At 47.4% G+C, this 57,604-nt stretch overlaps 1 protein-coding gene across 1 annotated transcript; it reads right to left on the bottom strand.

Annotated features, from left to right (window-relative positions):
• Positions 1–15,065: 15,065 nt before the first annotated feature.
• On the bottom strand, positions 15,066–26,299 carry LOC119379630 (uncharacterized). The gene is made up of 3 exons (XM_037648935.1): positions 25,434–26,299; positions 15,143–15,266; positions 15,066–15,074 (listed from the first exon to the last, which is right to left on the bottom strand). The coding sequence occupies exons 1-3, from the start codon at positions 26,297–26,299 to the stop codon at positions 15,066–15,068; spliced, it is 999 nt and encodes a 332-aa protein (XP_037504863.1).
• Positions 26,300–57,604: the final 31,305 nt, after the last annotated feature.

Here is a 57,604-nt window from a genome sequence, read left to right on the forward strand (position 1 = left end):
GGCAGCCGAGACTGCCAGCTTTATAGTTATCGCAGTCGGGCACATGATACTCGGCAGCTTAGCTGGCCGCTCTTATCAACAACACGTGGCGCTATGGCACACATGACAAAGAGGGTGGGTTCAAGATGGCTGATGCTTATCTACAAGCACAGACTGCAGGCATCGGAATCCTTGTCAGGATCAGAGCAGTATCGGCAAATATTGAGAGGAGGCAACCGGAAAACTAGATGGCAAGTTGACAGCTGCAGAAACCATATTTGGTTGGGCATACAGGAAAAAGCGAAGTTTGTGCACAACAATGAGAAGGTTAACAATGCAGAAGACCAAAGCAATGTGCTTCACGTCAACGCAGAGAATTCTGACCTGAAGACAGAACAAGACACACTAGTAGAATCATACAGAACAAGACTATTTGAAGTGAAGACAACGAGGACCCTATTGCAAAAACCAGCGCCGTTCCAGACCCCGAGGGATCCAGTACGTTTCTTGGCGTTGGACCGCACTGGAACACTGGTACCAAGGCCAGCACACAAACGTCGGGCGCCGTCCGATATTGGGTTTTTCAGACGGCCGGGGATATTGTGCGGGGCCCCACCTCGGGCCAGCATTGCCAGCCTGACGCCGATATCGGCGGAGCCGATGACTTTTGCCGGCAAAACTGGGCCGATTTGCCGCCTTTCAGCCGATGTGGTCTTTCACCGGCAACATTGGGCCGATTATCCGGCCTTCTGCCGTCTTCCCGCCGATATCGGCTTAGCCGTTTCTTTCACCGGCAACATTGGGCCGAGTTTGCCGGCGTTTTGCTGCTTCCCACCGATATCGGCTTAGCCGATGGCTTTCACCGGCAACATTGGGCCGAGTTAGCCGCCGTTTTGCCGTACTTTCGCCGACATCGGCCGAGCCGATGGTTTTCACCGGCAACATTGGGCCGAGCATGCCGTCATTCTGCCGTGCTTCAGCTGACATCGGCGGAGCCGAGGTTTATCTACGATGTTGGAACTTCTTGTCTCCCTTCAGACAGTTATACATGCCTGTTGAGAACGTCCTCCTGCGTCGCTCCAAAAGTCCTCGTCACCGACAGAGGTACGGCTTTTACGGCAGAGCTAACGCAAACCATCTTGAAATAGAGCACACAAGTCACACGGACAACATCACCGGACATCCGCAGGCGAATGGCCTCACCGAGCGGGTAAATGAAACCTCGCCGACATGCTGGCAATGTACTGTACGTCGAACACATGGACATGGGACGCCATAATATCTTCCGCACATAACCTGAAGTTAACACGGCAGTGCAAGAAACGGCGCACATATGACGCCGTTCAAACTAGTTCACGGAAGCCCCTCAACGACGCTGGACGCCGTGTTGCCGGCCGTCAGTGACGAGAATAACCTCGACGTTGCGCTCTACCTTTAGCCCGCCGAAGAAGCCGGCAGCTCGCCCGCCTAGGATACAACGTCGTAATGCAATAGAGCATTAGGCGCTTGAATATTTGTAGCTTAAGCTGTAGAATACCGCTACATGGATTGCTGTACTAGCACAAATAACAAAGTTCAAATATGTACCGTGCTAATGCCGCACGTACGACTCGGGCGCGAAGTATCGCCGACTGAATAGCTTGCATTCTCTTATTAGTTTCTGCTATGACAATGACTAACAACTATCACTAGCACAGTCACTTTTCTACCAAAAAAGGTGGTCTTTAGAAGAATACTGACTGAAATTAGATGGCCACTTCGTTGACCAGTGTTCAACGCTATCAAAAATGTTAAACGTTATAACACATACCATTAACTTCATGGGCCAAATTCGAAGTACTTCTGTTTCGTAAATGTTTTTGCCACTGGTCGGCCGACTTCACTAATGTATCCAGCATCAAAATTCACCCAAACATTCCCGCACGAATGCTTTTAGCGGAAGAAGTTTATGTGAATACTAATTCTGTGCATAAATCGAGCCTGTCATCATATTTATAGCGCTATATCCTTTCAGCCGCTGAATGTGTGGCGCCAGCGCTCATATACTACACGGACAGTTTCCGATCTCTGTGTTTACACATATTTACTCACGCGCGTGTTTGGGTGAAGCGTAACAAGCGCATTTGCTTCAGTGATGTCACATAATTTTACTTTATGAAAACAGCAAAAGCTCAGCAAGGCGTGTTGCTGAGCTAGTTGGTTCATTACTTGAGAAAAATAGGTATGGTGCAAAAAAGACCGGGCGAAGTGAAGACACGTTTTGTCGTTTGAATGTTTACAAATCAACTAGCCCGCTGACCATCTTTAACGAACTGACAAACACGTGTTTGCCACGTTGTTTCAGTTCGCATTTGCACTTCGTTGCCGTCCATTTGCGTGTATACATATCTTTTTCAAGTAAAAATCTCGCTCAACGATTGCTTCCCACGTGCTTTCAGAAACAGTCGCATAAAATTATTATTATGGCACGTGAAAATACGATGAAAAATGCGGCTCCAACGTGGTGTACGCAAAGTTTTCATGTAGCGACATGTGGCAACAAGTGATGCATTGAAAATTCGACGAACGCCTTTCTCAAACGGCATGCCCATAAGACATGCTGGGGGGATCGCACACCATTGTGGTAGGCTGAGCCGTGCTTCAAGAAGGGAGAATTCGCATTTTTTTTCGTCTTCTTCGACCTCTAGCCCCCCCCCCCCCCTCCTCCCTTCCCCTCGTTCAGCGTCATTGTCACGAAACTCGCTTGACCAGGCAGGGTAGGGTGCCGTCCAGACGAGGGACAATCGCAGCTGCGGGAGCAGGTTTTTTCACTCCGACCAGCAGAATTCTTCCAGAAGTGCGGTGGTGTGGACATGTATGGTGGAAAGTCAAAATCGTGCACGAGACGGATACCGCGGCAGGATTCCGGCATTGTTTTTCGGCAGACGATCACCGCAGCGAGAAACCAGTGGCCCCTGCTTCCATGTTGAATTCGCTCACCTCTAAGGCGGAGCCTAGTGACGTCAGCTCGCGAGGAGAAGTCTCCACAAATGCCCCTACTCACACGGACAAGGCGACCGGAGGGGGAGACCAGTGTTACTAGACTACTCTGGTAGCTTGCACCACCCGTTTGACGAGCTGCTGACGACGATCTGCAGACGACCATGTAGCTGCAGGCTGTACACCCGCTGCAGCTCTTTGCAGGAGCAAGTGCAACAATGTGGCCAAAACAAGAGCCCGAAATTTCGTATATCCCACCGCCTGGGCATCGTTTGTCTTTTCGGGGAAAAGGTCCCCGTCTCCCCCGAGGAGGCACGGGGGGGGTCACGCCCACTCGCTAATCCGTGACGTCGCGGTCACGTGATCCGCAATCCCCTCGTATCCCCCGAGCATTTCTCCCCCGTCTGAATATCCCTATAAGGCCGCGTCTTCACTGCTGTTACGTGTCATCAGATTTTGGTTTCTCTCTATCGCGTATTCTCTATGACATCGTGTTTGTGTATTCTGATATGGTGCGCTTGCATTTTTTATTCGCTCGTGTTTTTAGCGATCCAACGGGCACACGTGAGCGGTTTTTATGCACGATTCCTTTCTGTTACAATTTTATCTTTAGATTAGGAATGCGTGCGTGTCTATCTTGTTTAGATGTAGAGTTCAAGGGATCTTGTGGTACCGCTCGCAATGTTTCTCGAGTCGCGTGCAGCAGTTTATCCATCTTTTTGGCCCTTAAGGATATCACTGAAAAATTGCAATTCCCGCTTAAAGGATAACGCTAATTTATTTGCCAGTCATGTGTTGCGAATGCCTACCGTTCCTTGGTGAACTTAATAAACGTGGGGGGGGGGGGTGCTCCTCTGCTCGTAATTAGCTCACGCGTATACACAATCTTCTAGCCTAGTTGCCACTCTTAATATCGCTTTTTCGGCAAGCCGCCTAACATTATCTTTCTTTTCTTCGGGTCCGTCTTTAATCCTACTTTAATGCTGCCTTCGTTTACATCTCCAGAATTTTTTTCGTGATTCGGCATCGTCGTTACTGAAAAACGCGATATCGTCCACAAAACGCAAGTAGCTCCTCATTCCTATTTTTGCCCGTTCTAGTTCTTTCAATATTTATGGTGAATGTGCCGCGCATAACGTTGAAGAGATTGTAACTCTTCGCCTAGGCGTGCGCACAGTGGGGCAGGGGGCGGGCCGGCCCCCGTAGTCACTTAGGAAGAGGTGGGCGCAAGGTCTGCCAAACACATTGACTTAATAGGGAGGGGGGGGCGCCGCGATGAACCTTCGCCCCCCCAACCCCTCTGAAGGGGAACCCTGCTCACGCCTATGATTTTGCGCTTGATCCCATTCTCGATTAGGATTGTCCTGCTTTTTTCTTTAGGATACGGTGGCTGTGGGGTTGTTTTAGGTGTTGGCTACGGTATCTATCGAGGTTTAGATATTCCTTTATGGCATAATTATTCCCGAACTGCTGGCGTGTGTTCATATCTGTGAATAAATTTGTGTTTATCACCTTGCAAATGTGTTGCTCCTTAATTTCTCAGACGCATGCGTAGTTGTTGCAGCAGGCCTTTCATCAATTTAGTTGTGTTAGAGACAATATTGACTTTCGTTCTCGGCCTTGCACGGTTCGACAGAATTGTGGGTCTTAATCGCACACTAAGACATCAGTGGAGCAGTCGTTCTAATTAAGCAGCATTTTTCGAATATGGCACCAATGGCAGTCGATGAATGTCGTTGGGCCGCGAATAGTCTATTTTAGCGCTGCTGACTTACAGTACAGTAACCACAGTAATACCGAACTGCCGTGGTCGGCACGCAGCCATTTTACTTTATAACACATGTATCAGCCTGCCTGATCAGGTTAGTTTACGCATCGAGCAACTACCGCCGGTGTCTCCATATAAACTAGCTACGTGCCGACCACGACGGTACAGTACTACCGTACTTAACGCACTGTAAGCCACCACTGCTAAAACATAATAACGGGTGTAAACGGTCACGCCGGCGGCTACCCGACGTCGGCGGGGCCGACACCGCGCCAGCATCGGCTAGCATACATAGGCCCAATGACGGCTTGCCATCATCGACTGAATAACGGCAGGCCTGTCTCGGACCGACGCTGGCTAGCCCACGTCGGCCCGAAGCCGGCAAGCCCGCATCGGCCCAAAGGCGGCTAGCCGACGTCGGGCCGATGCGGGTGAAAGTAGCGCGAGCGTTATTTGCCGACATGGGGCCAATATTGCTGCCGTCATTTGCCGACGTTGGGCCGAGATCGGTCCAATGGCGGCGTGCTGCCTAGGACACGCTCGAATTCACTGGGACTCCGGTGAAAGCACTGTGAAAGCGCTGGGTCGCACTGGTAGAGCCACTGGCTTTGCCGCTGTGACGCTGGCGCTCACTGGGAAGCGCTGGAGACGCTGGAATTATCACTGGCGTGCGCTGGCACATACTGGAGCCTGCACTGTTCTGCCAGTGCCGCGCGCTGCTTTCAGTATCGTGCACGGCTTTGGTATCGTTGAATATCGAATGTCTGATTCGATGGTACCGATAGATGCGATCCTAACGGGTCCCAAACACGTGTCACAAATTCTAGCTTGGCAAAAAAAGACCAGGAGATGCGCACTATTTTCATGGCATACGTGATATGATATATATGTGAAAACGCGGTCACTTTTAATGTTTCCCTGACGAATGGGTAGAAAAATATGTCAAAAACCCAAAGCAGCCAACACTGATCATTTTGCTTTCTGCCACGCTTTTTTTATTCATGCAGTGCCAATAACGTCGTTAATTTTTGCGGAACACGTACGTAGCAGCAATGAATACAAATTTTGTGCATGCCGTTCATATATATATATATCAGTTTTGCATCCGTGATGTGTGGCGGTAATGACTTCATATTGTAATGTTTATAAGTCTGGAGGCGTTGGTCTGAATATACAGAGCAAATCGTTACATCGCCGTGCAGTTGGCAAGAAGTAAATGAGCGCTGGCTTCGCGACCTCTCCCAACGGAGGCCAAAAAAACAACCTTCGTTCGATATCGCCACACCGGAAACGATATCCGTCGTTCGATATCGCCACACCGGAAACGCATCTCGGGCAATTCTTGCAGTTCCACTTACTTCAGCTATACGTTAGGTAGCAGTTAAAAAGGTTTCGAGGCTAAAATGCAGAAACTTCAACCATCGCAACTCAACTGCGCCGAGATCGTTCCTACCCAGTGCGGCTCCCAGCGAGTGTTAGGCCTAGCGTACCGGCCGAGTCCGTCTACATGCCACCGGCGCTTCTTCGTTTAAGTACACGCAATTCGAACGTGTAAGATTTACTGTAAAGTATAGTCTGGACATCCGTTAACCTAAATTAACTATTTTTTCTTGTGTACGGTGTCCGCACAATGAGCGATGACCATCGGTGCGACGCGCTTTCAGCAACAAACGCAGGCTCACCGAAAGCAGCCGGCCGCACTCGGCGGTACTTCTCTGACTCATACGTCAGAACACATACCTGTCAACCAGTACGCGTTAGTGAACTAACACACCGGCATCTTTTTTCAACTAATTGTATTTGTTTTTGCGGAGCGCTTTTATAGTTGTAGGTATCGATAGAACTGCAAGTCAGAATACAGACACGCCCGCCCCGCAGTAATATTGTCGCTCGCGCGAGAGAACTACTCAGTATGAATTCATGTAGGCGCGCGTTTATCGAACGAGTCATCATAAATCTTCTGTACTTGTTCATCATTAGCGAGGGCGAGAAACGGCTTTTAAAAATCGGCAGTAACAGCCGTCAAACTGTACCCTGCTCCTCGATCCATTTGATATTTTTCGGAGTTAAAACGGGAATTCTTAAAAAAACCTAGCGCTCGTCCCATTTTGGGCATTTCATTCGTTGCCGGCCACTGTTTGTTTGTGTCTAATAAAGAAGCAAGCGTGATTTGGAAAGGAAGATTGCGTCTTCCTTGAATTGAAAAAAAATTCAGCGTGGCGCAGTGGTAGAGTACTCGCTTGGAGATTCGGAGGTGGCGAGTTCGAATCCTCGTTGTGGAGCTTTTTTTTTTCATACGGCTTTTTTTTCTTTTTTTATTGTACTGATGCGTTGTATATGATTTTCTTTACTAATATATTTATGCAGGGAACGTAGGGAACGCCGTTTTAACGCTGTAGAGCCGTTTTGCGCTTGAGTACCCAGCGCCTCCTAGTGAAACGCTGCTCCAGCGGCCCAATATCCAGCGCGACGCTGGGCCCATAATCAGGCATGGCACTGGACGCTGGTACCCAGTGGCGCTGGGTTTTGCAATAGGGGACGCTTCTTCCTGATACCAAAGTTGTTGAAGACGTATGAGCTTTCATAAGATAAAATGCAGCGTGGTCCAAAGTGAATCAACATACAGCGAAAGACAGCCTACTATGCAAAATTCGATGCAGAAGTTGCCGCAAACAAGAAATCCAAACCATCACAGCTCAAGTTGAAGCTATTAGCAGGCCGTCGATATATGCGCACTCAAACCGAATAAGCATCTGCCTATAGCGACGGCAGATATGATGGGTGAAAAACAATACCGAATGTTAACAAGAAATCAGCATGGAAAATGTGGAGAAACAAAGAAAGAAGATTGAATAATCGGTGTGGAAAGAGAAATACTGGAAAAACTGAGACAGCGACGCCGAAAAAATCACACCATCTCCCGCTAAAGGGCACCCTGAGGCGATGCGAAGCAGCGTTTCCACATGTCAGTCCGCGTTTCGTGGTTGAGTGGAGAGGGGGAGAGGGTGGAGAGGGTTTGCGCATGCGCAGCAAGGGTGGTCACGCCGCGCACCACCGGTTTGATCTCCGCATCTATTAGGCAAGATAGAACGGTGCACCGAGGATATGTCTTCGCCGGTACACGCCTTCCTGGATCCATCTGGAACCCAGCTAAGGTCATACAAGTTTCTTCTGGAGTCGAAGGCAAGCTACGCCCCAGCCTCTTAGAGACCAACGGAAAGCTGTCCCATGAGACCTCCTAGACATCTTTATGGTAAGGCGGGGCAAAATGAGACGCGGGGCAAAACGCGACATTTTGACTTTGCCGCCCTCTGTAGCACCTATCCCTGAAATAGAAAAACAAAGAAAATGCACTTTTCGTATTAACGAAAAGTGCATTTTCTTTGTTTTTCTATTTCAGGGATAGGTGCCGGCAGTTTGCGACATTTTATGTGTAAAAGTTCATGATTGCTCACAGCGTTCGCGCGGGAAAAATTGCGCTTGTGATGTCAGTGTGTTCGTGACCCGCCAAAAAGGGGCGAAATTCTGCTCGGCCAAATTTTCCGATCCGTGCATGAAGCTAATCCGGCATCAGTAAAACAATGTAATTCTTTATGTTGTTACTTTATACTACTAGCTACATGCCACCAAAAGTTTAGTTCATTTGGTGCCGTGGGAGAAAGGGGAAATTTTTCCGAATTCGGGCATGTGAGAGGGGCAAAACGCGACAAAATGCATTGAATTGCCTCAGAGAGTGTCTTATTAAGTGAACCATTTATTTACGCGCATTATATATATTTGTTTGTTAAGGATGGTGCGGACGTACAAGAGAATATTATCGAGAGTTTCCTGGGAGGAAAACGACATGAAAAAAGCACTGAATGCTTTTCAGGAGTTTCGGAGCAGCACAGCGCCGGGTTCTGTGTTGATTCAATGCGTGGAGTGCAAAGACTGGGCGCATGAAGACTGCGTGCCGGCCCAGGGAGTGAATTTCATGTGCTTCTACTGCAAGAACTGAAAGGATAGAATTTTTTTCACGTTGTCTCGTGTTGCCTCACGCAGCGTCTCGTTTTGCCCCGCAGGTTGGGCCAAAATGAGACATGTGGTGCATTTTTTGTTGCTTTTTAAAATAATATTCTGAACCATCACAGCACGGCCATATTAATGTAGCACGTACCTTGTACCCAAAAGAAAGTTCCTGTGTTGACGTTTTATGGTAAAAAGTCAAATGAAAAAAGATATTCACTATTTTCAAATTTTTGTCGCGTTTTGCCCCGCCTTACCCTACAGACTTTATAGTTGTTTACTTCGGTGAAATACCAACATGTCGCGGGCCGGAAGCTGCTGAAACTCAGTAGAGAGAAGAAGAGGAAGAAGACTGCGAGCACCGAAGGGAAGCGCAGTTATAAATAAATAATAAAAAAGAAGATCATTGCTTTCGTTCACATCGAACGCAGCAGTTTCGTCTCGTTTCTGCGACATGAGACATTTCCCGCTTCAGGTTCTCGGCCACCTTCACGAGCGTCGTCCGCAAGAGATCGCCGAGACTCTCCTCGAAACCAATGTGCAGCTGCCAAACGAGAACGTGGCACTTTTCACAAAAGAAATGACCAGACTGTTCCGCAACGCAGACCCTGCCATGTCCGAAGTGAAGAAAGTTCGATTCCTCGTGGGAGGAGTAAAGCAGGAGTTCTTTGCTGGACCTATGAGGAACCCAACCAACACTGTCCAGTCTTTTTTCTCGGAGGCAACGACAGTTGAGAAGACGATGGAAACGTGCACCCGGCAATTCCATTGCCGCTCAACGCCAGGCTACCGGGCCATTCAATCACTTTGCTCTTACGACCTGCGCGAGACCATAAAGGCCGTTGTGCACGAAGAGCTGCGTCAAATGTTCCCGTCGTAGCAGCCTCAATTGGTCTGAATAGAAAATATAATTTGAAAAGAACTTGCGCCATCGCTGGCTACCCCTGAACCACCGCAGCATCAGTCACAAGCCATGAGCTACGCTACTGCAGCCCAACGCAAAGCTAGCCCTCCGCGCCTACGCGGGATGCCACGAAGTCGCAGTACCGTGACCGGACGCCGCTGCCACCACCGACGCGATACCACCCGCCTGTCGGCCAACGCTACGCTCAGAGGGAGACAGACGTTTGGCGCGCCCCTGATCACCCACCCTCTGCTACCACTGCGGTGAAGCCGACTACACCGACCATCGCGGCCAGTACCGACAGATGATGGGGATACGCGGTTTCGCCGTTCACGCGCCGTGTCCATCACGCGGTGAGCGACCACGGGACATCGCCGGCTACCTCGCACGCGCGCAGTGGACAACCCGACGACGTTCCCAATCGCCGTCGCCCGGCCGCTACATATCACCGCAATTCGCGCAGTACAGCGGACCTACGCCCTTATCCGGAAAATCAGGGCAGCAACCAATAGAAGTACGGTTGCTGTACGACGAAATGCCGCAGAACCTCCGTCGCCGCCGACGACGCCGCGACGAAATCTGAACAACACGTCGCAAGCCGAACGGAGCCCTGACGGCGAAATTTGATGGCCGGAAGAAGACCTGACGACACCACGTAGAAGTAACGGAAGAAACCAACGTAGCCATGAACCACCGTCACGACCTAACCGGAACGCAAAATGACGAACTAGCGACCCCGATGCTCTCATCGACGGCCACAACGTCACTGCATTGGTCGACACCGGAGCCGACGACTTCGTCGTTAGTGGCCCATTCGCCGCCAAGCTGAAGAAAGTCAAGACCGCTTGGGAAGGACCCGGAATCCGGACAGCTAGAAGCCACCTAATAACGCCGACTGGAGACTGCACCACGAAAGTCACCACTGACGGCCAGACCTATACGGCGAGCACTGTTGTCCTACAGCATTGCTTTAGGGGTGTCATACTTGGCATCGACTTCTTAAACCATCACGGCGCCATCAACGACTTAAGAAACAGGTAGATAACTCTATCGTCGCACAAGGGGACACCGCGAGATACGAACCCATGTCACCGTGCCTTGAACAAGCTCAAGGATCAAGTCACCATTCCGCCTCGCTCAGGCGTCATAAATCCCCTCGGCACCGAAACATCTGAAGGCATCGAAGGTGTCATGGAGAGCGATCAGCGTTTGGTGCTAGAACTTGACATTAGTTTCGCAAGAGGAATTGCTCGGTTCCATGAAGAAAAAAGAAGCGTGATGCTAACGAACTTCAGCCAGGAATACAGACACCTGAGCAGAGGCACGACGTTTCTATATATCGAAGAAACCGTGGCCGTCAGCTGTGCGTTTGCCTTTTCAGATTCCGAGGAAGTTACAACGACGACCCCAATATGCCAACCGTCCTTCGACGTCAACCCAAATCTTGCCGCTCGCCAACAGCAATAGCTCCGATGCCTTCTCCAGGAATGCAAGAACTGTTTCTTGTCATCGTCAAGGGTTCGACAAACGCCCCTTGCATGCACCGTATCATAAAGGAAGAAAATGCTCGACGACACCGTCATAGTCCCTACCTGGTTTTGACGCGAGAATGAGAAGCTATAAAGCGACAAGTCGACGAAATGCTGCAGGATGACATGATACGGTCTTCGAAGAGTCCATCACCTGTAGTCTTAGTGAAGAAGAAGGTTGGCACTCTGCGTTTCTGTGTCGATTAGCGTCGCCTGAACATCACAAAGAAGGACGTATACCCGCTTCCGCGGATAGATGAAGCCTTGGATCTACTCCCTAAGCAAAGTACTTTCCTTTTATGGATCTCAAGACAGGCTACTGCCAAATGACGACAACGAGAAAGCACACGAGAAGACTGCGTTTTTGACACCGGACGGCCGCTTTGAATTCAAGGTCATGCCATTTGGTCTTTCCTCTGCGCCTGCGACGTTCCAGCGCGTTATCGACAGAGTGCTGGCTGGATTGCAGTGGCAGACTTGCCTTGCCAACACGGATAACGTTGTCTTCACGCCCGGCTTTGACGAACACCCCCGACGCCTTGGAACAGTACTTCAAGCAATCAGGTCATCTGGCCTATCACTTAAACCGGAGAAGCGCCGATTCGCGTACGAACTTCCTAGGACACATCATCAGCAACTTCGGAGTCCACGCCAACCCGCAGAAGACAGCCGCCATCGGTACATTCTCACCACCTGGCGACACGAAGGCCGTGCGTCAATTTTTCGGCATGTGTGTCTATTGTAGGCGGTTTGTCAAGTCAAGAAGTTTGCCCGCATTGAGCCACTAATAAACTGACCAAGACCGACACCGAATTTAAGTTGTAAACGCCGCAGGAAGAAGCATTCCGCGAACTGAAACGACAGTTGCAGTCGCCACCAATTCGTGTACACTTCGACGAAAGAGTGGATACAGAAATACACATCGATTTAAGCTGTGTAGGACTTAATAATAATAATAATATCTGGGGTTTAACCTCCCACAACCACGATATGATTATGAGAGACGCCATAGTGGAGGGCTCCGGAAATTTCGACCACATGGGGTTCTTTAACGCGCACCTAAATCTAAGTACACGGGCCTCAAACATTTTCGCCTCCATCGAAAATGCAGCCGCCACGGCCGGGATTCGATCCCGCGACCTTCGTGTTGGCAGTCGAGCGCCATAACCACTAGACCGCCGTGGCGGGGCGCTGTGTAGGACTTGAAGCCGTATTTGTACAACGGACGGAAGGTCGAGAAAGAGTAATCACTTACGCTAGCGGGTCGCAGTCAAAGGCCGCATGAAATTATCCTACGGCAGTAGAGTGCCTTGCCATGATTTGGGCTACATAAGAGTCTCGCCCCTACCTACATGTAGAAATCCATGTTTTCGAATAAATCCTAAAACATCGATAAACTCTCGGCGGTAAAATTTGTGACAAATCGGATTGGTCCGATAAGCTCTGATTTTCAAAGTGCATTTTCAAAGCGGACAATCATCAATCGAAAGGAGCGCACCTCGATCAGCGGCAGGAACCTCGTAAAGTATGCTTGCGTCTGTTACAACATGCTTTAAGGCTGTAAGGTTGTGTATATATATATATATATATATATATATATATATATATATATATATATATATATATATATATATATATATATATATAGGTATAATACAACGGAGGCGTTGTCAACAGTGATATAAATAAAATATTTAATTCCCAACAGTTTCGGGAGGGGTCCTCCCTTCTTCGGGGGATGAGTTTTAACTTTCGCTTACGACACTTACAACAGTGCAAGAAACGACGCACATCTCGCCGTTCAAGCTGGTTTACGGAAGGAGCCCGGCAACGACACTCGAAGCCATGCGGCCAACTTCCACCGATGAAGACAATCTCGACGTGGCCGCTTATTTGCAGCTCGTTCGCTTGCGTATCAAGAGCCAGAAGAGGATCGACACCCGTCGCTGCAATTTCCGACGACGCCAAATGGAATATCAACCCGGCGACCGTTTGCGGGTTTGGACGCCAATACCGGACTTAGCGACAAACTTTTTCGATGATACTTCGGACCGTACAGAGTACTTCGAGGTCTCGGCGCACTCGACTACGAAGTTGTCCCCGTAGACATGACGAACTCTCCGCGGCGCCGGGCAAGTCCCGAGGTCATGCATGTCGAGTGCCTTAAGCCGTTCTCTGTGTGTTAAGGAACTTCAGGACTCAAGTTTTTGCTTGCTTTATCATTGTTCCTTCGTATTGCATGCATTTTTTTTAACTTTCATGCTCTGTTTTCAGCATTGCGACGATGTTTTTTTCAGAGGAGGGCATTGTCACGCAGATTTATTGCTTTATTTTTATGTAATCAGATTCAGCCACAAACTCATGTTTGGGAAGCATCGCGATTGTTCGAGATCATTCTGTTAAGATTGCACGCAGGACCTGAATAGTCATGTTTATTCGCGAGCTTACGCGAGCACCTGCGATAATGTTTGAAGGTTCGATGACTTCTTTATAAAATACGACGCGTTCGGCCCATGATTAGATTACTGATGACAGTGCGTGCCATTATGAGTGTAGAGCACGTAATGCTTGTACTGTCGGCCGCAATAGTTTGTGTGATCTGCAGCGCTTCGCGGGGGACGGAAGACTGCACTACTGTTCCACCTGACGTCACACAGCATGGTGTCGAGGCTTCCGCCGTGGCCTCCGCAATAGGCGCTTTGCCGGAGCTAATTGAGCAGTCCACGCTTCCGCACCTGACGCGCTTTGCGCATGCGTGCACTGTTAAAAAATGGTCGTAATGTTACGATAAACACCAGGTTAACTCTTGATGCCAGGATGTCCCCATTACGGCACAAGACTCTACTGAAGCCGTAGTTACAAACATTACCGATGCTGTAGCTCAAGCATCTACTTTTCAAGCCGCAGTGTTTCTTAACATTACGATTACTGTACCACAAGCAAATACCCCTGAAGCCGTACTTATTCATCAACATTAGGGACGCCGTACCACAACGAACTGCTATTGAAGCCGTAGTTACGTACAAACACTACCAATGCCGTAGCTCAATGATCTACATTTGAAGCCGTAGTGTTTCTTGACACTACGATTACTTTACCAAAAGCAAGTATCTCTGAAGCCGTACGTATTCATCAAGATTCGCGACGCCGTATCACATCAAACTACTATTTAAGCCGTCACACTTCAGAACATTGCCAATACCGTATCGCAAGCAAAATCGTTCAAATCCGTTGTTATGTACTAATCTTGTCGATGTCGTACGATGGGTAAATGGTTATATAAACGCAGCGTGCAAATTCTGAGTTGGTACCGTACCTAGCACATGCAGGATCTAGCATGTGAACCATGGTGCAGTTGTATGGAAACTAATGAATTCGTTTTGTTGCTGTGTGGTAACAGCAGCTTTTAATGAGTATTCAAAGTACCATCAAGTGATGCAACCTAAATAGATGGGAGGGACGGCACCACATACACCAGTGACTGAAATGGATGCTCTTTTGTCTCATGCAGCACTCATTTATATCAGTATATAAGCCTCTGTGCCCTTGTGCGAACTAGTGTTGTATTCCTTTGTTATTTGGTTTAATTAAAGCAGAACTCATAGAGCAGAGAGCTCATACAAAGAAAATCTTAGTTATAGTATTAATTATTAAGGCATCTCATAAAATTAGCTTTCTCATGTTTCTTTCAAACACCTTCAAATGTTTAACATGTAGTAACCATTGATATTTTATTAATATTGCATGAATATTCAGGATAGTGTTCCCAAAGAAAAAAAACACAGAAAGGTCACTTGTAAGTTGAATGATATTTCAATACGAATACATTGTTCAGCCGTGGATTGCACATAGTTTGTGGAAGAACAAACAAACTCAAGTTGAACCCACTGTTCCTTGGCCATCAGAGGAGCTGAAAGTGAAAAGCAAAAAGTGTAAGTCATTACCTGAAGTCAGCCAAACAACGAAATGTAGACTCACAGAGCTCCATTTTTGCTTAAAAATGGCAATTTCGAAGCAGGCCGCCAGAACCTTCGATCGGGCTCCTCGGTGTCGCTTGGGTTCTTGTCTACTGCCATCGTCTTGGCGTATGCCACCAAGGTACCTGGAATAAACGTGAGGCAGCCATGTGACAGATGTGCTAAAAACAGCAATGTAAAAAACAATCACTGTCACACGTAACTTGAAACCCAAGGTTTATATCACATAATAGGGGTTCTCACATAGGAGTCCCGATAAAACAGTGTCAAAGCTACTGCGTATGTCCGAGACCCAAAAAGCGTGTGGGTGGTGGTTGGGCATGTTATTGGTCAAATTTAGCGGGATCCCTAATGCCTGCCTATAAAGCTTTGCATCAACCGAACATGGCGGCACCCATAGAAGCAACGGCTTTCAACCAAGAGTACTTTAACCCGAATTGCCCACAACTGATAACGCTCTCGATAAATACATGCTGGACAACTTTTGGAGCCCTTATCTGAAAACTCCCTAATGCGAGTCCCCGGCGCCACGAAACCATTCTTTGTTTTGCGAAATAAAATTTTGCCTTAGTAAAAACATTCTGAAAACAGTAAAAACCGGCTGACCTGCTTTGGCCCTGCGGGTTGCCACCGGACACGTGGCGTGCCCCTTCACCTTGCATTGTGACTGGCAATCACCTCTTCATCTGAGGCAATCAGCCCCACACCGGCGCTGCCATTGCTTACCGCTTCGACTGCTCATCGCTTCAAGCACCCTCAGTTCAGCCCCGCCGTAAAAAGGATTGCTCACGCCGACCGAGTGGGGATTTGCAGCCAAAGCCTCAAGCTAATAACGTGCTGTTTTCTAGCAACTTGCTTGCCCTTGCTGGGCTTCTAACTGGCTGCATATCCCCCAATTCACACTGTCTATGTATGACTAAGCATAGGTATTGATTTGTGCACTTACCGCGCCCGCATCGGCTGTTTCACTCAGCCGAGAAAAAATACGGAATCATGTAATCTTTTGTGGCTCCGTTCGTGTTCATTAAGTCGCCGTCCCTTGCTGGGTGGACGCCTAGTGCTTGTGTTTTTTTCGCTTGCTCATTTGCTCATTTGTGCTGGTGACGTTGAGCTAAATCCAGGTCCTGACAAGGTTGACCAAGTGGTGGCACTGGTAAAGGAATTCACTGCTTCAAATGAGCGTTTCCAAAAGGAAGTGACGAACAAGCTAAAAGACATTCACACTACTGTAACAGACCTCAAAAGGCGGCTCTCCAAAATCGAGGAGCGTCTTGAGAGCGTTGACACTTAAGCGAAAGCGTCAAGACTGTCGGCTCTGTTGTGCAAGAGTCTCAGGAGCAGTTGAAAACCATTGAGCAAAAACCGACCCATCAGGCCAACCTTGTTGTAGATGACCTGAACAATCGAATGAGGCGCAATAATCTCGTGTTAAAGGGTGTTCTTGAGCAAGCTGCTGAAAAATGGAGCGATACGGAAAAACTCATTATGAATTTGTCACGGAAAACTTGGGAATTCAACCAGGTGAAATTGAGCGAGCCCATCGGGTCGGGCAACGCAAACCCGATCGCACTCGACCTGTTGTTGTCAAATTCCTAAACTTCAAGGACAAAAGTAATATTCTGAAAAATGCGTTCAAGCTGAAAGACCTGGCAACCCCGCGATTGTGGATTGAGGAGGATTTTTCACCTCGTGTGCAACTAATTAGAAAAACGCTTCGTGATTTCGCGCGTGCGAAACGACAGAAAAATGAGAAGTATAAGTTGCAGTTTGACAAGCTTATAATGGGCAACGAAATTTTCACCGTCGATTCCTCGAGCAATAAAGTGGTCCCCATCCCGAGACAAGACGCTCCCGCGAATTATGATTGACGCCCCATTGCAACCGAAAATAAAAAGCTATCTATTATATAGCTAATTTTAGAAGTATTTTTCGAAAACAAGATCACCTTTGTGCGTTCGTCGAATCCTGCTCGGCAGACATCATAGTGGGAACTGAAACACTGCTGACGAGTGACCTGTGTAACCATGAATTGTCTTTTACTAAAAACTTTATCCTGTTTCGAAAGGACAGAACGGAAACACGAGGAGGTGGTGTTATGATTGCAGTAAAAAAAGAACTTCAAGCGCGTCTACTTGATACGGGTTCCTGTATTGAAATTTTGTGGGTGTTGGTCCAGCTTTCATGTGTAACTTGTGCCGTTGGGGTTTGTAACCGTCCGCCTGATTCAAAAGAAACCTTCGTGAATTCCCTAAACGAATCACTGAGCCTCATATATGACAGATTTCCTGTGATTCTCGCGGGCGACTTTAACTATCCTGCAATAAACTGGCGGACGGGCACAGCCGATAGCGGCGCAAGGAAAGCTGAATGTAAGGACTTTCTTGACGTGATTTCGTCCTACGGATAGTTTCTATGCCAACATGGGGGGATGCTATCTTGGATCTTGTGCTTACCACCGAGCCGTCAAACGTGTGTTAATGTGTTAGACTGCATCAGTGACCATAATGTCATCCATTGTGAATTCGAGCTAACGTGTAAAGAAAGCCTGCATGAAAAGAAAACAATTTATGATTACGCACGTGCAGATGTTGAAATGATCTGTAGCGAACTCTCGTCCTTTTGCGTAGAATTTTTCAACGGCATGCAGCATCGCGACAGCAATGAAAACTGGATGATCGTCTGTCACAAGCTAATCGAACTCAAAGAAAAATACATTCCAAAAATACAGATATCTGTCTACAGGGAGCGCTTGGTTTACCTCCCACGTGAAGCGATGCATTAACAAGAAGAAGCGCTTTTATTCAAGCGCTAGAACTTTACAATCTGATGATGCCTGGAAGGCTTATCGCGAACAATCGCAGTTACGCAAAACCGAAATTGAGGCAGCAAAAGACAAATTTTTCAACCCTGGTATCTCCAACATGTTAACTGACAACACAAAAAAATTCTGAAAAGTAATAAACCCCAAGCCGTCGTCTTCATGTTTCATATCGATAATGCAAGGCAACGAGTTCCTCCCGCCTTCTGAAGTCGCTAATGCGTTCAATTCCTTCTTTTGTTCTGTTTTTTCTTGTGAGCTTCCTATTACCGACAATATTCACCTCGGCTCCGTTACCTCCATCATGGATGACATCGTGATCACTGAAAAGGGAATCGAGGCTGCTATTGATCGTCTTTCTAGCAGCTCGGCTCCTGGTCCGGATGGTATTTGTCCTAAACTGCTAAAGTTAACTAAACCTGTTATTTCTCTCATTTTTGCATGCTTTTCCAACAATCTATTCAGTCAGGATGCGTTCCTGACGGATGGAAAGTTTCTAAAATAGTGCCAATCTTTAAATCCGGAGACCCGTCATCTGTCACCAACTACAGACCAATCTCACTGACCAGTATACCATGTAAATTACTAGAGCACATCATATCATCGGCAATTATGAAGTACCTAACAAAGCACAACCATCTTTTCAGCAACCAGCACGGCTTTCAACAGGGTCGCTCCTGCGAGTTATTCGAGCTGGTCTCTGACATTTACGAAGCTGTTATTGACTCATCGCAAATAGATGCCATATTTATCGACTTCGCCAAGGCGTTCGATAAGGTAGCTCATAACCGTTTATTACTTAAGATTCGCTCTTTTAATATACATAGTCAGGTTGTGAATTGGATAAGGAATTTCTTAACCAACAGGTACCAATTTGTAACTGCCAATGAATTTTCTTCCTCACGATCACTGGTCAAATCAGGGGTGCCTCTGGGCTCTGTGTTGGGGCCTATTTTATTCCTGTTATATACAAATGACATAAGCAATAACATTTCATCTACAGTTCGATTATTCGCAGACGACTGCGTAATTTATAGACGAATAACTACCACCTCTGATAGTGACGCTTTGCAATCTGACCTTGCGAAAATTGCAGATTGGTGTGAACAGTGGCAAATGGAGATAAGTACTTCGAAAACTAAGGCTGTAGCCTTCACTAGAGCGTCTAATCCCAAGCTCACTCAGTATTTGATAAGTGACACAGTCACTGCGCGTGCGCATACTATAAAATACTTGGGAGTTCATTTATCTTCTAACGTTTCATGGAGTGACCACATCGAAGCAATCTGTACCAGTGCATGCAAAACCCTTGGCTTTATCAGGCGTAACCTTTACTTCGCAAACAAGTCTACTGAATTATTGGCCTATGCGACGTTGGTTCGCCCAAAACTAGAATATGCATCTTTTATTTGGAACCCGCATCAGTCTTATCTCATCAACAAACTCGAAGCAATTCAAAATAAAGCAACCCGCTTCATTACCAAAGATTATTCACGAACATTAAGCATAACTAACCTAAAAAAAACCTCTGAATCTAAGCACCCTAGAAAATAGAAGAATCACAGCACTTCTATCTCATTCCCACAAACTTTATCACTCATCATCGTCGTTCCGCGTATGCCACATCACGGCCGCCCATCGTATCTTTCCGCGCCTGGATCACCCCTTTAAAGTACAACCAGTTTTTGCTCGAACAAACTTCTTAAGTAAATCCCCCCCCTTTCTCGCAATATATCACTGGAACAAGCTACCTGCCGACGTCGTTTCTTCTCAAAATCATGAAGAATTCATGAATAAACTGAAAAGTTATTTTAATGAAAGCTAATATTGTTCTTGTGCATATCTGTTTTGTTGTACTTATTGTCGTTGTTCTTTGTACACGGAATTTCAATGAACGGGAATTATTCTTTCTTTGCATACTTTTCTTGATTTGAACACTGCGAAAAATTTTCCTTCGGGTTGTTGTTGTCCTGTTCTTTTCTTTTTTTTTCTTTTTAGTAGTACTTTCTTTATTTTCACCGCGTAGCATCCCTGTTCTGTTAAGTAATATTATCTCTACATATTGTCACGTGGTCGTGACGTCGACAAAGACAGCAGTCAGCACGTCCGAGATGAAACAGTTTATTTGGCCGAACTTGTGGCCGGGAAAATGAAAGTCAATCTACAGCAATACACTGATAGCGGCGGACAGAGCGTCGACCGATCAACTGACAAGCAGTCAAGCGCGTCGGCTTTGTGTGGCTGTACCGCCCGATTCGAGAATGTATCAGTCGTGGCAAAAGCAAGGGAAAAGACCGAAAGGCAAATCATAGAAGCGTATTTTATAAGGCAGTACAATGACAAATGCATAAGCATGCCGTCGATATCGCTTTCGGACAAAGAAATAGTGTTCTTAAGTGGCCATATTTAATTTTGGGGGTAACACTTTGGAAAGGTTTCCTACTGTTAATCTTTTTATGAGGGTTAGCTGCTGTGCACTCTTTTCGCATAATATGTTTCCCGTATGACGCTTTGTACAGTTTTTAGACGGTTTTAAATTGCGAATCTTGGTGTTTTGCCTCATTGGTGTGCTTCATCATTGGTGCTATTTTGTAGATGGCTTTGAATCATATGAGCAGTGTTGTTTTATAGTTTTAGTCATTTACCATGGCCTTTTCAATTTTCACTGTGGCTTTTCTTATGTTGTCCGCGCCATCTTAGAGTTGTCAAAAGATAAAATAATAAAGAGATAAAAGTAGAGGTGTACACCCTGTGATTATATGACAACAAAAAAACGTGGAGCTCGGTAAAAAATGAGGTGCTTTTTCACAGCTCTGTCCACGGTGCAGTGTTGTAAATGAATCTTGGTGTTGTGCGAATTGTGATGGCGCAGCGTGGCATCCCTATATCCCTATATATTGTCTTCGTGAACTGAGAATAAACAGTTGGTAGTCTGCGCTCTTTCCTGTCTCCCTCCTTCATTCCTGCTGGTTGCGCAGCAAGTCGAGTTTACAATTTATACAGGCGCTATCGAACTTTCCAGCGATATCGCTGTTGGCGGCGTTATCTGTCGACAAAGCTGGAACATTCTCGTGCGGCGCGCAATCTTAACGGATTGTTCCAAAACAATCGCGAAGCTTCCTACACATCACGGCAAGGCCTGCGCAGCGCGTTGCCCACAGTCTTTGTGGGTGAAGCTTCAACTCATGAAATAAGGCTCGCGGCAATGCCCCCCTCTGAAAAAGCACCGTCCCGATGCTTAAAAACAGAACATCAATACATGCAATACTAAAGAAAACTAATAAAGAAAGCAAAAATTAGAGTCCTCAGGTGCGTTAACGAGCATAGTACGGTTTAAGGCGCACCACATGCACGACCTCGGGTCGAGCTCGGCGCCTCTGAGAGTTCGTGATGCCGTCGGGGACAACCTCGTAGTCGAGGGCGCCGAGACGTCGAAGTACCCTGTACGGTCCGAAGTATCGTCGAAGAAGCTTCTCGCTCAGTCCGCGTCGTCGTATTGGCGTCCAGACCCAAACACGGTCGCAGGGCTGGTACTCGACGAAGCGTCGTCGAAGATTGTAGCGACGGCTGTCGGTGTGTTGCTGGGTCTTGATGCGCAGGCGGGCCAGCTGTCGAGCTTCTTCGGCACGTTGTAAGTAAGCGGCGGCGTCGACATTTTCTTCGTCGGTGACGTTGGGTAGCATGGCGTCGAGCGTCGTCGCCGGGCTCCTTCCGTAGACCAACTTGTACGGCGTCATCTGCGTCGTTTCTTGGACGGCCGTGTTGTAAGCGAAGGTCACGTACGGAAGGACGGCGTCCCATGTCTTGTGCTCAACGTCGACGTGCATGGCAAGCATGTCGGCGATGGTCTTATTTAGACGCTCGGTGAGGCCATTGGTCTGCGGGTGGTAGGCGGTGGTGCGGCGGTGGCTTGTATCGCTGTACTTGAAGATCGCCTGAGTTAGGTCCGCATTAAAGGTGGTACCTCTGTGTGATAAGGACCTCTGGGGCGCCATGACGCAAGACGATGTTCTCCACGAAGAACTCAAGCCGCCGGAGATGCTCGTCGAAGGTCGAGGAAAACACGACGACGTCGTCCAAATAAACAAGGCACGTCTGCCACTTCAATCCGGCCAGTACAGGGTCCATGACGCGCTGGAACGTCGCAGGTGCCGAGCAAAGACCGAAAGGCATGACCTTGAACTCAAAGAGGCCATCGGGTGTTATAAAAGCAGTCTTTTCTCGGTCTCTCTCGTCTACTTCGATCTGCCAATAGCCGGTCTTCAGGTCCATCGTTGAAAAGTACGTCGCGTTGTGAAGTCGATCCAGGGTGTCGTCTATCCGTGGGAGGGGGTACACGTCCTTCTTCGTGATTTTGTTCAGGCGCTGTTGCGGAACGTCGGCCTTGTAATCGTAGCGCCGCCAGAAAGACGGATCCATGAGACTGCAACGAAATGCCTTTAATGGCGACAATCGAACACAAAAAAGTACATGATGATAGTGGTGCACGGACTTCTTGGCGCTAGCTGCGGAGACAGCAGCCCACTATCAATTCCTCTTCTTTGTCGTCTGCTGATCTCCGACATCCTCCGGGGCCTCAAATGTGGTATCATCCAGCTCTAGACTATGTAGCTTCTGCACTGGCCTCTTGACTACTTTGCCTCCCTGTAATCGCACTAAACAGGCGCGCACCACTCCGTCGTTTCCTGGGTACACTTCTTGAACCCGGGCTAGTGGCCAGAATAACTTGGGCGTGTTAGGAATGTCCACAATCACGATGTCGCCGACCTTTAAGTTTCTTGAGTGATGCGCGGGTGAGCGACGAGCAGATGGTAGCTGAAGCAAATACTCATGTTTCCATCGCTTCCAGAAGTCTTCCATCATTTTCTGTCGATGTTGGAAACGGCGCTGGTAGTCTTTGTCCCCGTGGCTTGCTCCTTGTTTTGACAATGTATTTCCTTCTGGTAACGTCGTCAGTTGCTGGACGACTAGGAAATGCGCTGGCGTGAGAGCTGCAGGTTCGCTGGCCTGATCACGACAATACGTTAGCGGCCGTGAATTGAGAACCGCTTCAACCTCAGTCAAGATGGTTGATAGTTCTTCTGCGCACAGACAGCTTCGGCCTAAAACTTTTCGTAGTGCCGTCTTCACAGTCCCAACCAATCGTTCCCACCAGCCTCCCCACCATGGGGCCGCTTCGACTATGAACTTCCACTGTATCCTTTGGTTTGCAATATAAGCCTGGAAGTCGTCTTTTCGAATAACTTTCCACATGTTTTGTAGCTCCCGAGACGTCCTCTTGAAGGTAAGGGCATTGTCGGAGTAAATGGTACTTGGCAGTCCCCTTCTTGCACTAAAACGCCGGAATGCCAACATGAAAGCAGTTGACGACATATCCGAGACCAGTTCCAAGTGCAAGGCTCTTGTCACTGCAAACGTGAAAAGAACGATGTACATCTTGGAATCGGAGCTCTCGGATGACTTCGCATACAATGGTCCGGCGAAATCAATTCCTGTAGTGTCGAAAGGTTTCGTCTTTTCGACGCGGCAAGCTGGAAGCGGCGGGTACGGCGGCACGGTGGGTCTCGTGCGAAGACGCACGCATATCATGCATCGGTTGATTGCTTTCTTTGCCGCTTGTCGCGCTCTCGGTATCCAGAAGCGTTCGTGTACGTTGTGTACTGTCGCCGTTACACCTCCGTGCATGACTCGCCGATGGGCATTGTTAAATACCAGCTCGGTGAAACGGTGTCGACTTGGAAGCAGGAATGGATGCTTCACGTCCCAGCTGTCTCTGAGATTTTCTAGTCTTCCGCGGACACGTAGAAGCCCGCTTTCGTCGATAAATGGGTGTAGTTGTGCTACCCATGAGTTACTGGGTGAACCTTGTTTTTCTTCTAGCCACCTCCGCTCGTCGGGAAACGCTTCAGTTTGAACTTGGCGGATCCAATATCTCTCGGCTGCCAAGATTTCTTCAGCAGATATGGCTCCATCTTCCTTAGTCTTGAACCTAACCTTGGACACAAAACGCTGCACCCATGCTGTGATCCGAAGGAGCTTGGTGGTGAGTGATTCCTCTCGAATGACCTCCCTCTGTGGCATGTAGTACTCAGGGCCATCCATTGATTCGTTGTCAAGTACAACTTCAGCGTGGCCGGAAACAATGTACTGACGAATCGCTGTATCATATCTCTCCAGCAATCCTTCTGACTTCGAGATACGTTTAACCAGATTTCGTAGTCGGGTAAGTGCGACGCTGTAGTTGTCTTGTAGCATCTCGATATCCGGGTGTTTACGTGGCACGGCTACTTGGTACCTTTTTCCTATCTTTGTCATCTTACTCTCGAAAACAGACAAGGTGTCTGAGCAGCCGTGAGTTGCTTCCGTTGGTGCAATTCCCATGCCATCTAACGTCCAAAATGACTCCAGTATGTTTTGCTCCAATCCTTTAGTTTCTTCAGCTTGCACTCGCAGGACGCAGATCATCACCTCGGATGTTCCGCTTATGAAGCTCGTTTTTGTGACAGGACATTGGAGCGTCCATCCTAGAGTGGTCTTGACCGCTACCAATCCTTGTACTTCCGTGCTGCGTATGATGTCACCGCGCACGATCTTCCACAGTTGATCAGATCCTATGAGCAGGCTAATGCCTTTTTCGCCACACTCTCTAGGCACAGTTTGCTGGTCTGCCAGCCGATAATTTTGCTCTCGCAATTTGGCTGCGAAGGAGCATTCCATAGCCGTGGCAGGGATGTCGTGGCAAATTACTGGCATGGCGATGGCTTCGATGACGTGCTCGTTGTAATCAAACTGGCTACGTAGGCGAACCTCGACGACATTGCACTTTCTCACACGAGAAGGAGCGTCTGATGCAAACGTGTTCACCGCAAGGCAAGTCTCTCTAAGGATTTTTAGACCCAACCGTGTCACCAAGTCTTCCTTAATGAACGTGCGTTGACTGCCTCCATCGAAGATGCCTCTGACGTAAGACGTCTCGTTAAAACCGACAATCCAAGAACGGAAGGTCTGTAAGTTGACGGCTTCGTCAAGTTGACAGCTTGTAACGGCAGTCGACAGCGGTGACTCTTCTTTTATTGGCTTAGTAGCAGCAGAGACCACGTTGGGTGACTTTTCGCCTCTTGTCGCACGATAAACTGGGTCGCACATCGTTGTAGCATGCCTGCCTCTGCATGTCACGCACACCACCCTCCGCCGGCACTCGTTTGCGCGGTGGCCCTTCATAGTACATCGATAGCACCGCATAAATTTAGCCAGCCGGTTCTTTTTCTCTGAGATGGTCAAGGTAGCGCTGCATGCCTCGGTTTCATGCCTCTCAGACTTGCAAAAGAAACATTCGTTCCGTACTTGCTTTGATTCTTCGGATGCATGTAGGACCGATGATGACGGCACATGCTTTCTGTTGTTCCCGCTGCCCTTGGTAGAGGACGTAGATGGAGCACATTGCTCTCTCGTTTCGAGCTCTATCTGTGTATACCGCAAGAGCTGCTCAAGGTTTTCGCAGGACGTTGTCGTTGCCTCTCCTGAAGCAGCGCGTCCCGTGCCTTGTGCTTCATCCTGGAGACGTCTATGGCGGTAGAACGCCACGATGATTTCTTGTGGCAAGGATTGAAGCATAACGTAGTAGAGCATCGCCGAAGAACTGCTAGTTGGGACGTCTAGGACGTTGAGGCAGCGGACATTAAGCTGGACTGCGTCGTAAAGCATTCGCAACTCCCTTGTATCCGATGGAGAGGTCACGGGCTGCAGTTCACGAAGCGCTCTGAAGTGCTGCTGTACGATCCTGCTCTTGTCCCCGAACCTCTGCTTCAGCAGCTGGATAGCACTTTCATAACACGCTTCCGTGGTTGGTAGTCCGGCAATTGCAGCTGCTGCTTCACCTACCAAATAGTTGTGTAGGTAATGAAATTTATCCGTCGTGCTCAGAGTTGGATTCGTGTGGACGGCTCCGTTGAATCTCTCCAAAAACGACGTCCATTGACACAAGTCCCCATGAAACGGCTTGATAGTTAGCGTTGGAAGACGAGGTCCGAAGCTCTGGGATGCAGCTGGCGTTGGGGCAGGCGGCGTGTTGAGCGTCGTCGAAGAAGAAGTCTGTCGCGTGTTACCGAGGCTGAGATCTTCAAGCCGGCACCGTAGGCGCGTCAGAGTCTCGAGTGCCTGGTCGTCATAATTCGCCGCAGACTCGTACTCTCTCTCAAGTTCCTCTACCGGAATCACTTCGTCGAGCTCGGCATTGATCTTCCGAAGCTCGTCACGGCTTGCGATAAGCTTGTCGATAACCTTGCTTAGCGCTGTTCGGTCGTTGCAGTCACTCTCCAACAACGTCGTCGCCTCATTCATTACTTTCGTTGACTGGGTTCGCCTAGCAGCACGTTTCGCTTTCAGGCGGTCCATGTCTGCTTAGGATCACGGCTTACGTGCTCGTAAGGTAGCCGGCTCCGCTCGTTACTTCCCTGGGTGCGGTTCCAATGAGGATCAGGTTGCTCCGGCTGCGGTTTCTAGTAGAAACTCATCGTCGCCGTCGCTCGTTGTCCACGTCGTTGGATCCGCTCGTTATCCCGGGTTTCGGCACCATATGTTGCGGAACGTCGGCCTTGTAATCGTAGCGCCGCCAGAAAGACGGATCCATGAGACTGCAACGAAATGCCTTTAATGGCGACAATCGAACACAAAAAAGTACATGATGATAGTGGTGCACGGACTTCTTGGCGCTAGCTGCGGAGACAGCAGCCCACTATCAATTCCTCTTCTTTGTCGTCTGCTGATCTCCGACAGGCGCCGATAATAAACGCAGAAGCGCAGTGTCCCGTCCTTCTTCCTCAGTAACACCACGGGTGACGCCCACGGACTCTTGGACGGCTGGATGATGTTGTGGCGTAGCATCTCGTCGACTTGTTTCTTTATCGCGTCACGCTCTCGAGTCGAAACTCTGTAGGTGCTCTGACGGAGTGGTCGAGAATTTTCTTCTGTTATAATGCGGTGCTTAGCAAGGGGCGTTTGTCGGACACGCGATGACGACGAGAAACAGTCCTTGTATTGCAGGAGCAGAGTTTTGAGCTGGTCTTTCTTGACCTTCGGAAGGCTCGGGTTGACGTCAAAATCCGGTTCGGGACCTCTATTCGTCGAAGCAGGTTCGGCAGCATCGAAGAGGGCGAAAACATCGCTGGCGGCTACACATTCGTCGATGTAGGCAACCGTCGTACCGAGTCCCGTCCAATAAACCGCTTAACAAATTGGTGGAGAGTGCTGTGCTGCCATTCGATGCCTCTGGAGCTTCGATCCCGTACCCTACCAGCTACCATGCCTCAAGACACCGCCCAGCAGACGCCTCCGCCTACACCGACCTCATGTCCCGGTGTCCCTCGTATCCGCGACCCCCCAGTATTCACTGGCGCAGAAGGGACCGACGTGGAGGACTGGCTCGCGATCTATGAACGCGTGAGTGTCCCCAATAAATGGGACGAGGCAGGAAAATTGACCAACTTGGTTTTCTACCTCGCGGGTGTGGCCGGCCTGTGGTACAACAACCACGCATCCGATTTTACGACGTGGTCCGACTTCAAGACCGCCATCATCAACGTGTTTGGCCGCCCTGCTGTTCGTAAGCTGCAGGCCGAACAGCGTTTGAGAGAGCGAGCTCAGCAGGCCGGCGAAACCTTTACCAGCTACATTGAAGACATCCTCGATTTGTGTAAGAAAGCCGACGCCACCATGTCGGAATCTGACAAGATGAGGCACATTATGAAAGGCATCGACGACGATGCCTTCACGATGCTGCTCGCCAAAAACCCCAGCACAGTCGCCGAGGTCATCACGCTCTGCCTGAGCTACGAGGAGCTGCGCCGGCAGCGGTCGATGACCCGTCGCTCTCCATCCCGCGACACCGAGCTCGCTGGCTTGTCGACCATATCCGACCACTCCGCCTTGCTGGCAGAGGTGAAGTCATTCGTGCGCGAGGAAATTGCGCGCCAGTTCTCTCTGCTGGACTTTGCTCAACCTCGGTACGTTCAACAGCCGTCAAACACTCTTCTCCCTCCCCTCCGTCGAGCGATTGAGCAGGAAATCGCGGAGGTCATGCTTGAGTACCACCAGCACCATCCGGTTCCTGCACCACTCAGTTACGCCCAAGTTGTCGCCAGGACGTCCCCAGTAATACCTAAGGCAGCCCCACACAGTTACGCCGAAGCCGCCGCTAGACATCAGTCCTTCGAAGCGGCTGTGCTGGCTACCTACGCTGACGTGATGCAGAGGCCACGACTGCAGCCCACGATGCAGTCATAGTCGCCATCCCGTCAATCACGTCCTGCGCCATGGGCGGGCCCTGCTCCAGCAAACTGATGGCGCACACCTGACAACCGCCCCATATGCTTCGCATGCGGTTACGCCGGCCACGTGGCGCGTTATTGCAATCGCGTCCAGCCGCCTCAAGTCGTGTCGCCCGTCACCAGCCAGTCAAACCGCACATTTTACGCCCCACCTACGCCTCTGTCGCCGACGTAACGCCAAGCTCCATCTACTCGGCGCTCTCCGTCTCCACTACGCCGCTCACTGTCGCCGATGCGCCAAGTCCGGTCGCACGCGACCAGGAAAACTAGTCGTCGCAGTCCAGGAGGCAAGGGCTGCGACGGTATCGAACTGCGAAAGCCCTCAGCGAAGCCCATCGAACGTGATAGACGTGTTTGTCGACGGTGTTCCCGCACCTGCCCTTGTGGACACTGGAGCCGCCGTATCCGTTATGGACCAAAAATTGAGCCGATTACTACGAAAAGTGAGGACGCCACTTTCTGGGATGTCTCTCCGTACAGCCAGCTCCAAGAGTATTCATCCTACAGCAATATGCACAGCTCGTGTCGTCATTCAGGACGTTCTGTACGACGTCGAGTTCATTATAATTGCTGCATGCTCTCATGACGTCATCCTGGGATGGGATTTTCTCTCCCGCCACGACGCCGTAATTCATTGCGCACAAGCCGAAATCGAACTCTCCCCGTTCTCAGATCTGACGCCGGCAGACACTTCATCGGTATCGAGCAAGATTCTCGTCAAAGACGATACCAAAGTGCCTCCAAACTCGTCGACGGCTGTGTCAGTCGACTGCGCCGGTCTCTCCGACACCATGGCACTCATTTCGCCATCTGACCACGTTTGCACAAGGAGAGGCTTGCTGGTACCTTTCGCGACCGTCCAAGTCACTCAGGGGAGCACCGCTATTTTTGTTAGCAACCCATCTCCATACATTGTTACGTTGGTGCGAGGGGAATGTCTTGGCAGAGTGGAACCCCTCGAAGACGCACAAGTTATGGACGCACCCGATGACACGCACTGTCCCAGTTCCGGTACGCTCAGTGCTGTTTCCGCGTCCGATTCGTCACCTGTTGATGTGTTTAGGTCCTCCGTTGCTGACGACCTCACATCGGTCCAGCGTTCCCAACTTCAGTGCCTGCTGGAAGAATTTCGTTCTTCTTTCGATGTCGGGCAAACTTCTCTCGGCCGCACTTCCGCTGTTACGCATCGCATCGACACCGGCACCCAACCACCACTGCGGCAACGTCCATATCGCGTGTCTCCCGCAGAACGGCGGGTCATTAATGAGCAAGTCGACGATATGCTTCGACGCGACGTTATTCGGCCCTCGGACAGCCCATGGGCGTCTCCCGTTGTTCTCGTTGCGAAGAAGGACGGTTCCGTGCGGTTCTGTGTGGACTACCGACGGCTCAACAAGATCACTCGCAAGGATGTTTATCCGCTGCCGCAAATCGACGACGCGATTGACAGCCTGCAAGGAACCGAATTCGTTTCATCTCTTGATTTGCGCTCGGGGTACTGGCAAGTACCCATGGCGGATGACGCTCGACCGAAGACAGTCTTTGTCACGCCCGACGGCTTGTACGAGTTCAACGTCATGCCGTTTGGTCTGTGTAATTCGCCCGCGACCTTCGAGCGCATGATGGAAACCGTTCTGCGCAACTTGAAATGGCACACGTGCTTGTGTTACCTGGACGACGTCGTGGTTTTCGCTCCGGACTTCTCCACGCATCTCCAACGTCTGCGACATGTTTTGACGCGTTTGCGCAACGCCGGCCTCCAACTGAATCTGAAGAAGTGCCGATTTGCAGCACGGCAGCTGACAATCCTGGGTTACGTCGTGTCCAAGGACAAAATCCTTCCCGATCCGGCCAAGCTTCGGGCCGTGGCCGAATTTCCCAAACCTACGTCCGTAAAAGAACTGCGCAGTTTCGTAGGACTGTGTTCGTACTTTCGACGCTTCATACGAAACTTTGCCACCATCATATCGCCGCTGACGAAGCTCCTTGGAAGTAACGGACCCCTAAATTCGTGGTCGTCCGAGTGTGACGACGCGTTCACAAAGCTCCGTCGTTTGTTGACGTCTCCTCCCATACTACGCCACTACGATCCTACGGCCCCAACGGAGGTACACACGGACGCCAGTGGTGTAGTCCTCGGCGCTGTCCTTGCGCAGCGCAAACCAGGGTTCCCCGAATATGTCGTGGCATACGCAAGCCGTACGCTTACCAGAGCCGAGACCAATTACTCAGTAACGGAAAAAGAGTGCCTGGCGATCATATGGGCCCTTACAAAGTTTCGACCTTATTCGTATGGTCGCCCATTTGATGTCGTCACCGACCATCATGCACTATGCTGGCTGTCGTCATTGAAGGATCCCTCAGGCCGTCTCGCCCGCTGGGCACTTCGCCTGCAGGACTACGACATCCGCGTGCTGTAGCGCAACGGACGCCAGCATGCTGACGCCGACGCCCGCTCGCGCTCTCCCTTGCCTGACGACAATGACCCCTGCTCAGCATCTCACATGGCTGTTGCTTCAATCAACGTTCACACCATCGCTACCGAACAGCGCAAGGATAAATGGATCACCTCGCTGACCGGCTTGCTCACTGATCCGTCGGCAACACCATCCACTCGCGCGTTGCGTCGTCAAGCTCACCATTTCGCCGTTCGTGACGACCTCCTGCACCGACGCAATTACAACGCCGACGGCCACCAGTGGCTACTAGTCATACCCCGCAGTCTGCGTTCTGAAATATGTGAGGCCTTCCACTCTGACCCGCAATGCGCGCACTCTGGGGTGTCCAAAACTTACCACCGCATTCGACAACGATACTTCTGGCGTGGGATGTACCGCTACGTGCAGAAGTTCGTTCGCTCCTGCCTCGACTGCCAACGCCGGAAACCCGCAACGCACGTGTCGCTAGCTGGTCTACAACCATTACCTTGTCCTAACCGTCCGTTTGGGCTCGTGGGCATCGATTTGTGTGGACCACTTCCTCTGACTTCGGCTGGTAACCGCTGTGCCATCGTCGCTGTTGACCATCTAACGCGATACGCCGAAACCGCCGCCCTCCCAGCGGCTACAGCGCGCGATGTTGCCTCCTTCCTACTACACAGATTCATACTGCGCCACGGTCCACCCCAAGAGCTTCTCAGCGATCGAGGCCGTGTCTTCTTATCGGAAGTCGTGGAAGCCATTCTGAAAGAGTGCCATGCTGTTCACCGCAAAACTATTGCTTACCACCCGCAGACGAATGGCCTCACCGAACGCTTTAACCGCACGCTCGGCGACATGCTGTCAATGTACGTCGCCGCCGATCACACCAATTGGGATGCCATTCTGCCCTCCGTCACCTACGCCTATAATACCGCCCCTCAGAGCACTACTGGTTTTTCACCCTTCTTCTTGCTGTACGGACACCATCGACACGATACCATCGCACACCATCGACACGATACTTCCATACAAGCCGGATCCATCTGAGTGTGCGCCTATTTCTGACACAGCCAGGCTTGCTGAAGAGTGTCGCGAGCTTGCCAAGACATTTACGACGCTGGAACAAGAGCTGCAGAAGAGCATTCGCGATGGCACCACCACTTCTGAGCCCACGTTCCTCCCTGGAGCGCTCGTATGGCTCTCGGTCCCTACCACTGCAAGTGGCCTCTCTTCAAAACTGCTGCCGAAATACGAAGGCCCATACCGGGTCGTCGAGAGCACATCCCCGGTCAACTACTTGATCGAACCCATCGAACCAGCTTCGGACATGCGCCGTCGAGGGCGCGACATAGTCAACGTGGAGCGCCTCAAGGCCTACTCTGACCCACTCATAGTGACGAGCTGTTAGGTCGCCGGACGGCTCCCTTTTCGTGCCCGGGGTAATTGTGGCGAACCAATTGGTACTGTTTAACGGTTGCGTTCTCCAGCGGCTCCTAGTGGGTCGTCCTCTTATAAACGCTGCTCGCTCTCGGAGCCCGTGCTTTGGCCTTGACTGTCGCCATAGCGAATTGTAGCCGAGTCCCGTCCTGTAAACCGCTTAACATACCAATCGTTCGTATTTGTTATTCAATTTCTACACTGTAATTGTAACAGCTTTATTATGTTATAACTCCCCTATGTAATGCCTACCTAGGCCTTTAGGGTACTTGATTAAAAAAAATCTCCACTCAGCAGAAACGCTTTTTGTGAATTGCGCGAAAAAAAGAACTTTCACGGGGTCCTACAAAATAAATGTTGTAGCTGTGGGCATCAAAATTTTTCTTGCCATACTGCGAGTAACGTATGTTTACCAGCTCTGGTTATCTTGCAGTTTTGTTGCCCGTATTTTATGAAAGAAAATCGCAAATACGGCACATTGCTCAATAACGCTTTAGTTTCAGAATATTTTGCTTCGCATCTATAATACTCAGAATTTCCAAACATTCGCAGTGTGTTGCCAAACGTTATTTTAACAATTGTGGTAAATATAATTCTCGAGAATAACGTCAAACGCAAACCAAAAACGCATAAGTGAAGGCATGTCTTTAAAAATGCAATACTTTGAAATGCAATTTGAAATAAAAAACAGCTTTGATTTTTTTTAATCTCCCCAGAGATGATGCCCTGTGCGTGCTGTAACCTAATCTGTAAAAACATGTATTATTTTCGTCAGATCAGAGTTACAAAGCCGCCAAAGTGCCCAAATTGACGTTCCCGCGCAGCCACTTAAATGGGCGAGCTATTGTTGCCACTTTCATGATTTTTAGGTCTTAAATAGTATTTTTTCTCGTGTTCACGAAACATCAAATTGACAGAAAAATGACGAAGTGTTGCTTTAAAGTGCGAATTTGTGCATATGCGTGTTTGTAGTCGCCGTAGTATTGTTCCTGGGGAAAGCAATGACGGGGAAAAAGTTCGTCTAGATGCGCACCCGAGTCGGGTTTTCGCATGTAACTGTCTTCAGCCCCAATGCACAAAGGACGCGAGACAGGCATTGAAGGAGGACTGAGTCCAAACTTCCAAAATGCTTATGAGCCACCAAATTCGCACGTTGCTCCTAGTACATCCAAACTTCCTAATCGCAAACGACCCAGCCATAGCCCATCATCAAGGGCTTCAGGCCCGTCAAAGCGGATCGCATAAGCATGGCGGCATCACTGATGGCATCACGAATGATGCCACTGAGGGCATCATTCGTATACTGAAACGCTTGTACAGTGCAACATGAGCCGTAGTCATGGTGCATCTTGTAGACGTGTGGCAATATTTTTCGAGTCACACGAAGTACTGGCGGGTTGGGGGAAACGACGATGACACGCACATGTTGGGTGCTGGCGGGCCATTCTCTTTAAAGGAAACAGCCAAAAGGTGTTGTTTGGTTAACTGAGTATCAAGGAACAGCATGAGAAACGAAGCCGGGCCATACCAATGCTAAAAGGAGATTCCAACTTAGAATTTAAGTATACGTGTCTGTGCATGAAACATTTTGATGCCTCGGACATCAACACTGCTTATGACTGCAATATTAACAGCGACGCTGTCTGTGTCTCCGGTATGAGAGAAGCAGACACTGAGGCCTGTTCATTCTTTTTCTTGTATAAGTGCCATGTGTTTAACAAAATTATTCATTATGTGAGGCTTTGTGCTGTCTGCATGCCATGTATTTTACGAAATAAATAAAATGTCATGGTAGCAATATAAGGATAGAATACGTGGTGTAACCCTTTGTAACACATTATGATGACTCATTTTAAGAATTAAGAATATTATAAACTCTAGTGCATTAAGCGCCAAAATACCTAATCTCATTGTTTCAGCATTGCAACCACGAGCAGCATTAGTAAGAGCTGAACTCACTGACACTTCTACAACAAACCAGCTACTGTGGGGTTTTACATGTCAAACCTACAACATAATGAGGCATACCGTAGCGGCGTGCTCTGTCGAATTTTTTCCACCTGGCCTTCGACTTCGAGAAAACATGTACTCAGGCCTACATGACTAATTTCAGCATATTACAGTAGTAGCAATTAAGGGTGTAGCAAAATACTTTCCTCCCCAATGCCGTCTTTGCTTTAGAGGCTCTGAGTTACTAATGTTTGAAGTTTGAAAAACAGCGCGTAGAAAAAAACGTGCTCTATTTTCGGAAATAGACGTAATTTCATTTCCATTCCATTCCGTGCAAAAGGCGCTCAATTCCACTGACATTCCATTTCTCCAAGCATTGTCCCCATTCCACTTCGGGGTCGCGAAAATGCGAAATGATTCCGAAGTCATTCCAATTCAGGAGTCGCAACTCCGCAACACTGGTACACACATACTCGGCAGCTTGAGCCTGAACATGACTCTTCAAAGACCCTTGAACGAACTGTACTGCACTGGCTTCGTTTTTTTTTAATAAAGCACCGCTTTACATACACTTTTCGAATTAGGTTTATTTCTAATTTGACATCTACTGTCTTGCCTGATGTTAATCAGCTTCCGAACGTCGTCACTTTCAATTAGGCCATCAAGCAGTGATTGCTGTGGCAACAGTAACATGTGGTCACATGCACCATGTAGTTTTTAGAGAATCCCGTACGTACTTTGCAATTATTTGCTTTCGTATATGATAACAACTTGAAAATTTTGGTGCAGCTCATATTTTAAAGCATTTATAACTGCAAAAAATCTTACCGAGCGCAACTATAAGGGGGCAAACTGGAAGGCTGTCAAGGAAATCATCTGTCATCTCAGTAGGTGCCTGAAACAAGAAAGAACGTAGCAGCGGCTTAAACTGATCATAAATAACATTTCAATTAATGAAACATTAGTATACATGTGGTTTTAGTCCCACTGAAGCACATTTTGTATAGGTCTGTTATTGTCTAGAAAAAGAAGCCTGGCTAGTGAAATGAAAATTCAGACTAATATTATAATTTTTTAATAAAAATTTCACCATCTCCCACTAAAGGGAACCATGTGGAGATGCGAAGGATCGCACGGGTCGACTGAAATTCCGTTCATCACGGTCACCTTGGCCCATGTTAACGCGTCCTTGCATGTGGAGCACACCATGAATTCACTGTAGTTGCTGTTGCTGTTTCTCGTCCCGAACTCTTGTTGGAGCACGCCACGCCGGTTCTTCGCGCGTCTGCAGAATCTTGTTCCCCGACGCCATCACGTGATTGCTGAGAGAGTGTAAGGGGGAGAGGCCACATCGTCTTACCCAGCCCCTCACGCAGGCCCGAACGCGCTAGCGCGTGCCAGCACACGTGGTTTTTTTTTGCGTTACGCCAAGCTAGGACAGCATACGGCAGCCCGGGCCCCTAAAGTGATCTGCACATATCATCATCAAGGCGGTCGAAGAACAAGACGAAAAAGACTTCTCCTTGGCGCGAGCGCGCGCTCTGCACGTATCATCATCAAGGCGGTTGAAGAACAAGAGGAAGAAGACTTCTTTTGGCGCGAGCCCGCACTCAATCTGTTACAGATGGCTATGGTAGGTTTTAGATAGCGGACGGTCGCCAGTGGAACTACGGACACTACACAAGCGCTTGACTGCAACTAAGTGTTTATTCGGAAGCGCGACATATCTGTGTAGTGAAACTTGCCCTGTTCAGAAAGAAAAAAAGTGTTGTAAAATTAGCCATCACAATGACTATGTTCAGTGCGCACAGACTGTTGTGTATAGGATACCCATGTCGCGTGGTCGCGCATACGTTGGACAAACTGAAAGATGTATCAATGAGCGAGTAAAAGAAAATGATAATAAGGTGCAGAAAGGCGCGGATGGACACCTGGCTATCCACTGCAAGGATTGTGGCTGTGTGCGATACTTTGGTAACACTTGCATTTTGTATCGCAACAGGGATATGTTAAAGAGATTGATAGTTGAAGCTGCAGAAATGAAACGGGATGATATTGATTGTGTCAGTGCACCGTCTATCTCGCTTACGCAGCAGGAACTTCGTTTTTTTTGGATGGTGTGTGGGGCAATAATGGATGAGGAATAACCGGTATGACACGTGGGTTTTTTGTTTGTCTTGTTTCTTTCCTTTTTATATGTCGCGCTTCCGAATAAACGCTTAGTTGCAGTCAAGAGTTTGTGTAGTGTCTTTCTTTCTTGCTGTCGCTGTGCGTAGTTTAGCGCTTCTTACGAAAATGGATCTATACCAACTAGCCCGTACGCTTGTTTATTACGGACAAAGCCCAGCGCAAAAGCTGCTTCGCATCTAATATAGGATTATTTTTATGATTTATGCATCGATGTTTATTTTTACAGCCTGCCATTCATGCGAGAGGAGCAGCTTGCCTATTAGGTCCCTGTTTTTTCTCTGGATCTGTGTGTGCATGTTCGAAATGCAAAATAATTTAGGAGCGCAGAAAGGATATTATTAAAATTATCCTGGAAGGTTTAAAGCAAGACAGCATGGTGATTATGATTGAACTGCAGTTCGAAAATTTTCTAAAGTTTCGTTCTCAAAATTCAGCTTCGTGAAACCAATAACGCACAATATTTAGCCATGAGTTCCACTGCCATGACAACGGAAATATTTTCTGGTATCACTGTGTTTTGAGTGTATGGCATCAATAGCAGCATAATTTAAATGTGTGGCACAGACAGTGGAATGGTATGCAGTTGCACCACATACAGTGGTAAAATACCTCCATGTCTGTTCAAGATGCACAGCACAGAGCTGGAGGAGCAGGCACCTATGAGACCGTCAAAAAGTGATTGAGGATGCTTATTGTAAGTACTGAGTACGGAACAGTCTAGTTCAATGCTATGCAGTTCCTGTGGTATGACGCATGGTGGAAAACTGCACAACTAGACGTTTGCACCTACAAAGCTGCACATGCGTGACTGGACGTGCATGATAAAAGGGCTACGTTGATGGCGCTGCTGCTGATGAATGCAGCCATGGGTTTCCAGAGGGAGGTGCAAGGGGGGAGGGCAGCCGCAGCCCCTTGGAATTCCGAATATTTTTCTACGCAGTAGCAATAACCTACACACCGCGATTAGCACACTCAGGTGCCTCAAATTTGTGTGAAATGGCCTTCAGTATTGACAACCAACTTTATACATCACAATTTGGCCAATCTTGCCGGTCATGACACGGAAGTGAAAGAAAGACTCTGGAGATGCACCTTCTGCGAAAAGTTCTGCGGACTCCATTCGCAGTCAAATTGGTCCTTTAAAGCACATCCTCCTTAGCAATTAACATGCATGCGGGCTTGGTGCGATACTGCGCAACTTTAATAAAACATGTGCAACTACGTAGTTACATGCATTACTTCTTCCGTGATAAAACGCCACCAAAATGTCACTCTCTGGGGCAACTTGCTGGCACTAGCGTGGTTCAGGGGTACAATAGTTTACTCCCATGTAGCACTCCCAATTTCAATTCTGTTACAAGCTAGATATTTTTTTATGATTAAGTGTGATAACTGCAAAGGACACCAGCATGAGCTCATGGTTCCTGCTTTGACAAATGCTTTTAAGAACTGCCTATTTGCCTCCATCCCCAGCTAATAAACATTGTAGCAATGTTTCACATATGCAGTAAAAATCGGTGAATGACAACTCACCAATCAATGACTGCCAACGTTGCGCCCCAGCAACATACTAAACCGTGCACAAATGCGACTCACATGATACTCGTGTATGTTAACCATGCCTCTCACCTCATGCACTTGTATCATTTGATTGAGGTCATCCTTGAAATAAGCGACAATTAGGGGTATCAGCCCTACTGTTTCAGCCTCACTCTTTCCGAGGCTCATTTCTGCTTGACTTATCTTCAATGTCCACTCGAGAATAGCGTCATTTTAAGTGTTTGACCGAAAGAACGACGTCAGAGCAGCACAACATCATTTGGCACGTTACTTAGTTTTTCATCAAGTCGCACCCCTGTAAGTCTAAAAAAATTTGACGCATGATAAAATGTAATTCATGTAACCACAGGCGATTCTTACAAATAGGGTAACCGAAAGCTGGCCGCATTGGTGTATCACTAGAATACATGTACAAACATGAGCTTCTTATATTTTTGTTTTACCACATGCCAATCGTCTGTCAGCATGAACACATCGTTTTTCTAGATCGTGTTAGGTAAATTGAACGCTTGAAAGTTTAGTAACATGTGAATACCTGAGCATGTTACAACTCTCTTTTCTTTTCTCCCATCTGCACTTTTACAAGTGTTCAGCTTCCTATATGACAGCCATTTTCATTCGGACAACACTGAACGACTGATGAGCTACAGAGCAAGTTTACAAATAACTGATGGGTTTGATCAACTTATATTCTTGTATTATTTTGTCCAAAAATGCTTACCTTATGCCTTTAAGCTTCCAAATTTTTATAGATCAAGCATGCTTCAGTTAAGTTACATAGCCATACTGATATGTACATACATCACTATGCATGCACCACGTCAGGATGCTAATTTTGCCCTTTATTTTACATGTTTTTCATTGTAAAGTGTTGTGTGCATAAAATGTTGCTTATATACTCTCTGGGACATCTCAAACTCTGCAGTTTACCTTAAAAACCAGAGCAAGCGTCCTTTCCCCTTTTTTGGCAGACTAGAAATATGCGCCAATGACCGAGCGAGCGCACCCCCCCATCCCCCTGTAGCCTTTTTTTTTCAACCTGGTCTCCGCTACAGAATCCTGCGGCAGCATTTCCCAGGAGCCCAAGCCTTTAGTCTTCAGATATGTGGACGATTTCTTAGTAGTCGTACGGTGTGGTGCCTCGGGGTTGCATTCCGAGTTGTCAATATTGTCACAATTTAAATAGCACATTTTTGTCCTTGTCCTAATATGAAATTTCACACGAGGACTCCCTCCGTTTCAGTGAAAACACAAAACGCGTGCATATTTAATAAAGCATGTCATTAGATGCACAGGTGTGCATTCTTTATTCTTAGCGGCTCTTTCCCCTCCCCGTTGAATTTTGGTACGCGACCGAGCAAGGGCCCCGCTCCAAATCTTATCTGATGATCTTTCACCGTAGGGGGGGGGGGGGGACCTGCTCAGGATTTTACGGTATGTGTACTCCAGACTCTGTAGAGTTCCTGCTGAAGCACAATTAAATATACTTTTGCACTCTTTTCTTTCCTCCTTTGAAGTAATGTTTGCGATATGGAAAAATGAAGTGCTACTTTTTGTAGCAATTTTGTACTTGTAGGCCCTTGAGCTGTAGCTATATACAATTGAAACTCTAACCCCTATTGAAAATTCATCCACCATGAGGAATGGTGGATTCCACCATCCACCATTATGGTGGATTATGGTGCTGGAAGATGGTGGCACGTGGTGTATGCTGGATGCTGGCGTATGATGGATGCTGGAGAATGACGGAGCGTAAAACGGCTCTACAGCGTCGGCACCATTGTGCCTAGCCGTCACACATAAATAATTGTATAGAAGGCGATGTAAAAAGCACTAGATCAAAAAAAAAGAAAAAAAAACGTGTGCAAAAAAAAGAATAACTTCCGCCACCGGGAATCGAACGTTCGACCTGCGGATCCCGAGCCGAGTACTTTACCACTACGCCACGGTGACACTTGCTTGACGACTTGCAAAATGACTAGTCAACATACGAATACACCGTTTGGCTTCAGCTTTGTATGTCTCATACTGGAGACAGACGCGATCTTCACATCCTACTAAAATTTGCGTAGCTATTAAACGCAAACAAACTGCTGCCGGTAACGAATGGCACGTCGATAATGGCAACAGCGCTAACTTTCTTTTAGAATTCACAACGTAACTCCAAAGAAATATGTCAAGTGGAGCGAGGAACGCGAGTATAGTCAACCGGGTGTTACTGCGAAGTTTTAATAGCCGTTTCTCGCTTTTTCCAAAGTGCGACATGTGCACAGGCTTTCTGTCGACTCTAATCTCATTCGATAAATACGCGCGTACAATTGATTGAGTATTGTGATGTTTTTTTTTTTCGCGCAACGTACAGCGCAGCCGTGCCAGCGCACTGATCTGACGTTGTATCATTAGCTACAACTGCATAACAGCTGGGCCAAGACAAGTGCAGTGCGCGGGAAAAATATGCCATCATATTGGTTCAGTAAGGCGTACGAATTGACAACTCTATGTTCTCGCATACGTGTCAGAGGAGCGCCGGCGAGTGCGACCGGCGGCGGTTGGTGACCGGAGGTGTTTGCTGGACGCGCGTCGCATCTATGCTCATCGCTTCTTGTGCGGACACCGTACACGAGAAAAAAATGCTTCATTTAGGTTAGCCGATGTCACACGTGTGCTGTAAAGTCATTCGTACTCACCGGAATCGTGTATACTGAAACCAAAAGCGCCGATAACACGTAGACGGACTCGGTCGCTACGCTATGCCTAACCTTTGGTGGCAATCATGGTGGTAGAATATGATGGTGGTAGTCATACTTGGTGGGGCTTATCTCGACGCAGGCCGAAGGTAAAAGTTCGTGCATTTTAGCTTTGCATGCATTTTCACTGTTACCTTAAAGTGCCGCTGAGGTAAGTGAGTGTGCCAAAATTGCCAGAGTTGCGTTTCAAGCGTGACGGTATCAAGCGGAGGCTGTTTTCTGGTCTCCCCGCTGGAAGGACTCATTTACTTCTCGGCAAATGCGCGGCGATGTAACACAGTTACTGTCGCCGTTCACACCGATATTTCTAGACTTGTAAACATCAAAATGCAGCAGCACATCGCGGATGTAAACCTGAGAAGTACGCGCGTAAAATGTAAACATTCACGGCTGCTGTGCTCAAGAAAACCTGTGGCGGTTATTGGCGCCGCATGAATAAAAAAAAATAGTGCTGGAAAGCTTAATGATCGGTGTTGGCTTCTTTCAACTGCATATATTTCTGCACATTCAAGAGGAAAACATTAGAACTGACAGCGACTTCTCATAATGTCACGTTCACTTCCATCATGTCACCGTCATCCACCACGCTTCCATCCTGCCACCGTCATCCAGCTTGTTCACCAAGTCATCCACCAAAACATGTTTTGCTCGCCACCATCAGCCAGCATTTTCCACTTAGCACCAAAAGAAGCTCGCCACCACCACCACCATCTGCCACCATTTTTTCCACTCTCGCCATCATCAGCCATTATGACCACCACAGCTTCCACCATATCCACTATTCTTTCCACCTTGTCCACTATTGTTTCCACCATGTCCACCAAGATTTCCAGCATCCACCAACCCCCGATTTTCAATAGGGAACGAAACAATTTTACGAATTTCCCTGTCTAACGAAGACCTTTCCATTCCCCGGCAGGTACCCATAGGGTACAATGTTGTCATCAACCCGAATTAACGAAAGTAACTTGACAACGTAACACGAAATCCGATTTTGTGAAGGTTTTTTTTTTGTAATAACTAAGCAAGAAACAGTGATCTCTTTAGAAATTTTCCACAGATGAGGTTTTCTTCGAGAATGCACTCTAAAGCTATCACAGTGAAATATTTAGCCACTTTAGTAACAACATTTTAATTTCAGGAGGCTGCATGCAGTGCCCATGCATAGAACAGACTCAACATTTGGCAGCGCAATTACGTACCAGATGGCGCTAGGGGCGGCAGTGGTTTATTGTCCCTGCTAATGATCCAACAAGAGCAATACGGTTGCTTTCATTATTTCATAATTTACGTGACAGAAGGCACTGAGCATCTCCTCATCACACTCTTGCTCAGCTGGCTTACACAATCACTGCATCTATTCTCAACATCTTTGCATATCGGCAGCCTTCCATAGATTCATGCGGCCGTCTACCTGGCCTGCATCACCTGGATGTGGGCTCGCAAATTTTACACATGCGCAGGCGTGAGCTAGCGGCACATGTAATGTCAGGATAGCCTTTAGAAGTCACTATGTTACAATTTTAGATTTCGAAGAACTGAAAAAATCTTTTTTGGCTTTACGAAATAATTCGAGTGTGCATGCATGGCTACCGTTCCATTAAATCGAGTTTTAGCTGTATTATTATTATTATTCAGATACCCTAAAGGCCCAGAAGGCATTACATAGGGGGGGGATACAGTTAATGTGGCAAATAAATAAAATACACACTGAACAATGAAATCAGCGTACATGAATAAGTAAACATCGAATGGTGTAAAAGCAGCTACGTGTGACAGTATTATAATACGTAAAAAAACAATCATAAAGTAAAGTTTCATAACAATAAACATCATCAGTATCACATGAAACTAATAGAAACAACACTAAATAGACAAGCGGAACAGAATAAATAAAACGCAATGTAAAAAAAAAAAGAAAAAGAAAAGAACATAGAAAAGCAGCACTAGTGAATTGAGGATAGAATTTTTCTATAGGCTTCCATTTTGTCCTAGAAATGACTTTAGGCTAGTTACAAATGAGTCATGATTCACAATGCGCACAATGTCAGCAGGAAGAAGATTCCATTCACGAATGGCGAGGAGAAGTGGGGAGTGAAAAAAGAGATTAGTGCGGGCGAAAATAGGTTCAATTTTATGTTGGTGATCGAGTCGCGAAGATATATGACGAGCTGGCCTGATATTGAAGATATCGTGGGATGACTGATTGAAGTGAAGCTTATGAAAGAATGACAATAGTGTCAGCAACCTGCGATTTTCTAGAGGAGCTAAATTGAGTGAAGATTTTATTTCAGTTACGCTTGATGTTCGTAAGTAGTTTTTTGTGATGAAGCGAGCAGCCTTATTTTGTACCGACTCCAGTTTCTGTTTGAGGTAGGCCTGATGCGGATTCCAGATGAAGGAGGCATATTCGAGTTTTGAGCGTACTAAGGTTTTATAAGCAAGAAGTTTAGTTTCGGAGTTCGCCGGATGCAAATTACGCCTTATGAAGCCAAGTGATCTGGATGCTTTACTGACAATTGCGTCTATATGGGTGTTCCATGACAGGTCTGATGACAAATGTACACCAAGGTATTTTATTGTGGATACAGAGTCTATGGGCATGTTGTTCAACGTGTAGTCGTAAAACACGAGGTTAGCCGTTGTCCCGAACGTGATAGCTTTTGTTTTGTTAACGTTAATTTGCATTTGCCAATTGTTGCACCATTTACTAAGATTTTCAAGGTCAGACTGAAGGAAGCTGGTGTCCTGAGGGTTACTGATTTGCCTGTAAATCACACAGTCGTCCGCAAATAATCTAACTGTGGAATGCATACCATTACTAATATCGTTAATATAAACTAAGAACAAGATAGGCCCGAGCACGGAACCCTGTGGTACTCCAGATTTGACGTGAATTAACGGAGACAAATGGTCATTAACGAATACGGATTGGTATCGGTTGGCTAGGAAGTTGGTAATCCACCTAACAACCTTTGTATTTATGTTAAGACCTGTAAGTTTATGAACAAGCCGCAAGTGAGGAACCTTATCAAAGGCCTTCGCGAAATCAACAAATATAGCATCAATTTGATGTAAGCAGTGAACAGAGTGATGCAAGTCATTAATTAATTCGAATAATTGCGTTTCGCAAGAACGACCATGCAAAAAACCGTGCTGATTGATGAAGAAGAAGTTATGTTCTGTAAGAAACTTCATGAGAGCAGATGAAATTATATGTTCTAGGAGTTTGCAACAAGTACTAGTTAAAGATATTGGTCTGTAATTCGATGGGTTAGACGGGTCACCAGATTTAAATATAGGAATTACGCGAGCTTCCTTCCAATCATTTGGGACGCATCCAGTGTCGATAGACTGCTGGAAAAGTGCGGCCAAAATGTCGCATATTGCAGGTTTTGATATTTTCAGAAGCTTAGGGCAGATGCCATCAGGACCAGGAGCGGCATTAGCCGGAAGACGATCGATGCAGGAATGTATCCCTTCCGGTGTGATAGTAATGTCGAGCATGTTTGAATGCAAAATGGAGACCTCAAGGTCACTTGGAACAGGGGCCTCATCCGTAAAAACAGACGAAAAAAACTCGTTGAATTCTGCAGCAACACGTGCTGGAGAAAGAATGTTACCATCCTTGGACAACGACACCGTGGAATTTGTTGCGTAATTAGGCTTAATAACTTTCCAAAACTTTTTTGTATCGTTACGAAGCATGTTTGAAATGTCGTAGTTGAAAAATTTGTCTTTGGCTGTTGTTATTTCAATTCTGCATAAGTGCGCGTGCTCGCGATAAAGCCTCCAATCTTCCTCAGATGCAGATAGTTTAGCTTTGGAATATAAACGTTTCTTTTTGTTAATAGTACGTTTCACATGCGTCGTAAACCAAGCGCTTTGCGTGCAGGTGGTTATTTTGATTCTAGGAATATGTTTTTCTTTAAGCGTGATCAATTTGTCACGAATGAGTGCCCAGTTTGTATTGACGTCGCGTTGGTGAAATGATTGCAAAAGGTCGATGGAAAAGGCGGAAAGGTCAGTGATAAGCCCGTCTACATTCGCCCGGTTGTAATCAAATATAACCTTCGCTCTGTTTTCACGCTTTTGCAGAGCGCATACGAACGCGCAATGCAAGATATTGTGGTCGCTGATGCCATCCAAAACATTTACCGAAACATTATTTGGTTCCGTAGTTAATATAAGGTCTAAAAGAGAATCATTACGAGTGGGAGCAGAGACGATTTGGTGCAAATCGAACGATGAGAGCACGTCAAGGAAATATTGACATTCACGTTTTCTTGTGCCATCCAGGGGTCTGCATGATTGCCATTCAATATTAGGATAGTTGAAATCACCGGCAAGAAATATTGGCGATGTTGGGTACTTGTCTTGAACAAAACTTAAAGACTCATTTAAGTAATCAGGAAATTCGTGAGACGAATCAGGTGGACGATAGCAGACCCCAATGACACAAGTAGTACGTGCGGGCAGGCAAAGAGCAATCCATAAAATTTCGAGGCAGGAATTGGTTTCAATAACGCAAGCTTCCAGACTCTTTTTTACCGCGACCAACACACCGCCCCCTCTCGATTGAACCCTATCTTTCCTATACAACGAAAATTCACGAGACAGGGACAATTCATGATCAGAAATATCGAGTGACAACCAGGTTTCAGTGCCTAGAACTATGTCTGCCGAACATGATTCAACATAAGAACACAGGTGATCCTGCTTACGAAACAGACTGCGAAAGTTTGACACAAGAATGGACAGATGCGTATCACAGCATTCCCGCTTGCGTCACTGGGTTTTCGCGGGGTCTTGACGCTTCGGCAGAGCAGTTACTTCGTTTGTGGTATGATCCAAGGCATAAATCGTGTTATTGAGTAGAAGCTTATCAAACAGAAGTTTGAATTTTTCACCGGGTTTTCGTTCGGAACGAGCGAAATCTCGGAGCTTCTTCCTAATCAGTTGCATTCTCGGCGAAAAGTCTTCTTCAATCCACACGCGAGACGATTCTAACTTTTTCAATTTGAATGCATTTTTCAGTACGTTAGTTTTTTCTTTGAAGTTGAGGAATTTCACAATTATTGGCCGAGTATAGCCCGGTCTTTTCTGTCCTATTCGATGAGCACGTTCAATTTCACCAGCTGCAATCCCTAAGTTTTTAGAAACGAACTCATTTACAAGCCCTTCTGTTTCCTGCCATGTCTCCGAGTCTTGCTCAACGATTCCCTTAAAGATCAGGTTATTTCGGCGCATTCTGTTGTTAAGGTCGTCTACCACCAAAGTGGAGTGTTGCGATTGTCTGGATTCTATGCTTTCCAGTTTGTTGTGGGTGTCCTTAAGCATCTGAACTACCTCGTCCGTTCCGGAGGACCCTTCTATTTTGGAAAGACGCCTCTTTATTTCCGTTATGTTTGTTTGGACGTCCTTTACTTTTCCTAAGATGTCTTTCTGAAACTTTTCGCTAGACGCAACCATATCCCTGACAATGGTGAGAAGTTGGTCGACCTTGTCAGGGCCAGGGTTCAATTCGACGTCTCCCGCGCGAAGCAACAGGTGCGCTACACAAAACAACACAAGAGATAGCCGCCCCGCAACGCAAATTTTAGCACAGACGCTAGCAGGACGCAACCACACAATGGTACATGTTCGCTTTACTCTGCCGCTACAGGCGAAGCGGCCAACACGAACGCGATACGTGCAAAGGTCTACACCCATAACAAACACAGTTGGGATTTGCAGCCGAAGAGACAACTACACGAGCTTTGTTGGCAAAGCACACTCACCTAAATGTAACAAAACAGGCTTGGTCAGCGACAAGCAGTTGGCCGCAAATCCCGTTCGGAAGTTGTCGAAGCGTCTTCTTATAGTTGATGGGAGGGCGCTGCGCTCGGCGATGAGTGCGCTTGCGCTTTGGTGGTGCGCAAGGTAGCAGCCGCGATGACCACGTGGCGGGAGATAAGGCCCGCGTACGGTGATGCACCGGTCCGTTGCAGATGTAGTCCGAGATCGCGTACAGCGCAGGCTTCCCGATGCCCTTGCTTTCTGGCTTGAAAGCTAAAATGTAACAAAACAGGCTTGGTCAGCGACAAGCAGTTGGCCGCAAATCCCGTTCGGAAGTTGTCGAAGCGTCTTCTTATAGTTGATGGGAGGGCGCTGCGCTCGGCGATGAGTGCGCTTGCGCTTTGGTGGTGCGCAAGGTAGCAGCCGCGATGACCACGTGGCGGGAGATAAGGCCCGCGTACGGTGATGCACCGGTCCGTTGCAGATGTAGTCCGAGATCGCGTACAGCGCAGGCTTCCCGATGCCCTTGCTTTCTGGCTTGAAAGCTAAAATGTAACAAAACAGGCTTGGTCAGCGACAAGCAGTTGGCCGCAAATCCCCAAAGCTAGAAGCTTGTTATGTTAAAGCTAGAAGCTTGCCTTGTATCTATTAACATGGACAGTGAAAGTAGTACTCAAGACCTGACATTGCTGACTTATTATGGCAGCGACTGCTCCACAGAGACTTGATAGACTTTCTATGTGCATCTTCAAGACAATCACAGATCTAAAACCAAATAAGTTCCTGTGGGTACTACAGTAGTACTCAGTAAGGCGCAGAAGTAGAGGATGAACGGCAATCACACTTCTGCTGAAATTGATGGTGACATTTTGAAAAACATTTTTTGCTCAGCTTGTCATTTTCTCTGTGCTCCTGGCACAGTAGACAATTGCAACAATCAGTTATGAAGATGCTCACCACCACTGCCACACGTTTTCAATTTACTTTTGTTTAACGTAAGCAACCACTTTAGCCTATTTTTGTTTCTCCTGGCAGATATTACACTTACAATATTAGCGAAAGTCCCAATAGTACGCTGAAATGTATGCGTGTGGAAATGGTCGAGGAGATGTTCCTTCCTGAACAGTAATGGCCACATCTGCTTTATCTTAGGAGTTTCCTGGGCGAGTTGGAAATTCATACTTGGAAGGGTAGCGCTAGTAAACACGCACTAGAGGAAGACACACGGACACACAGACGTCTCGTCTGTGAGTCCGTGTGTCTTCCTCTAGTCCGTGTCCACTAGCGCTACCCTTCCAAGTATGCTTTATCTTCTTCGCCGAGTGTGCTGGATCGGAAGAATTTATACCTGCTCTAATAAGCATTCTCCCATTGCCTTCCTCTGGAGGGGGATGTCCTCTTCACAAGGTTCTTTTGATGCTTGCTGTGCCAAAACTTTCTTTGCCGATTCTATCTCATCGGGCTATAATGCGACGGTAGATGGCTGCCAGTCAATGCAACCATAAGAAGAATTTGAGGTTTGTTTTCTTATTTTTGCGGAAATAGAGACTGCCTCTGAAAGACGCTTCGAGCCTCTTCGTGTGTTCTCAATTCGGGTCTCAATTTTATAGGCAAGGCCTACTGAAGAAACCGGGCTTGACCCAGAAGCAGGATCACCAAGTGACCGCGGGTACTTGCTGACAGCATGGTTTGCAACGCTCCTGATTTCTTTTGCTGATGGTCGGTCATTTACTCTGTGGCACGCAACAGCTGTCATTCTTACTACTTCCTGCCTTTGTGGTGGCTCAAGAGCTTCAGCACTGTTCAAGGCGTCTATCACATTACGGCTGAGGCTTTTCCACGGAAGATCAACTTTCGAAAACAAAAGATGAAGCCAGCATAATGATAATATTGCGCACGCAACACAAAGACACAAACGAAAAGTTCACAAGAACAAAGCACAAAGAGGCAAAGGCCTAAATTTCACATATGAAGAGCCCACTGATAACTGCTTACAGTTCCTGGACGTTAAGCTCACTTTTGAAAAAGACCATGTGTGCTGGAAGTATTCCCCGAGAACGGAGAAGCCTTTATTACAGTATGCTTCCTGCCATTCAAGAATAATAAACGGGATCGCGATGGGATGTTTTCAGTCAGCTCTAACAAAAACGTGCTGGCACAAGTTAAATGAATCTTTCCTAGAGCAGAAGTTACGGCTGGAAAAGGCTGGATACCCTACCCAGATTTTGCTAACTGCAAGTGAAAGGCTATTGAAGAAAATGAAATCCGTGGGAAGAGAGGTGCAACTGCGCTGGTCCTTGTGAACTTTTCGTCTGTGTCTTTGTGTTGCGTGCGCAATATTATCATTATGCAACCAAACCAACTAGCCCGCCTTTCCGTTTTATTGATGAAGCCAGGTTAGTGCTGCTTGATGGAACTTCATTGACATCTGAAAAAAAGAAAGCACTGCCCTCAAATATCCTTGCGATCCGGCACAGACCACAGCAACACTATATCTGGTATACAAAGTGTACCTTAAATTACGGCGTGTTTTTTTCTATAAAAGTAGCAATGTTTTAATACACTTGCCTGAAATCCACTCTCCGTTGCATACCGCAAATATGTGGGTGTCACTCTCGGTGCTCTACACCAGGCAGCTGAATGCTTGTTCATCTGTCTCTGTTCCGTCTAGTAGATAGACATGCAAGAAGCAGAGTTCACGTTTTTTTATATTTTGCACAGATATGAAATGCACAAAATTTTCAGGCTTTGCAACAAGGAAGTGCCTGCCATATTATCACTCCCTATGAAGAGGCAAGCACAAGCTTTTTTTTTTTCAAAATGTACAGTGCCAATAAAACCATTTGCATCTCAGCTAAATATTGTGCATCAAGTTTGCTATTAATAGCTAGAGTTTTACGTGCCAAAAACCAATATGATTATGAAAGACGGCGTAATAAAGGGCTGCAGAGAATTTCAACCACCCGAGGTTTCTGGCCGGGTTCGAACCTGGATCTTTCGGGTCAGCAGCGAAGTAATGTTATCCGGAGCTGCCGCCGCTGCTAAAGTTTATTCGTTTTCCTCGTATGCCGAAGGTAGAATATATAAATAAAACTAACATGAACACAAAATACACTACATAGGACTAATCACATTGAATATTGAAGGCTTGTTAGGATGAGAAGTAGCAGCAATGCTTGGCCATTCCCAACTACTCAGCCAGGAGCAGAAACTATACACAGCAATGAGCCCGGTTTTGGTACACTCATAAGAGGAAATAACGGGCTGAAAATAGGGAAAGGAAAAGGTAGTACGCACATACTAGTTTTCGACTGCGGTAAACTGCACTATGAGTCATTAGCACTACATCAAGATATATTTACAAACCTTAATGATGTCACTGCGACACATGTCAAATTCCGCTGCTTTCCTTTTGAGGGCACCAAGAGTGCTCACAACTGCAAGTGTTTTTATGGTCTTACCACGGCTTCATATCTTCACACTCATCCAAAATAAAAGAGGAAAATGTATGGTCACTTGTTTAAGAACGCAAAAAAAGTTCTCTAGTTGACAAGACAGACATACAGTTAAAGCAGCACTAAATTTGTCCAGCAAAAATGAAAATAGATAGAAGAATTTTGCAAAACCTGCAAGGTGGAGAATTAACGGAGTTAAAGTGACACACCTAGCCAAATCATAGCTACAAATGAGGACCATACAAATTCCTTCAAGGTGACACTTCATATCTGAGACAACGTTCTCCTGGTCCGGGACTCACACCAAGAAATACAGTCGAGTAACGTTGCGTGGCGGGCTTGTTGGTACGGCATTCTTGAATAACTTGGTAGCACAAGGTAACGGGCTTGAAGTAACACGCTTAACTGTAGGAGCTGTATGGAAGATAGGGCTGGTAGTGCATGTGTCCGCAGTTCGTCGATTGCGCTCTCAAGAAAGGAGCTACAATACTTGCGCATGAGCTGAAAGGTGTGATAAATGAATTTCGTTTCTGTGTGTGATATGAGAAAGCTGTGTGCAAAAAAGTGTATAAAAACCACGTGGTGCCCAAAAATAGATCATTTGTTGGAAGTGTGGCACTGTGTGTGTGTCTTCGTGTTCTTCTTGTGTCCCGTTACGTTGTGTCATAGTTATTCAAGAATCACACCAAGAACCACCTCCTTTCTGAAGTAGACACTCCATCACCAGAACTAAGTGGCTTGCAATGACAGCATGACGTCGCACTCACCAAAGACCTTAAAGCAAAACTGAAAGCTTTGAGAAAAAAATTCTGTAGAAATTTATGTGGGAAAAGAAAGGTAGATTACTCTGCAACAAGACGGAAAAGTTGGTTTGGCTGCATAGTGGAAAATTTGTGCAAACCACACGAAGACACAACTAAAAAAGTTCACAAGGCCCAGTGCACACTAAGTGACCTTTATTACACGAGAAAGCACTTATATACATTACCGACAAACACCTCGTAATCCTGCGCACGAGCAACATGAACTGTATATTCTTTTATATAAAACTATAAAACCATTAACAGAACCGATACAATATCCCACCTTGTCGAGCAAGTTGATTTTGTCTTCATTCAATGCGATAGACGGATGACTAACACGTGCGTCTTAAAGTCTGGAGATATTTCAAGCTTATACAATCTGTTGTTGTTTGATCAGAGTTAACATACAAAACAGCAGTTTCATTGCACAATGGACTACAGTACTTCAATGAACAACGCACACAATGCAATACTAAATGCATGTCCAGCCTTCTCTACAGATTGGTTAAGTGCTCTTTTAGCCTTACGTTTAAGCATCGGCCGGTCTGACCTACATAGCACTGGCCACATTTGAATGGAATCTTGCAAACTATGTTTCTTTTGCAATCCACAGCCTGGTGATTAGGACGCTTCAAATACTTCTTAATTATACTATTGACCTTGTCTTCGTACATATTATTTACGGCAAGGCAAACACTCCCTACGCTCACACAATACTTAGTGGCCACTTTCTTAGGCTCATGTAAAAACCATGCATGTAGGGGATTACCACAACTCTCTTAGAGTGTTGGCTTGTCAGCACTCCTTTCTTTTCAAATTTTTTCTTCAATAGCCTTTCGCTTGCAGTTAGAAGAACCGAGTGAGTCTGGTTTTCTCGGCAAGAAACAAAGTAGGGTGATTGCCCTGCTGTAAATAATCTTTACGAAGACAAGCCTAATGCTAGTATCACTAAAAAGTGTTCGATGATGATGATTAGTGGGGTTTTGTGGCGCAAGGGCCATGGGTGGCCAAAGAGCGCCATGTCTATTATGTGGTGTTAGCGATGACCAATGATTACGATGACCGGGTGTATTGTGGCTGTATAGAGGCCTAAAATCACGTGCTTTAAAGAAGCATAAAAAGATGTGTATATAGTATAAAATTATGGCAGTGATAAGCGGTGTGATCTATGGGTGTGGGATAAATGACGATTGAGCATGGTATTTACAAGTGAGAGGCGGGATGACAGCACGAATGCCTCCTCAAGGCCTTTGCGCTCAAAGGCCGGGAGGCAGGTGCTTCCTTTGATAGAGTTACCGCAGCAGCAGCCTCAATCATGAGGCCGCGCTACGGAGCGCCTGGAAAAATAACGTTGAAGTTATGGACATCTTTTAAAAATTCGAAAAGGAACTGATATTTAAAAAGTGGTTCTCTGCCAATGAACATATCGGGATGAAGTGGGAACTGCAGGTATATTGATGAAAAATGCTTTTTTCTGAGAGCGTCTAGTTCCGTGCATTGCAGTAGGATGTGAAGTAGAGTTAGTGGATCGCCACAGTGCTCACACAGAGGTGGATCGCCTCCGGACAAAAGATATGAATGTGTACTATGTGTGTGGCCTATCCTCAGTCTGCAAAGTGTAACTTCTGTGTAGCGTGATTTCGATACCGGCGGCCAATTACCTAGTTGCGGCTTGATAAGATGCAGTTTATTTTGTGTGTTCCTATCCCATGTGCTCTGCCAAAAGGCCCTGATCTTTCTTTTGAGGGATGGTTTTAAGTCTAATGCAGGGATAGCTACAGACGTATTGGGACTGTTTTCGTGGGCGGATGCTGCTAGCTGATCCGCCAACACGTTGCCTTGTATCTCGCGGTGCCCTGGCACCCAGCACACTACGACATGTTGTTTAAGAGAGTAGATCGTGCATAAAATAGAGTAGAGCGAGACAAGGACCGGATTTGTGTGTTTTGTCATAGTTTTTAAAGCTTTCACTACGCTTAATGAGTCCGTGTATATCACTGCCTTTGTAGTTTTAATTGTTTTATGTGTTTAACTGCCACAAGTATCGCGTAAGCTTCTGCCGTGAAGATACTGGAATCAGGGTGCAGAATACCGGAATCGGAAAAGGATGGACCAACGGCTGCGTACGACACGGAAGTGTTAGACTTTGAGGCATCTGTGAAGAATTCAGGGTGTGGGTACTTGTATTGTAATTCGAGAAAGTGTGTACGGATATGTGCAAGTGGCGCATGCTTGGTAACCTCGACGAAAGAAACATCGCATTCTATAAGCTGCCACTGCCACGGCGGGAGATAGGCAGCGGGAGCCATTAGACAGTGTTCGAGAAGTGGCACACCTATTTCTTCAGCTAGGCTCCTCACACGGAGTACGGCTGTCTCATCGAAGGACGGTTGTGAAAAAATTCAGAAGCAGAAAACTCATTGATTGTAGTATGAGAGGGGTGTTCGTTGTTTGCGTTCAGTTTGAGGAAATATACAAAAGATAGGTAAGTTCTCTGTAGGTGTAGCGACCACTCATTCGATTCAACGTATAGGCTTTCCACGCGGCTAGTACGGAAACCGCCCGTAGAAACACGAATGCCCAAATGGTGGACTGCGTCAAGCATCTTCAAGGCACTTGGCGTCGCAGAGTGATAGATTATCGCCCCGTAATCTAGGCGTGTGCGTACAAGGCTTTTATAAAGGTTTATCAGACACTTCCTGTCACTACCCCACTTAGTGCGTGACAACACTTTTAGAATGTTCATAGTTTTTATGCACTTGTTTTTTATGTATTTAATGTGTGGTATAAACGTAAGTTTTGTGTCTAGAATTAGCCCTAGGAACTTGTGCTCTGTTTTTACCGACAGACGCTGACCATGTAGATCAATGTCTGGATCGGGATGGAGGCCTCTCTTTCTGGAGAATAGGACGCAAGTGCTTTTTTGTGCATTCAGTGTAAACCCATTCTCGTCTGCCCATTTAGAGACCTTGTTCAAGCCCAGCTGGACCTGCCGCTCACACATTGAAAGGTTGCACGATTTATAACCGATCTGCACGTCGTCCACATATGTGCAATAAAACATGTTCCGTGGAATGCACAGACGTAGCGAACTCATTTTTATAATAAAAAGTGTGCAACTCAGGACACCACCTTGCGGCACTCCAGTTTCCTGGACAAATATTCGGGACAAGACATTACCCACTCGAACACGGAACGTGCGATTGGACAAATAGCTTTCGATTATGGTTAGCATCTTTCCTCGGACACCTAAGTGTGAGAGGTCTCGCAGTATGCCAAAGCGCCACGTGGTGTCGTAAGCCTTTTCCATATCGAGGAACACCGAAAGAAAGAATTGCTTCTGGACAAAAGCGTCGCAAATTTGTGCCTCGATACGGATAAGGTGGTCAGAGGTAGATCTACCCTCTCGAAAACCGCACTGGTATGGGTCAAGTGATTTGTTTACTTCGAGGAAATGTATAAGTCGGCGGTTTATCATCTTTTCAAAAAGTTTACACAGGCAGCTTGTTAGTGCAATGGGCCTGTAGCTCGCAACGGAGGATGGGTCCTTGCCCTGTTTTAGAATAGGAATAATAATGGCTTCTTTCCAGGCCGAGGGGATCTTGCCGGAAGACCAAACAGCATTATACAGAGAAAGGAGGGTTTTTTTGAGTTTCAGATGGCAGGTGTTTCAACATTTCATATACAACACGGTCGGAGCCTGGGGCAGAATTATTGCAACAGTTAAGCGATGCTTGTAGCTCAGCAATGCAGAAAGGTTCATTGTATGCTTCGTTTGTGGATTTGCGCTCTAGTTTCTGTTTTTCGATTCTTGTTTTGTATCTTTGGAAAGCTTCACTATAGTGCGACGAGCTCGACACCTGTTCGAAGTGTGAACCTAGGAAGTTCGCCTGGTCTTCCAAGCTGTCGCCTTGTGTGTTTACTAGAGGAAGTGAATGTGCTTGTCGGCTTGCTACCCTGCTAACCATGTTCCAGACTTTGGCCTCCTGTGTATATGAATTAATGCCCGATAAAAACTTCTGCCAACTTTCCCTTCTTGCCTGTCGGCGTGTTCTCCTGCCTTGGGACTTAATATTCTTAAAAGTGTCCAGATTCTCGGCTGTGGGAGATTCCCGAAGCAGCCTCCATGCTTTATTTTGTTTTTTGCGCGCATTTCTACACTCAGTGTTCCACCACGGCACACGTCTTTTCCCGGGCACTCCAGATGTTTGTGGGATACACTTATTTGCTACATCAATCAAAAAAGCAGTAAAGTATTCTACAGCTTCCTCCATGGTTAAAGCACACATGTCGGTCCAACTTAAGAGAGCCATTTTACGAAACTGTTCCCAATCGGCTTTGTCAGTTTGCCATTTGGGAACCTGTGGAGGACATTCATTAGCTATTGGTGTGCTCAGAACTATAGGAAAGTGATCCACTTCCATAGGGATTATAATGACCTTCCATGTTAGTAGGGGCAGAAGTGAGGAGATGTGATGCCTGAGGTTCTATAGACGAGTACGTATTGTTGGCAAGGCTAATATGTTGGCTCTTTTTTATTCAAGAGACATGCACCGGAAGAGAAGAGGAACTGTTCAATTAGACGACCCTCGAGCATCGCAGCGAGAGTCACCCCATAGACTCACATATGTGCATTGAAGTCCCAAGGACCAGATACGGTTCCGGAAGTTCATCCATTAAGGACTGGATTCATGTTTATTCAGTGGGTGATGCGGAGGTATATAAAGAGAGCAAATGGTGACGAGTTTGTTCAGAAGAACCACTCGAACAGCCACTGCCTCAAGGGACGTTTGGAGTGGTAAGTGTGTGCACGCTACTCCTTGATTAACGATTCACTGCTACACCACCGGATGACGCGATGGCATCATCCCGGTCCTTTCGGAAAATAATGTAACTGCGTAGAAGTTAGTGTATTTGGATTTTAAGTGTGTTTCTTGTACACACAGCACTTTTGGTGTATGTTTGTGTAAAATTTCTTGGATATCGTCGAGGTTTCTCAGCAGTCCTCTGACGTTCCATTGTATAATTGGGTTTCCATATTGGAAGCAAAGTGGCGCTGTGTGTACGAAAAGAAGTGGCTGTGGTTTCAGTGGCAAGTTGGAGGCTCAAGTAACAGGACCGTCCTCGGGCCCGTTATCGGCTTTTTCGTTTTCTTTGCGCGCTCCAAGGAGCTACGCCGCTCTTCGGTACCAGGGGTACCGGAGTTGTGTCCATTGCCTCGTTTGAGACACTGGACGCCCGCGTGTGCGAGCTGGTTGTTCGTTTTTTCCGACCTCGCCTGGCGAGGCGTGGTCGTTTGACCCGACGATCCCTGGAGTCGCCTGGATCAGTGGCTTGGTAGGTGGAGCAGTCTTGACTGCTGCCACCACGGGGGCAGGCGGGCAGCCTTGGCTACTCCTACCATGGGGGCGGGTGGCCGTCGCCCCAGCACCACTGTGCGTGGCTATGGGCGACCTGCCTGTGGCCGTTGTAGTGCTGCCCCCTGTTGCACTACATCGGCGAATGATGGTTTGTGTGGAAAAGCTCGTGAGACACGTTGTCGCGCTTCCCGGAAGCTTATATTCTCTGTCACCTTGATTGTGAGGACTTCTTTTTTCTCTCTTCCACGCTGCGCATGTTCTGGAGTATGCGGGGTGGGCGCCATCGCAGTTCGCGCATATGGTCCTCCGATTCAGTCTTGCAGTCATCGGTTGAGTGTCCTGTAGTGGCGCACTTTGCGCAAGTGAGCTGCCCTCGGCAGCTTTGGGACGCGTGGCCAAATCTCTGGCACTTAAAACAGCGCCTGGGATTTGGGATATATGCTCTCACACGTAGTTTTAGGTAGCCTGTCGCGACTGTTTCCGGGGAGTGTACTAGAGCCAAATGTGGAGAATTAGGTGTGTGGTAGGAAGTTCCTTGTCGTTGCGCCTGATTTTGATACGCTGCACATGTAAAACATTTTCATTTTTCCAACCCATCAAGTAGTTTCTTCGTCTGTGAGATCACGAGGTCGTCGTCTGAGACTACACCTTTCACTGTGTTCATGGTTCGATGCGGTGTAACGGAATAGGGCCATCCCCAAACACTACTAGGTTGTTGAGTTTCTGGCACTGTGGTCTGTCCTTAACTTCTGATTAATAGATCCCCAGCTTGCCATTTTGGTGGGCTTTGTAACCACTGCCAATGGCGTCAGTTAGGCATCTAGAGACCAAGAACGGTGAGATGTTGGTGGCTTTCTTTTCGGTTGCTTTCGCAGTGAATGACCGTGGTATTGGGAAGTTGTCTTTCTTTTCCACGAGGGAATCTAGGCTTACATCGGTGCGCCACCTTTTCGGGGGGCGATCATCGGAGAAAGGGTTTGGTGATCCCATGAGAGGAGGTTGTTGTTCGGCAGCCATGCCAGCCGCCCACCATCGAGCCCAACGAGGGGACGCAGCGAGACACGGAAGGGAAACGCGGACGTCAGCTGTACATGGCACTATAACCAAATATGGTTTACCCTAGGTTGGATAACCACACAAGGTTAAGCCTTGCCGCCAGGAAAAAGTGAAATAAAAGAAGAGGAGTAGACAGGAAAGATCAAAATAAGAGAGATAGACGAAGACGTGGGTAGAGAGAGAGATCGGAAAAGGCGACTGCCGATTTCCCCTGGGTGGTCAGCCCAGGGGTGCCGTCTACGTGAAGCCGGGGCCAAAGGGGTGTGGTGCCTCACCGGGGGGCCTTAAAGGTCCACTCACCCGGCATCGGCTCAACCCCAGGATCCCTTTTCCCCGGACACGGCAATGCCACGCACGGGTAGGCGTCGGGGGGTCGAAACCCCCCCCGTTAGCTCGGGTCCGTGGTGTCGCTAACACCAAACGCCGCGTTGCGCAGACGCCCTGCGGGGTAAAAAGTGTTCGAAGCGTCCTGATCACCCGGTTGTAGATTGCAAACGAAACGTAGTTTACAATATCTCGTTCAAATGTGGCCAGTGCTTGTAGGCCCGACAAACCGATGCTTAA

Source organism: Rhipicephalus sanguineus, chromosome 1 (genome assembly GCF_013339695.2).
Source record: "Rhipicephalus sanguineus isolate Rsan-2018 chromosome 1, BIME_Rsan_1.4, whole genome shotgun sequence".
NCBI lineage: Eukaryota > Metazoa > Arthropoda > Arachnida > Ixodida > Ixodidae > Rhipicephalus > Rhipicephalus sanguineus.

What these genes read in the sequence shown, in the direction of transcription:
- LOC119379630 (XM_037648935.1), bottom strand. Translation starts at nt 26,299, where the DNA reads ATGAATGAGGCGACGACGTTGTTGGAGAGTGACTGCAACGACCGAACA. An exon ending in AACCTTGAGCAGCTCTTGCG is followed by an intron (nt 15,267 to 25,433) that starts GTATACACAGAT and finishes CGTTTATTCCAG; the next exon opens with GTACCTTGGTGGCATACGCC.